The 72,089-nt window shown below is 35.0% G+C and overlaps 1 long non-coding RNA gene across 1 annotated transcript; it reads left to right on the forward strand.

The window, feature by feature from the left end:
• The first annotated feature begins 30,909 nt into the window (after positions 1 to 30,909).
• LOC129060044 (uncharacterized) lies at positions 30,910 to 41,209 on the forward strand. The gene is made up of 3 exons (XR_008526380.2): positions 30,910 to 30,956; positions 36,518 to 36,615; positions 40,793 to 41,209. It is a non-coding gene; the product is annotated as an uncharacterized LOC129060044 (long non-coding RNA).
• Positions 41,210 to 72,089: the final 30,880 nt, after the last annotated feature.

Genomic DNA, 72,089 nt, shown 5'->3' on the forward strand with positions numbered 1-72,089 from the left:
GTATCCTCTTAATCTATTCTCCGCTTCTCCTCATCAGTTTACAGTCAGTGTTTGTTTGAAATGTCAAGCCTGGCCATTCAACTGCCATGACTGAAACCCTCTGAAAGACTTCCATGGCCTGGGGATAAAGTTCATCCTCCTTTACAAGAAGCACAAGACCCTTGGAATTCCAGACCCTGATTTAGTCTTCATCTTATACCAGTAACTTCCTCATAATCTACGCTTCCCCCTTTCCAGACTTTTTGAGCTTGTTTCAGTACCTCAAGGGTGTCTGTTCTCTCCTCTCTTCTGGATTTTGCATCTAAATCAGGCCAGTGCAGTGTGGACAATATCCATAAACATAGTAGGTATTATGGTTAAGAACACAGATGCAAGAGCTAAAATGTCAGAGTCTGAGTTCTAGCTCTGCCTTTAAACATTATATAAGCTAATTATTTTTCATCATCAGTTATACTTTCCTTATGTGTAAAAATCAAAATCAAAATAATAATAATATTTTACCTCATAGGCAGCTGTCTGGTATGAGAAAGAGCATGTAGGCCACAGAGAACAATGACTGGTGCATAGTAGATATTTAATAAGTGCTGGCTATTGTTAACAAAATGCTTTGTATGAGGAAAGAAACTGGAAAGTTCTTGTTTTTCTCTAGATGAGGCAGGAAGGAGGGCTTGTTGCCTAATGCAGAATTGATGTGGAGAATCATGAATTTATACTATTAAGTGAAAAAGATCCTCTATCGGAAAAAAATGTTTTCCCTCGTAGCTAATTTACTCACAGAAACAAACTAAAGGGATTCTAATTCTGCTAGTCTCATCAACATGATCATCCGGAATAAATTGTAATATCAGTTCTAAAGTTGAAAGGAGAAGAACATTTTAAGATGAGCTTAGGGGTAATCAGGTCCTTCTGAAATAGGGAAAATTAAAAGGTCAATTATACTTGGAATCTTCCCAGTGCTATTTTATGTCAAACATGCAAATGCATAGTGCTGCCTATGGAATAATCTTCACAAGTACCATCACTTTAATAAAATATCTACCTTTATCTTCCTTATACACACATTATTCCAAGCTCACATCTGAGTCATTCTTCATGGTAAGAGCTAATCTCATTTCCTCATACCTGTCACTGAATCATGTTAAATATCTCAATAAGAATAATTACCTCGCAGCTAAATTTCCCTGGCCTTCCTAGTTACAAAAAAATTGATTTTTTTTTTTTTTTTTGCCACTCAGAAACAGTATCTCCTAGGATAACTAACTTATTCTGTAGAAAAGCATGCATGTTATTTTCATGTAACTAAACCATCAAATGGGTTCCAATATAACTTTTAAGATATTTAGGCTGTTATATCCAAGTTACCTTAATGAGGACTTTTGAAATATGATCTCATTTCAATAACTTCACATTTTTTTTTTATTGTCTTGCCTCCTTATATAGAGAAATAATTGAAATATTTTGGCTTTCTCTCTGTCTCTTCTGTCTCTGGCTGGCTGGCTGCCTGGCTCTTTCTCACTCTCTGTCTCTGTCTTTTTCTGTCTCTCTCTCTCTCTCTGTCTCTCTCAAAGAAAGACAACAGAAAAGCTAACTTTAATACCTTGAGTTTCAGTGAGCTAACTGATTAATGCGCTTGTGAATTCTTAATAAGAGAAGTGTGCATATTCATAGTGATATTTATTAATTCATAAAGCAGCTGCTCAAAGGCAGCTGGTGGAGAACAATGTCTCCTCCCACAGAATCCTCTTGGCAGTGATCAGGCCTTTTCCCTTCCTGATCGTTATGAGTGCAGCCTTAACATTGAAAACTGATGGCCCTTTATCTGCCCTGGGAAGGGGATCTCTCCTGCCAGCAGAAGGCCACAGGGATTGGAGTTTCAGATCTAAATCTCCCAATGTGTGGAGGCTGAAATAAAAAACTTAATGAGACTAGTAGAGTCCACAGCTCATTTCAATTATTTTTAATTGTTTTCAGATGCTGCCCGGCATGCTTCGTTTAGTTCTACAATAAACAGAGCATCCATCATGGTGGTGGATCTCACTAGAGACCCAAAGAAAACATCCCACAGGAAATGATGAAAAATGATAAGAGCATTATATGTATTGGAGCATGGACCAGGCAGTTGAAGTGGAAAACACAGGGGAGGGTAGGACCGGTTCTGGTGCATCCTCTACTTGGAGATTCACAGGGAGCCTCACTTTTAATTCTTAGCATCACTCCTGAAATTGAAATTCAGTGAATAAACAGTGAGGCCCACATTGAAATCCATCCAAGCTGGCTGAAACTAGTCTTTACTAGGCTTCCTTCTCCTAAAGTAGTTCCTTCTTACCCTTGGGGAAAAGGATGACCACCTATTAGAGGTATTTGAGACCTCAACATACACAAAGTTGCAGAATATTTGCTAATAATCTGAGAGGACTTGTTACACCAAAAGCACCTCCTAGCACCCTGATCTGAAATGTGAGTCAACATTTACAAAGTTGCTCAAAGATTTAATTGAAAACTCCCAAAAGCCACTATTGGATGTTATTGAAGAGCATATCATTCAAAAAAAGTAAAATATTTGCTTTTAATGTCTTTAAAACGTTTCATCATTTTGTCCAGAAGACCAAGACATCATTATTGGGGCTTAATTGAATAGCATTGTAATACCTAAATGCACTATAGGAGTTATTGAACATAGTATTGAAGTATTTGGCTACAAGTGAAAATCCTTTTTTTAATTCCATGTGCAATGATTCTCGACTCTACACACAGGGAGCTGTAAAGACTTAAAAATGATGTCCAGTTCCCACCTCCCAGACCTATTGAATGTGAATATCTGTGGATAAGACTTGGGTATGTTATTTTTTACTTAAAAGTCTCCCAGGTAATTTGATGTTTAGCCATGTTTGATGCCCTCTGACTCATAAATTCAGTCGTTTATGTGTACAATCCCTCCCTAACATATGTACTCACAAAAGAGAAATATACATATATATATATAAAGAGAGAAATGTATATTCTTTATGAATGTGTGTTATGTATATATGTATACAAATATACATATACAAATATATTAAGTTACAAACAAATATATTAAGGGTGGTAAATATACTGACTATGAGCACTTGCCCCCACCTAGGCACTCTGGCTCTGATGTGAATGCAGTGACAGTGGCTGCAAGTGACAAGCTGTGTAGGTGCTCTGGAGGGCAGCCATGGGCCATCATGGTACCTGGCCTCGGAAGGCTGTGTCTGCTCTCCAGCCCATATCACCTTTTTTCTGATATTTGTATTTTATGCTACTTTTTCCTGATAACAAAAGTCATAGTCATTAGGAATAATTACTGAAGGCATAAAAATAAAAACACAAATTACCAGTGTTTTAACATTTCAAAAGTAATGATCCATATATTGGCATATTTTCTTCCATTTTTCCTTCCAGATATATATATTTGTATACACTATTGCAGATGGTTATATATATTTTTTTACTAAATATTACATAACATTTCCATTGTCCATTTTTCCATGTCCATCCATTAAATACTGTTTCGACACATTTTAATGAATATAGTTTTCCCTTTCCCTTATATTTATGTTCTATAACTTACCAAGAACCTATGGAGACTATTTCTAATGTTTTCTTTTATAAATAATAATTCAACAAATATTATTCTATATAAAAGTCATACATGTAAATCTATATATAATTGTTTATTTTTCTTTTCTATTTTTTTTTTTTTTTTTGAGACATGGTCTCACTCTGTCACCCAGGCTGGAGTGCACTGGTGCAATCACAGCTCACTGCAGCCTTGACCTCCTGGGCTCAAGCGTTCCTTCCTCAGCCTCCTGGACAGCTTGCACTACAGGCACCAGCCAACATGCCAGGGTAATTTTTTGAATTTTTTTTTTGTAGAGACAGGGTGTCACCATATTTCCCAGGCTGGTCTGGAACTCTTGGGTTCAAGAAATTTGCCCACCACAGCCTCCCAAAATGTTAGGATTACAGGTGTAAGCCACGGTGCTTGGCCATATGTGATTTATTTTTTAGAAAATATTGAAAATACAAGAGCAAGTGAGGAGATTTTTAAAAATTCTTCACATGTATTTCCCAATGAGTAAAAGTTCATGTAATGGACTCTCACTTGGAGGGTAGAAGAGTGACTGTTTCACATTTTCTTCAGTCATACTGAGAATTACAAATTATAAAATTTTTAGCTAATTTTACATTGAAACAATGTCATTGTTGTTTTAATTTTAATCTCTTTCATTACCAGTGAAGATGGATCTTCTGGGAATTGTCTGTTCATGGCCTTTTTAATGGTTTATTAGTGCTTTCCTATCTATTTTACGACCTCTTTATATATGGCACTAACCTAACATTTGTCATATTTGTGGCCCATATGTTTCTAGTTTTTAAATTGCCTTATAACTTATTTATGGTGTTCTTTTGCATCTAAATGCTTTTGTTTATACATTGCCAAGTTTGCCTGTTTACATTGATACTTTTTATCATTCTTTGTAAGCTTAGGAAAACTTTCCCACCCCAAAATCAATGAACAATTTACATCTACTTTCTTCTAGTTTATTGTGCTTTCATTTCTCACTTTTAAATATTTAAGTAACATGGAATTCAATTTGGTGTTGTATGAACTGCAAGCCAGCAAACTTGATTTTTCCCCAATACTAAATTTATTGAACAGTTCATTCCTTAATTATTAGATTATTCAATCTTATAGATTCATATAGGTATGTTTATACTACAGACTATGCGATCTAATTGTTTTATTTTGTTCTAGTATCAAATTAAAAAGAGGTCAGCCATGGTGGCTCACGCCTGTAATCCCAGCACTTTGGGAGGCCAAGGCAGGCGGATCACAAGGTCAGGAGTTTGAGACCAGCCTGGCCAACAAGGTGAAACCCCATCTCTACTAAAAATACAAAAAATAGCTAAATTAGCTGGGTGTGGTGGCGGGAGCCTGTAATCCCAGCTGTTTGGGAGATTGAGGCAGGAGAATCACTTGAACCTGGGAGGTGGAGGTTGCAGTAAGCCAAGATTGTGCCATTGCACTCCAGCCTGGGCAAAAAGAGCAAAACTCTGTCTCAAAAAAAAAAAAAAAAAAAAAAAAAGCTTCTGGACTCATACACTTAAAAATAGCTTGAAAATACCCTTTCTTTTTTTTCTCTTTTGTAAAACTTTCTCAAATGTTCTTTAAATTACACGTATACTTTTATTTTCTCTGTGAGATTTTATTTTAATTTTACCTCTATTTAAAAACTATTGTGTACTTGAGTCATTTTATTTTTAAAGCCCATCCTAAGAAACTTAACCATTCAATGAGGTTAATTTACTTAACTTTATTGGCATCTCTGATATGTTCAAACTTATGTCATCATTTTGTTGGCAAGTTTTCTATTTTTCTTTTATTTGTTTTTTTAGCTGCCTTGCTCATTAATTTGTTTACTGATTTGCTAGGTATATATTTGTTTCTTACTATTTTTGTTGAGACAGTATAATATTTATGATTTCTCACTACAAAAGATAAAAACTATCAATATTTTCAATCTTTGTAAATTTAATATACAGTAATATACTTAATCTATTAGTACATAACTTTTGCTTTAATAATACAGTTCTTTTTTCAGCAATAACTTTTGGATTAGTCATCATCAAGTAAAATACAAATACACCAATAGAAATATAGATATCATTCAGAAACAGGCAATTTATAAAAGAAAACAAATTTCTACTAATGATATCACAATTACAAATTCCATGTGTAAATACGGGCATATTATTACCTGTTAATTAAAATATGGATTTTTAATTCTAAGAATTATCTTTAAAGGGAAGAGGGAGAAATTAATTTTTACATCTATTCTTGGGTATCTTTCTGGTGAGAATTAGTATCAAAAGGCTTTGAAATGATCACATATTCTGACCTGGAAATTCTACTTCTAAGAGTTGTCCAATGAGAATAATGGCACCTATATTAATAAACATACCAAAACAATCAAACAGTATTTATAATAATAAAAAAAAACTATTTAAATATCCCACAATAAGAATATCTATCATTTATCAAGCACTTGCTATGTGACATACATATAATTTTATACATAATTTTCACAACAACCTAGGGAGATAGATGCTATTAATATTCTTGTTTTATAGATTTGAAAACTGATACATAGAGCTAGTAATGGCTCATGCCAATTGGAACCCAGGCAGCCTAGTTCCAGAATCTGGGCTTTAACCAGTGATACAATAGCTGCTTCTCAACAATGGCCAATTTAATTTAATTTAGTCAGTCTAAGCAATATGAGATTAATTGCCTTCATTCTATTCTATACTCATAGAATAATCTACTTCTATGCTTGAGTTCCTGACTTTGATTAGCTTCTAATTTGGTTTGATATATAAATACAGTCTGAAAAAAATATGCACAAGAGTTACAGGTTCTGAGTCATATCATTGTCATCTTTATACATAACCAACAATCTGGTTGGACATAAAAGTCTTGGGACAAAATCATTTCTTTGCAAAACTTGATGTATGTTTCTCCATTGTAATTTAGCACTTTATATTGTGTTATGCATTTAATGTTTAAAAGTTGTGAAAATTTTTGGACCAAAAAAGACTAAATTATTCTGTTTATATATGAAATTATTTTCAGGAATGTATTCTTCCCTTTTGTCATCAAATACTTTCTTTTATGCTCAATATCTTTCAGTGTCACTGAGTGATTATCTATCTGATTTTGGTTTTAGCCTAGAACTGGAATGAGATTTTATAGGACCTCTTGCTTCCATACAGGTTAGAGAGGTGGGATGAGCGTCTTCCTGGCAGTGTCTTTTTCTCAATACCTTCACAACTTTTCAGTATAAAAACAAAGTTCAGGTTAATGAGTACAGCCCAATTGCAATGCCTAAGCATCAGTGAACCTCTCCAGGGCTGCTGGATAAAGACGGAATTACTCTGACACTTATGGTCAGATATTCTAAGAGTACGGAGGCATTTGGAGTCTATTTTGAGCAATTTAATGAATGAAAGACTACACTCCACTTCTATTTTTTTCTAGCAGTTTTATGTTTCCAGTTTTATTTCAGTTTTCCCCCTAACTAAACTTTCTGTATATCTGCATTCACTTTTCCTCTTTCAGCTAGTTGTATGCCTTAGAAGATCAATTTTGGGAAAAGGTGGCAGAATTTTTTTCCTGTCCCATAAAATGTCTTTACTATATATGAGGTAAGCATATAACTTTTTCTATTCAGTGTGCTTACTGTATTCTGAGGTAGGAACTTACAGTAGGGAAGAGTTTGAAGGTCTTTGCCTATATATATATATATATATATATATATAAAAATATATATGTGTATATATATACACATATATTTATATATATCTAAATATATATATATTTAGATATATATAAATTTTAATATATATAAATTTTAAATATATATATAATATATATATTTATATATAAAATATATATATTTTAAGATACCTGCCTTGCTCTGCTTTGAAGGATAGATCACAAAGATACAGTCAAGGAAGTGTTGTTTTATGATTCACACCATCACGATGGAGGTAGCAAAAAGTTTCCCAAATAACCACCAATGACCTTCTCTTTAGCTATCAATGCTATTGCCAGTTTTCTTGCAATTTTATGGAAACATTGGAAGGAGATATATAAGAATAATTTAGCCATATTGAGTCAAAACACTCTCTGTACCCTTTTTTCATCTTATGAAAAATATCCAACAAAACATGCATGTCATAGGCTCTTTATGCTTGTTTCATTTGTAATATAAATATGTACTCTCTTTTGATCTTCTTAAGATTTTTCTCATGCACTACTGACTTCCATAAAAACATTAATGAACAATGCTGATATTTTAGAGGACATATAAAAGGCAGATAACAGTACACTTCAAATAGCAAAAAACAAACAAAATAACTGGTATTTCTTTATTAAATTGCTTAATGAAAACACTTCACTGCATTGTCCCAAAACCAAGATTTCTCTTTTTGATCCTAGACAACATGTTCCTCAGATTTACTGCCTTTGGTCCCCATGCTCCCAGATGCACACTTTCCCTGCCCCCTGCTGCCCAATTACATAGAGAAAATTCAGGTCTACATGGCTTCTATCTTCAAACTTTATAATAGTAACCCAGACCACCTTCAGTCCTCATAAAAAAAAGGTTATTAGTTAAACACCTTACACACAAGCATCAATGAATCATATTTTGTTATTTAAAATCTAATATCCCTATGATACTAATCAAAATAACTTTTCCAAAAACATACAATGCTATCTCCAAGAGAGAATCTGGTGAATAAAACTTACTCTATCATTTTATGTGTAGGTGGAGATAATTAAGAAAAATGGCTGTATTAACTGTCTTCAATACTAGCCAGCAAATTCTGCCTTACTTCCAAAGACTTTTCACTCTTCACAGATCTAGAGTTTTATTCTCTTTTTATGTACTTATAATATTTATTTTTTATATCAGTTATTTGGCAGCTAGGTATCTAAGACCTTGTTGTATCTCTTATGTTGCTGTCAAAGTTAAAAGAGATTAAGAGTCTAAAACTGTAATATTTTGTTCATTATTAATTTTGCAGTAATTTTATTATTTAGAATATTACTTTAAAATCTTCTTTATCTTGATTATTCAATTTTTTTAAACTCTTCTCAAATTTTGTCCCCAAAGCGCCTTGTTTGCCTCACCCTAGGCCCAGCCTTCAGAGCTCAGTAAACAGATACCTTATACAAATTAAAAACTTACCAGTTGGGCTCTTTGGCTCTGTATTCAACTGAAGAAATTGGATCTTAAGCCCAAACCTGGGTTTTTCTGTTGATAGCATATTCCCAGGTTGCCAGCTGTTTCTCTAGATCTAGGTTTGTGCCTACATATGAGACTCCCCACTGTCTTAATCTCTGATGCAGTATGGGCCTCTTGCTTGCATCTTAACCATCTGCCTATTTCTTGACCACCACTTTCCAGGCTGAATATGCATCTCAGGATAATCCCCTGTGATAAACCTCTTCCATGATGCCCAGTTGACTCAACTCTCATCCACTGTTTAACCTTGTATCCACTGTACTTTGTATCCCCACTGTACAATCAGGTTTCCTGATTTCTCAGTCTATAAATGAAACCTGCTACTATACCAATGGCTATCTCTAAGTTGTTTCAAAACTTTTAGTTTGGTGCATCAATTCCCAAATGAGCTTATTCTGCCAAATCCTGTTCTGACTGATAAAATGTGAATAATTTCATAAAAGTCAATAGAAGAAAAAATTCCAAGGAGAAGATTATGGTTCAACAGTCAGAAATGCTATACAAAATGTTGAATGATTAAAAATTAGGCAGAGGCCATTGATTTGATTATTTTATGGTTTTCTTGGATTTCATAGATGGAGGACTTTCATTTCTTTTAATTCAGCACATATTTATTAAAGGCTAATGTGCTAAGTCCTGCTCATTTCTGTAACAGCATTACATAGCTTAAAGAGATACTCGCAAAATAAATATTGTCGTGTCTCTTAGTTTTCACATATCTTGAACATAATTTCAGTAGAATTATTAATAAGACCTTGGTAACCTTTATGGAAGATTTTCAGTATAGTGGTTAAGGAAGACACTAAAGTGCAAAATGAAGAGTGATGGGGATAAAGTGGAGTTGGCAGGTAGAGTTTTCAAAATTTGATTATAAGAGAGGAAAGAGCCTTTGCTTTAAAGGGAAAAAATCATTTGTTTATTTTGGTGGTTATTGTTTTTTGTTTATGTATATTCATTATAGCTGAGATTTGGGCTTGTTTTCTGATAAGAGGGGAGGATGCAGCTGATAGGTAGAACCTGGAGGATGTACTGACAGAAGAAAATTATGAATCAAAGTTTTAGAAGAGAAGAATTATAAATAAGTTGCATGTGAAAGTATTCACCTCACAAAGAGTAGGCCTATCTATCTGCTACAAGAGAAGCAAATAAACATAAGGAAAATGAGTATTTTGTATTTTGTGCTAAGGAATGAATTGGAATATTTGTCTAATCGCCTTGATTTTTTTTCCATTCATACATCATATTTGATCTCCAAATGGTATGGTTTTTGGGAGTAGAACTAAAATCTATTGATAAGCAAAGAATATTTGGGACAATTTTACAAGAACTATGATAGGAAAGAGATGCATAAAATATTTGACAAAAAGCATTGAGAGCCTATTGATTTCAGGTAGCATGAATTCATGGTAGACCCTATGTATTAGTCCGTTTTCATGCTGCTGATAAAGACATACACAAGACTGGGAAATTTACAAAAGCAAAGAGGTTTATTGGACTTACAGTTCCACATGGCTGAGGAGGCCACACAGTCATGGCAGAAGGTGAAAGGCACATCTCAAATGAAGAGAAGAGTGCAGGAGAAGAGACAAGAGAAGAGAGACCTTGTGCAGAGAAACTCCCCATTTTAGAACCATCAGGTCTCATGAGACTTATTCACTATCACGAGAACAGTGCAGGAAAGACCTGCCCCCATGATTCAATTACTTCCCACCAGGTTTCTCCCACAACACATGGGAATTGTGGGAATTACAATTCAAGATGAGATTTGGGTGGTGACATAGCCAAACCATATCATTCTGCCCCAACCCCTTCCAAATCTCATGTCCTCACATTTCAAAACTAATCATCCCCTTCTAACAGTCCCCCAAAGTCTCAACTCATTTCAGCATTAACTCAAAAGTCTACAGTCTAAAATCTCATCTGAGACAAGGCAAGTCCCTTCTGCTTATGAGCCTGTAAAACCACAAGCAAGTTAGCTACTTCTTAGATACAATGGGGGTACTGACATTGTGTAAATACAGCCATTCCAAATGGGAGAAATTGGTCAAAACAAAGGGGCTACAGGCCCTGGCCCCATGCAAGTCCAAAATCCAGCATGGCAATCAAATCTTAAAGCTCCAAAATGATCTCCTTTGACTCCATATCACACATCCAGGTCATGCTGATGCAAGAGGTGGGGTCTCATGGTCTTGGGCAGCTCCACTCCTGTGGCTTTGCAGGGTACAGCCTCCCTCCCTGCTGTTTTCACAGGCTGGCATTGAGTGTCTGAGGCTTTTCCAGATGCATGGTGTAAGCTGTCAGTGGATCTACCATTCTAGGGTCTGGAGGACAATAGCCCTCTTCTCACAGCTCCATTACGTGGTACCCCAGGAGGGATTCTGTATGGGGGCTCTGACCCCACATTTCTCTTCCACACTGCCTTAACAGAGGTTCTCCATAAGGGCCTCACTCCTGCGGTAAATTTCTGCCTGGACCTCCAGGCATTTCCGTATGTAATCTGAAATTTAGGCAGAGGTTCCCCAAACCTCAATTCCTTACTTATATGCACCTATAGGCTCAACAACATGGGGAAGCTGCCAAGACTTGGTGCTTGCACCCTCTGAAGCCATGGCCCAAGCTCTACATTGGCACCTTTTAGTCGTGGCTAGATTGGCTGGGACACAGGGCACCAAGTCCCTAAGCTGTACACAGCATGGGACCCTGGGTGCAGCCCATGAAACCATTTTTCCTTCCTAGGCCTCTGGGCCTGTGATGGGAGGTGCTGCTATGAAGACCTCTGATATGCCCTGGAGACATTTTCCCCATTGTCTTGGAGATTAACATTTGGCTTCTTGTTACTTATGCAAATTCTGCAGCTGGCTTAAATTTCTCCTCAGAAAATGAGATTTTCTTTTCTATTGCATTTTAAGGCTGCAAATTTTCTGAACTTTTATGCTCTGCATCCCTTATAAAACTGAATGCTTTTAACATCACCCAAGTCACCTCTTGAATGCTTTGCTGCTTAGAAATTTCTTCTGCCAGATACCCTAAATCATCTCTCTCAAGTTCAAAGTTCAACAGATCTCTAGGGCAGGGGCAAAAATGCCAGCAGTCTCTTTGCTAAAACTTAGCAAGTGTCAGCTTTGCGCCAGTTCCCAACAAGTTCCTCATCTCCATCAGAGACCACCCCAGCCTGGATTTCACTGCCTATATCATTATCAGCATTTTGGTCAAAGCCATTCAACAAGTCTCTAGGGAGTTTCAAGCTTTCCTATATTTTCCTGTCTTCTTCTGAGCCCTCCAAACTGTTCCAATCTCTCTCTGTAACCCAGCTCCAAAATTGCTTCCACATATTCCTATATCTTTTCAGCAGTGCCCCATTCTACTGGTACCAATTTACTCTATTAGTCAGTTTTCATGCTGCTAATAAAGACATCCCTGAGACTGGGCAATTTACAATAAAAAAAGAGATTTATTGGACTTACAATTCTACGTGGCTGGGGAGGCCTCACAATCATCCAGAAGATGAAAGGCACATTTCACATGGTGCAGACAAGAGAAGAGAGAGATTGTGCAGGAAAACTCCCCTTTTTAGAGCCATCAGATCTCATGACACTTATTCACTATCACGAGAACAGCATGGGAAGACTTGCCTCCATGCTTCAATTACCTTCTACTGGGTTCCTCCCATAACCCATGGGAATTGTGGGAGTTACAACTCAAGATGAGATTTGGGTGGGGACACAGCCAAACCATATTACCCTATCAGTAATTTTGCCAATCAACTCAAAAAAGTGGCATATTGGAAATGAGAGATTAGTTGAATACATCATTGTTGTATCCTTATTTCATGTTTAATACTTATTGCCTTAAACAATATATAAGGTTTTGGGTGTAGAAGCCATATCATATTATTTATTACTCGCAAATTTTCCAGGACGCTTAACATGTTGTAGACACGTATCATATATGACACAAATAATTAATTGATAGTGAGTCCCTTTCATAAATATCAGATGAGATATGTTCTTCACCTTGAATCTTATCATGTTAGTCCTAATCCAGAGTTATACGTTTATATACCAATGTATAAGTAATTTCCAAAGACTCAAGATAATTATTTTCAGAAATGTTAGTGATACATTCCCAGTTAACAAAAAGAGATATATTTTAGAATAGCTACCACATATGGAAGAAAGAAAATGTAGTGCTGCATAAAAAGCTTACAAATTGTGTATGTAGTATTTACAGCAAAGAACAATTATAACACACCAGAAACCACTCAAGTTACTTTAAGGATTATGCATTATATTGTGAAATGTTTGTTACATAATTACAGAGCATTGGAATCTGCCTACAGCTTTATATTATATAGATGGCTTATGAAATAGTTATAACTGGTCCCAGATCACACTAAACACATTTACATTATTTTAAGTTATATATTTTGATTATGCAGTTTTCACTAAAAAGAAATATACTATTTGTAATGTAAAAAAAATGCTTACTCTCCAATAAACACCTTCAAATTGTTAGTGTTTTAAGTGGCTTCTGAAGTACTTTAAAGTGTGAATGAGCTTACTTGAGAGTAGTGGATTTAAGACTTGCAATAGCCTTAGAATTCATTTTTTTCTTAAATAGGTTTGCAAAAGTTATACATGTATATATTTTAAGGCATTGAAGTATAAGGTAACTTCAATAGCTTAGCCCCCATCCCAGTCACAAAACTTCTTTGAATTAATTTTTCAAAGTCTATGTAAACATCATTCATGTAATCAGGTAAGAGAACAGCCATTTTGGCAGAACCACTGGTTTAGACTGGAGTCCCATCTGCTCAGCGTTGTCCCAGCACTTCTCCAACTACAACAGCCATGGAGCTACTTTTGTGAAGCCCCTTAGACTCCAAGAAAACAATCTGGAGCCCTATATTTTGGATAATGTGCCATTTATGCAGTCTATGATAACTATTTCACGGCCTTACTGGACAGAACCCTGCCAAGAGAAAACATTAGTTTGGAAGTACAAAGATGTTGTTAGCAAATATTCACCAGTTTTTAATGATTGTATGGAAGTCCCTTGGTAATATGGAGGATGGTGTCAAGTAGCAGGTCTTTTACCGCCATAATTTCAAGATTCCATTTATTTTCATGATAAATTGGAAGCTTAATTCTTTTTCTAAAGTTCTATGTAATTTACCTTGGGAAGATTCTTCACCAGAGAATAAAAGTTTCTAGTTTCTAGTTTACACCTGAATTTCTTCATCCTTAGCAACATAACATTTGCCACTTTACAAGCTGTGTATCACGCTGTGGTCCTTAACATGTCTCATTCTGGCTTATTGATGAGACGTTGCCAAGAGCAATGCATTCCTTTATCACCAGGGAGTTATCATTTTGCTAGTCTTATGATGCCTGCAGCTTAGAGTTTGATGTGCCTAAATTGTTAAAAATAGGTGTGAAATTGGACTAAACATGTTGAGAGAACTGTCATGACTAACAGTTATTTTCATTAGTTTTATTTTTCAGAAATATAAATAAAAATTACACAGTCTGGATGTAACCAACCATACTTAAATTATCATCATTGCTTGCTTCCCACTTAACAAAAAAAATCAAGGTTCTACCTGTAATGCAACTATAATAATTTTCTTATTCATTAAAGTCTGGATAACTGTAAATAAACTATTATGTAACCATTCAAACATCAGTATTTTCTATTCCAAGTTTAATATTCACAAAAATTCATATAAACTTAGGAACTTGAAAATGATATTTTAGAAGTTAGCAAAGAAGCCTTTCAGTGAGAATTTCAGGTGTTAGGAGAAGAGAATATAAATACATAAAATTAAAGGTGTTTGGAAAAAGAAAACTCACTTGGAAACATGAATTATCTTAGCCACAAAAAGACCATGGGCTTAAATGTTAAGTCAAATGTAGGATTTTCTGGGACAAACAAAAGGAGGCCTAGAAAAAGAAACCTAGCTTGCAGAATATTGACAATATTTAGGCAATAATAGCCACAAGTACTCTGGCATGAAATAGGCCTTTACTAGTTTTTGTTCATTATTAAGTCATTTAGTAAAAAGGTTATGAGAACTTGCATCATTTGTAAAGGCTACTTTTAAAGATAAATGTGGGTGTTGTATTCATTCATACTTCAAACCTCAGCATCATATAATATGCCTTGGTAACGAACCTGCACATGTACACTCCTCCTCCGATTCTAAAATAAAAATTTTAAAAATATTATTTAAAAAATAGTAAATAAATAAATAAAAGTATTCAAAGCAGGAAGAGAAGAAAGAGAATGTCAAGAGAGTGCTTCCCTTCCAAGCAGTGAACAGTATAATAAAAGACTCAAGAACATAAGGAAAGCTGGAAATTAGTTAGGAAGCTTAACTAATACCTCCACTTATAATACCACACCTAATATCAATTGTGAACCCTTCAGTGTGGCTGAAGAATAGATTTTCCAGATGGAAGTGATGAGAAATGACAGGCTTTTCTTGATGCTTGGTTTAGGTTTTGTCTTAAAGGCTATGGAAAGCTGTTGAGAAATGATACACAGGGATGTTATATATCAGTTTTTATACTGGCAACATCATTAGGATTAAAATGAACAAGTAAGGGGATGATGAAGAATACAGGAGTAGTTAAACTTTTCTTGTGTGCTAAATAGTCAAGATGTGGTGCAGATACGAATGGCAATTAGAATTCGAGAGATGTAGGGTAGCAAAATTTTCAGATACTGTGTTCCTACCAGATAGGGCAAGTAAGAGACCTAGAGAGATATAGGATTATTTTCACACTTGTTGCTTGGCAAATACTAATACCTATGATTTAGAGAGTGCTTTCTCTTTACCAGGCATAGTACCAAGGGGTTATATAAATTAACTCATATAATCCTCCCAACAAATTTATGAAGGAGATATTTTAATTATCACTATTTTGTAATAAAGAAAATTGAAGAACAGAGAAGTTACATAACTTCCTCATAGATAATAAGTGGCAGCAATGGGTTTTGGACCCATTAGATTTAAATTCAGAACCTACTGTTTAAACCATATTGCACCCCATGATAGGATGAGTATACCTTATTTGTCATGACAGGAAATAAAAGAGAAATACCTCAAGGTAAAAGAATGAATTTATATCCAGAATTAGCTGACAGTGAGCATTCTAATAAGAATTTGGATGTACAGGTCTGCAACCTATTGGTGAGCAAAAAATAAAAAATGATAGTTAAGCTAATAAAATAATAATCTAATTTCCTTTCTAGTTTGTGTAGCCACTTTCTTTTATCCATCTATGATTACATTTATTTATTCATGTACTCAATCATTTAACCGGTGAGCACTGAATATCTGCCACATGTCAGGCACTCTGCTTGGTTTTGTAGATACACTGGTGAGAAGACAAAATAAAATTTCAGTTATTGATGAACTTAAATTCCAATTGGGAGGTTAAAATACATAAATAAGTGTACTAAATAAATCTATATATTTTTCAGTCCTATAAAAAATGGAACAAACAGGTGTGATAGTGACTACTTGGACTAGGTAAGGACTAGCTGTTGATTGGTCAGAAAAGATCTCATTGAGTATATAATATCTGAGATAGTACCTGAACAACAAGGGAGAGTAAGCCATGAAAAGATTCTGGAAAAAGGGAACCTTTGGAATAAAGACTGCTTGACTGGCCAGAATGAGTGAGGGAGAGAATAGTTTTGTAGAGCCTTATAGACAATGCTAATATGTACTGATTCAGCAATACACATTATGACCAATATGCCTTCTGTTGGGTGAATGCTTATTCTACACCTGTTGTTACATGTTTCATATCCCCCTGAATGTAGATGTGATAATTAGAGATTTTCCTCTAAGTTAAACAGGAAACCACTGAAGGTTTTCTAAGCAGTGCAGGACATCATTTGAGATACATTTACAAAGAGCTCTCCAGCTAATATTCTATTAATTAGATTGGAGGGATGCACAAATTAGATAATCAGTTAGGTGATTATTGGAATAGTACAGGTAGAGAGTAATGGGGATTGGCAAGAGTGGTAGCAGTACAGATGAAAGTATGTGTATGGAGTTTAACAAATTCTGTAACTCTCAGTCAATTCTATTTGTTCATTGGTTGTAGGTTAAAGGGAAGGGAGAAATTAAAGATGACTATTTGTCTTGAGGAAATTATATTTCCTGTTACTAAAAGGAGAAAGACTGAAAGAAGAACAGCACACACACACAAAAAAAACACACACAAAACAAAACAAAACAAAAAAAACACAGAAGAGTTGTATTTGAGCATTGACATGGTTTGGCTCTGTGTCCCCGCCCAAATCTAATCTCGAATTGTAATCCCCACGTGTCAAGGGAGAGACCTATAATACCCCCGCGTCGAGGGAGGGAAGTGATTAGATCATGGGAGCGGGTTTCCCCATGTTGTTCTCATGATAGTGAGTGAGTTCTTACAACATCTGATGGTTTTATAAACCTCTGGCATTTCCCCTGCTTGTACTTCTGTCTCCTGCCACCTTGTGAAGAAAGTGCCTGCTTCCCCTTCACCTTTTGCCATGACTGTATGTTTCCTGAGGCCTCCACAGCCATGTGGAACTGTGAGTCATTAAACCCCTTTCCTTTATAAACTACCCAGTCTCTGGTATTTCTTTATTGCAGTGTGAGAATGAACTAATACAAACATACTACATTTGAGATACTTTTAATTTTTTAAAAGTGGAAACATGAAATAGGCATTTGGATGGATGAATTTGGAATTCTGTAAAAAATTTGAAATCAGGGCTAAATAAATTTAGCGTTGTCTTGGATTGGATTCCCCAGAAGCAGGCTCTGGAATGAGAATTTATATGCTAGTAATTCATTAGACAAGTGCTCCCAGAAGAAACCAGTAAGAAGGTGGAAAAGAGAATAAGGTCAAGAAATCCCACTGGGAACTCTGAGGAAAAACTTTCAGTGCTATTCGGAAGAGTTGTCCTTTGTTCATTCTTAACTAATACCTCCACCTGTGCTTATGATCTCTTTCCCTACCGTCATCTCAGGGATTTCATTCTTTATATTATTTTCTCTTTGTTCTCTGCCTCTAACTTTTCTTATATACTGTTTTTTTTTTCCTCATTGGCACTTTAAGGTACTATACTAAGGCCAAATCCAGTTCAGGAATAAAACAATCTACTAAAATAAAACCAGAAATATCTCTCACTCTCTCCAAAAGCAACTTACCCCTCTACCTGCTGCCCTATCTCCTTCCCTTTACAGCCAAATTTCTTGTTTGTGTTGTCTAAACTTGTGGCATCTACTTTACCTCCCTCTCACTAGTCAAATTACTTTTATTTGGCACACAAAACTTCACTTAAACTGCTTTTCTCAAGGCCAACGATGATATTTGTGTCTCTAAATTAAATGGATACTTTTCAGATGTCATGCTTCTTGATCTCTGGGTAGAATTTCAAACTTTTAACAATTTCTTGCTTTATAAAGCTTTCTTTTTCTTGGCTCCTGCAGCATTCAACATTCTAGGTGTTAAGAATTCATACTCTGTGATTTCCTTGTAATGCACAAATATCTCTCATTCCCTTTCAGCCTGACTGCATGCATCCCTTTCTTCAAACGTTACCTAAATGTTGCTGGCATCAAGACTGTGCTCTCTTCTTATACATTTACATTCACCAATTGGGTACTCTCAGTCATTCCTAGAAATGTAATTACCATATACTTATATATGAATCCCAAATTGAATTCAATAGAAACTCTAAGATCCAGACTCATATTCTTCACTAGATATAATTATTTGAATCTCTCATAGGTCCTTCAAAATCACATTCTTTACTTCTAGTGCTAATCAAGATGGAGTAGGCCCACTACAGCCTATGCCCTTCACTAATTACAACTGTCAACTGAGCACAATATGAAAAACAGCTAACAGAAGACATAAAAATAAGCAATAACAGGAAAATTGGCAAGAGAAGTCAAAAGGTGAAAAACAAAAATCACTGTCAACTTTCCTGTTTATTTTTTTTCTTTAATTTCCAGCTTTGACTTGAGATTAATCTCTTTGCTAGCTACACTACCCCAGTGAAAATAATAGTGTGGGTATGTGAAATCCAGAGAGAAAAATCAACCCCTCTGGCCAGAGAAATCAAGAAAATTATCTCCTGAGAACCAACTTATGTGTGTTGGAAACTCTTTTTTTCACTCTTTTTAATTACTATGTTGTCTATAGGGCAGCCCAGTTGCACACAGATGTACAAGTGCACAGGAACTAAAACTCTGAAATAAATCTTTCTTTCTAACTAGATTAACTAAGAAAAGGACATTCTGGGATATGGAAAATGTAGAGAAAAATAAAAAAGAAAAAGTGGAGGAAGCTAAAGAATTTTATTCACTAATTCTGTGTGCACAAAAACTCAAGTCCTGGACTCATAGGTGCACCAAGTCTTCAGCTGCACATGCATGGGCTAGATCTAAACAAACACAGCACAAGCTGTTATATAAACCATTGACCATGCCTAGATTAACCTTAGGGTGGTATATGCATAGTACAGATCTAAAAAACATATCACTGAGTGTGAAAACTGAACTTGCCATTATAACCACAGCACACAGAAAGTGAGATCAGAGTTGGATTCTAAATCTAACTGGGTTTATAGACAGCAAACATACACACATACACACATCAACATTCTTTGCAGAGTTTTAATAGAACCTAGAGCTCCACAACATGATATGAAATATCTAGAACATAATCCAAAAGAAGGGGGAGAATCTCACCAATTTGAAGAGGAAAAACAGAAACAGATGCCAAAACCAGAAATTATCAAAGACTTAAAAAGCAGTTATTATAATCATTCTTTATGAGATAAAGATGGATTCCTGAAATTTATGGAAATAAATATGTTTTGCTGAGTGGTGTGTGTGTGTGTGTGTGTGAGAGAGAGAGAGAGAGAAAGAGAGAGACAAAAAAGTAAACAAATAGGGACTAAAGGACTGAAAAGTTTAGATCTAAAAGAAAAATTCACTGGGTTCAATTGAGTGGGAGAGATAACAGAGTAAATAACCAATGAATTTAAAGCTAGATCAATAGAAATCAGTCACTTTGAAGAGCAGAAACAACAAAGATTTTTTAGAAAACATGAACAGAGACTCAGTGAACAATGGGTCAATATCAAAAGTTCTAACATTGAATTACTGAGGAAAGTAAAATAAAAAGAGACTGATACAGAAAAAAATATTTTACAAAACAATGGTGCCAAACACCTTAAATTTGTTGAAAGACAAACATACAGATTCAAAGCTCACCTGATACTCAAAGGGATAAACTCAAGGAAAATCATGCTCAGAGTCATCAAAATAGAGCTGCTAAAAACCAAACATAAAGAATAAACCTTGAAAGCAACCAGAGAAAATGACACACTGCATATCACAGAGCTGCACTTTCATTTAGATTACTTACCAGGATAAAATGAAGGAGGACAGAAGACAGAGAGAGAATATACCATTCTTAAGTGATATTAGTATTGAAACAACAACAAAAATGTCAACACAAAGTTCTATATTCATTTAAAATATCTTTCAGGAAAAACAAATTCGAAATTTTCAGATGAAGAAAAATTAACAAAATCTGTTGCCAACAGACCTGATATAAAAGAAATGCTAAATAAAGTTCTTCAAATGTAAGGGAAATTTTAACAGAAGAAAACTTGGAATGTAAGGAATGAAGAAAGAGTAACCAAAATGGTATGCTTCTGGGTAATTAGAATAGACTTTCTCCTCTTGAGTCCTTCAAAATATGAAAGACAAAGCAAGAAGTATATAGTGTTGAACCTTGAACAACATGGGTTTCAACTGCATGGGTCCACTTATATCCAGATTTTTTTCAATAAAAGTTACAAAGAATATGCCTACCTCTCCTGTCCCCCCTTCCACATCCTCCACCTTTTCCCTCCACTGCCACCTGAGACAGCAAAACAACCCCTTCTGTTTCTCCTCCTCCTCAGCTTACTCAAATAAAGACTGTGAGGACAAAGACCTTTATGATGATCCACTCCCACTTAACAAATAGTAAATAGATTTTTCTCTCATTACTTTTCTAATTAGGATTTTATTTTCTGTAGCTTACTGTATTGTAAGAATACAGTACATAAAACATATAGCACACAAAATATGAGCTAATTGACAGTTTATGTTATCTGTAAGGCTTCCAGTCGACATAAGGCTATTAGTATTTCAGATTTTGGGGAGTCAAAAGTTACACATGGGTTTTCAACTGCAGGGGTGATGTTTCCAATGTATATAGGTCTAACACATATGATAATTATAACCAAAAGGGAGTGCTTTAGTAGCCTGTAGAGTTGTAAGTTTTCCACATTTCAATTGAAGTAGTAAAATAGTAATTCTGAAGAAAATATAAAAAGCTAGGTCTGTAAATTTTGATCCTCAGAGAAAATACTAAAAATAATAGAAAGAGAAATAGACAAAACACAAGTAGATAAGTTAAAATAAAATTCTAAAAACCATTCAAAAATAATAGGAAATTGTGAAAGAAGGAATAAAAAGAGAGAAGACAATTAAAACAAATAATTAAATGGTGGATAAAAAGTATAACCACATTGATAATCACATTAAAGTTAAATGGTCTAAGTGCACTCATTAGAAGACAAAAAAAAGTTAGACTGTGTAAAATAACAAGAGCCAATGACATATTATCTTAAAACAACTTTAAATATACTACAGAAAAATCAAAGATAAAAGGAAAACAATCCTACACAAGAAGAACAAAGCTGGAAGCATCACGCTACCTGACTTCAAACTGTACTACAAGGCTACAGTAACAAAAACAGCATGGTACTGGTACCAAAACAGATATATAAACCAATGGAACAGAACAGAGGCCTCAGAAATAACGCCACACATCTACAACCATCTGATCTTTGACAAACATGACAAAAACAAGCAATGAGGAAAGGATTCCCTATTTAATAAATGGTGTTGGGAATACTGGCTAGCCATATGCAGAAAGCTAAAACTGGATCCCTTCCTTATACCTTATACGAAAATTAACTCAAGATGGATTAAAGACTTAAACGTAAGACCTAAAATCATAAAAACCCTAGAAGAAAACCTAGGCACTACCATTCAGGACGTAGGCATGGGAAAAGACTTTATGACTAAAACACCAAAAGCAATGGCAACAAAAGCCAAAATTCACAAATGGGATCTAATTAAACTAAAGAGCTTCTGTACAGCAAAAGAAACTGTCGTCAGAGTGAACAGGCAATCTACAGAATGGGAAAAAATTTTTGCAATCTATCCATCTGACAAGGGGCTAATATCCAGAATCCACAAAGAATTTAAACAAATTTACAAGCAAAAAACAAAAAAACCCATCAAAAAGTGAGTGAAGGATATAAACAGACACTTCTCAAAAGAAGAATCCATGCAGCCAACAAACATATGAAAAAAAGCTCATCATCACTGGTCATTAGAGAAATGCAAATCAAAACCACAAATGAGATATCATCTCATGCCAGTTAGAATGGCAGTCATTAAAAGGTCAGGAAACAACAGATGCTGGAGAGGATGTGGAGAAATAGGAATGATTTTACACTGTTGCTGGGAGTGTAAATTAGTTCAACCACTGTGGAAGACAGTGTGGCGATTCCTCAAGGATCTAGAACTAGAAATACCATTTGACCCAGGAATCCCATTACTGGATATATACCCAAAGGATTAGAAATCATTCTGCTATAAAGACACATGCACATGTATGTTTACTGCAGCACTGTTCACAATAGCAAAGACTTGAAACCAACCCAAATGCCCATCAGTGATAGACTGGATAAAGCAAATGTGGCATATATACACCATGGAATACTATGCAGCCATAAAAAAAGGATGAGTTCATGTCCTTTGCAGGAACATCGATGAGGCTGTAAACCATCATTCTCAGCAAATTAACACGAGAACAGAAAACCAAACACCACATGTTCTTACTCATAAGTGGGAATTGATCAATGAGAACACATGGACAGAGGGAAGGGAACATCACACACCGGGGCCTGTCAGGGGGTGGGGGACTAGGGGAGGGATAGCATTAGGAAAAATACCTAATGTAGATGACGGGTTAATGGGTGCAGCAAACCACCATGGCACGTGTATACCTATGTAACAAACCTGCACATTCTGCACATATACCCCAGAACTTAAAGTATAATAAAATAAAATGAAATAAAAATCCTAACTTGCTAAAGAAAAAAAGAAACAACTTACGCAAACATTAATCAAAAGAAGTCTGTAGTAGCTATATCAGTAGTAGACAAATTAAATTTTAGAACAAAGAAAATCATCAGGAATATAGACAGAGATTACGTAATAACAGATGTAAATTCACCAAGAAGACATAATACTAAATGCTGTATAGAGAAGTTCAAGAGATATAAAGCAAAACGGATGAAGCTGAAATTAAATGTGGGTAATCTACAATTATAAATGAAGATTTCACCATTTCTTTCTTCATAGTCAATCAAGTTAACAAAAAATAAACAAGATTATAGAAGAACTAAACATTATCAACCTAATTAACCTAATTGATTCATACATAGACCTATTCCAAATAAGTGAAAGAAAAAACACTTTCTTTATGTTATTTTTTTAAATTTAGCTTTTATTTTAAGTTCAGGGGTACATGTGCCAGTTTGTTATATAGGTAAACTTATGTCATAAGGGTTTGTTGTACATATTATTTCATCACCCAGGTATTAAGCCTAGTCCCCATTAGTTGTTTTTCCTGATCCTCTCCCTCTTCTTACCCTCCACCCTTCGATAGGCCCCAGTGTGAAAACACTTTCATTTCAATTGTACATAAAATATTCACCAAGATTGATCATAGCATAAGCTATAAGACAAGCCTTAATATAAATTTAAAAGTATTAAAATCATACAAACTATGGTTTGGGACTAATGAGTTAAACTAGAATTTAATAACAGAAATGTATTTGGAAGGTACACACATATTGGAAATTACATACATCTAATAATAAATCACATACATCTAAATAACCCATAAGACCCAGGAAGTTAGAAAATATTTTTCCCAAATAAAACTAAAGATACAATAACCAAATCTAGTAGGAATCAAAATTTGTAGACTGTCATGTTTTAAGGGAAACTTGTAGCATGGTTACAGAAACACTTAGAGAAAGGAACACTTATTTCAAAACACTTATCATAGAAAGGAATAAAAGGTTCTTAAATTATAAATCCAGGCCTCCACATTATGAAACTAGAGAAAAGATAGCAAATGAACCCAAAGGAAGAAAAAGTTAGAAAGTAATAAGTATAAGAGCAGATAATAGTTAAGTTGACTGCAGAAAAACAATACGAAAAAAGAATCAATGAATCCTAAAGCTTGTTCTTGATAATGTTCTTTGATGAACTCGCAGCCAGAATGACCAAGAAAAAAAGAGAGAAGACACAAATTACCTGTATTAGGAATGAAAAAGGGATTATTACTACAGATCCTTCGCACATGAAAACAATAATAAGATAGTTCTATAAACAACCCTATAGCTACAAATTTTGACAACTTAGATGAATAAGTTTCATGAAAGACATAGACTATCAAGACATACTCAAAAAAAGGATAACCTTACCTGAATAGTCCTATATCAATTATAGGAATTCAATTTATAGGTAAAATCCCCCTAATAAAGAAGACTCAAGTTCAATATTAACAAATTGAGTGTGAGTAATATACAAAAAAGGATAATACATAATGACTAAATAAGAATTATCCTATAAATGCAAAAAAAGTGGCTTACCACATAATTATATAAATAGATTTAGAAAAAGCTTTTAACAAAACCCATCATCCATCTCTGATTTAAACAAACAAACACCTCTCCACCTAGTATGAATAGAAAAGAACTTCCTTAACTTGATAAATAACTACTATGAATAAACCTCATGTGAACATGATACTCAATGGTAAAATACAGAATGTTTTCCATCTAAGATAAAAAAAAGACTAGTGAGTCTGTTTTGCACACTTCTATTCAACACTGCATTGCATGTCCTAGGCAGTGCAATCTGGCAAGAAAAATAAAAGACATGTCTATTAAGAAAACATGATTGTCTCTGTAAAAAAATAAAATAAAATAAAATAAAAATAAATAAATCTACAAAAATTTCCCAGAACAAATAACTAAGTTTAGCCAGAAAACAAAAGGTCAAAATACAAGATTTGAATCTATTTGTAATTTGTGTAAATTAACAATTGAAATTCAAAATTTCAGAAGGCAGTAGCATTTAAAATAACGTGAAAGAAATAAAATACTTAACTATACGTCTAGAAATATATGTGTAGAATCTGTATTTTTCTGATTCTAATCTGAACATGTGACCTGTAACAGAATAAAAAGACAAGCTAGACTTGGAGGAAATATTTGCAAATCATATATCTGACAAACAACTTGTATCCAAAATATATTATGAACTTTGAAACTCAAAATTAGAAAGCAAACAAACATAAAAATGGACAAAATATTTGAAGAGATACATTATCAAAAAACGTATACTGATCTAAATAAGGATATGGAAAGTTGCTCAATATCATTATGAGAATGCAAATTAAGACCACAATGTGGTAACACTGTGCACCAAAAATGGCTTTAACAAAACATGACACCACCAAATGTCAGCCAAGGTGTGGAGAAACAGAAACTCTCATACCTTTCTTACGGGAATGTAAATTTTACAACCACATAAAAAAATTGTCATTTTCTTAAAATGTTAAGTATAAGCTTACCATGAAACCCAATAATTAATCTCTCAGGAATCTACCCCAAATAAATAAAAACATATGTTCATGCAAAAACTTGTTAATGAATATTTGTAGCGGTATTATTTAGAGTAGACAAAAACTAGAAATAACCACTATGTCCATCAACTGGTAAATAAACAAAATGTTCTATATTTGTATAATAGAATATTATTCAGCAATAAAAATAAACAAAATTCTGATATATCTTACAACATGGTTCATCTGCAAAAAAAAACATGCTAAGTAAAAGAAGCCAGATGCAAAGACCCTATATTGTCTAATTTTATTTATATGAAATGCTCAGAAGAGATTGATTTATGGAAACAGAAGACAGATCAGTGGTTGTCTGGGGCTGCAGGGTGCTAGAAGAAATTGATGCAAATGAGATTGAGAAAATTTTTTGAGGAGATATAAAGTACTAAAACTGGATTGTGGTGAAGATTGCGTAACTCTATAATAATTATTGTCTGCTGTTTCTGTCAGTGTAAATCTATCAGTAGCCCTTCACCCTGATATTGGGCTTTCAGTATACTAACAACAGTTATATTAAGTGTATGATTCCATTTACATGACACTGTGGAAAAAGCTGAACTCTAGGGACAAAAACATCAATTTTTGCTCAGGGGCTAGGAGTAAAGGAAGTATTTGACTACAAAAGAGTAGAATGAGAGACTTGGAAGTTATGGAAATATTTTATATCTTCAACGCAGTTAGTTACACAGCCTTTTGCATTGGTCACATTTCATGTAACTATAAACCGAAGAATCCATTTTACATGTTAATTTAAAGCACATTTAAAAAATCATTTTAAAAGTTGAGTTCATTTTCCCTGCCAAACTTACTCCTCCTCTGGTGTTATCTCTTTTAGTTAATGGCAATAACAATCACCAGTTGCCCAAAGCAAACTTGAGCATCATTCTTAACATCTCCTTTTTTACCCACTATGTCTAAGCAAATCCTAAGCATTTCTGGAATCATTTTAAATTATCTTCATCCTTGTTATTATGTTTCTGTTCCTAGCAAACATATTTTTTATAAGAATTACTTGAAAGCCTATTAGCTGCAATACCATTTTTTCAGGTTATGGGATATTCAGAAGAAACAGTGACTGAATTAGAGAAATAATTAAGATCATCCAGAGATGAATACTATTAGTACCATACAGAAGGGGAAATAATGACTCTGGAGACTTTATATTTCCACTTTTTTTTGTGAAAGGATTCAATCTGAGTATGATTTCATTTTGTAAAGTGAAAACATAGGGCTGGAATTATTGTATGAAAATCCAAATACGTGTAAAAGGATAGGATGGTGCTGAATAGCCACAAGAGTGAGCTGTGCCAGTTAAGACGCCATTGTCTCTCAGATCCTGATATGCCCTTCTAAGTTCTACTTTCTAACGATGAAGGTAGGATTTCAAAAACTGTATTTCTGTATTGTCAGCTGTCTTCCTATTAGATTCTGCTAATAGGGGTATAGCAGGAAGAAACTAGGAAGAAACAGGAGGAAACTAGGAAGAACTTGCTCTTTGCTGTTTATCTGCTGCTCCTGACATTGTTACTGTTGACAGCTCTTTACACTGACATTGGCTGGTACTTCCATTTGTCCCTCCAGAATCAGCTTCTTTGTGACCTCCTCAGAGGTATAGACACAATATGGGCTGTGCTGCTTTCCCCAAAGTCTGAGTCATAGCTTTGCAAGACCTCTTCTCAAAGCTCCAAGGTATCAGTACCAACTGGGTGGCATCCACGCCTTAGAAACCTCAGGTAAAAAGACTTTGATGCTCTTTTTCAATCCTCTACATACTGATAACTTCAAAATATGATTTCCCAGCCCGAGGCCTGGTAGCTACATACTGAAGTTACCGGGTCTGTGTTAACTTGTTCTTCTCTTTTTGGCTTTTTCAATCTTTCAACCCCTATTTAACCCAGCCCTTAAAATTACAGTTGTCCCTCAGTCTACACAGGGGATTGGTTCCAAGACCCCTGCATATACCAAAACCTGCACTACTGAAATCCCACAGTTGGCCCTGCCAAACTCACATATGTTAAAAGTCAGTCCTCCATATACATAGGTTTCGCATCAAGAAAATAATGTATTTTTGATTGGCATTTGGTTGAAAAAAACCTGCATATTTATGGCACCACTCAGTTCAATCCCACACGTTGTTCAAGGGTCAACTGTAGATTCTCTGGTTGTAATATCTAGAACAAATTTGGTTTTGTGATGGGTCCTGATTGATACCACTATTTTCATTACATCAAAACTTCCATACTGCAACTACAGTAATCTGACTTTCGTTTTTTTTTTTTTTTGCTTTTTTTTTTTTTTTTTGAGACAGAGTCACGCTCTGTCGCCCAGGCTGGAGTGCAGTGGCACGATCTCTCGGCGCACTGCAATTTCCGCTTCCCGGGTTCACGCCATTCTCCTGCCTCAGCCTCCAGAGTAGCTGGGACTACAGGTGCCTGCCACCACGCCCGGCTAATTTTTCGTATTTGTTTTTTAGTGGAGACAAGGTTTCACCGTGTTGGCCAGGATGGTCTCCATCTCCTGACCTCATGATCAGCTCGCCTCGGCCTCCCAAAGTGCTGGGATTACAGGCCTGAGCCGCCGTCCCCAGCCCAGCTATAGTAATCTTTATAAAACACGAATCTTATCACTTCCTTTATTGCTCAAATTCAGTGGCTTCTCATAATTTTCAAGAAAAATTCTAAACTTATCCTATCATGATGACTTAGCCCTAACTATATCTCTGACATAATCTACCATTACCTTCCCTTCCTTTCAATATACAATAAATTTGACCATAAAGAAGTGAGATACTCTTAGTTCCTCTAATATTTAGGACTTCCTCTCATTTCTGGACCTTCACACATCTTTTGAGTGAGACACTCATTCCTACTACCTTACTTTGGGTAATTCTTATTTACATGTGAGGTATAAGTTTAAACATATATATATATATATATATATATATATATATATATAAAATTTTTTTTTTTTTTTTTTGAGTCAGAGTCTCCCTCTGTCTCCCAGGCTGGAGTGCAGTGGAGGAATCTCAGCTCACTGCAACCTCTGCTTCCCGGGTTCAAGTGATTCTCCTGCCTCAGCCTCCCAAGTAGCTGAGATTACAGGCGTCCGCTACCACGCCCAGCTAATTTTTGTATTTTTAGTAGAGACGGGGTTTCACCATGTCGGCCATGCTGGTCTCAATCTCTTGACCTCGTGATCCGCCTGCCTCAGCTTCCCAAAGTGCTGGGATTACAGGCGTGAGCCACCTTGCCTGGAAACATAATTTTTTAAGACACCTTGTGTTTGTCATGAAATGGTGCATGTGCCATTGTATTCTGCTTTTATTACATTTCTATTTCCCTTTCCATGCTTCCTCACAATTGCTTATGTAATCTAATGTTACTGGGCCTTTGTAGAACATTTATTTCCAATTGAGAGGCCAATCTCAGCATATTGTAAAATCACAAACAATAAGAACAATAAAATATAACAACAAAAATTTAATACCAATCATCATCATTCCAATTACCAGTCGCATCAAACCTCCCTCTTTAGAAACCGGGATACATGAAATTTAACTCACTTATAATATTTTCTTATTTATTTTTATGTTAGTTAAATGACTTGTTCTCTCTGTCATACTCAAAGCTTCAAGAAACAGGACAATGTCTATGCTACTTTTTCACCTGGCCCAATTCCTGATGCCCATTATCAGTCATTAGCACTTGCTTCCTCATCAATGGCCTGGGTCACTCAGGTTCTTGGGTAAATTAGAAGAACCAAGAGAAATCCAACTCACAGAATCTCTGGAAAGATTATCTTTCCCTCCCTGAGCACCAAGGAAACTGTTTAATAAAATGGCCCATCTAGCTCTAAATAGTCACATCATATCTTTGTCTGCAAAACAACTTTCTCCTTGCAAATGCCTAATGTCTTATGAATTTCATTCAGCATTTTAGTGCTTGTGTCCCATCTCCTTGTTCACGATTAATAATCTATTTCCAGAAGGCAAAACATTCCTTACTTGCCCTTTCTATGTATACCCATACTCAGCAGGAATATAACTGGCCCCTAGCAAAGGTGAGTCCAGCGGAGAACAAAGTACATTCAAGAAAGGCACTGTGTGAGCAGACATCTCACTTCAGAGAAATCCAGGCTTTGCACTTGAAGGTATATGGGAGGACATAGTGGGTTCAAATTACCCCACTTCATCAGGCAGGGGGCCCAGGTGGTTTAGTTAATGATAGCTTCATACCAGGTGAGGCCCCCATCAGTATATTCTGGGAAAATATTGATAACTTATGAATGAAAAAACAAATAAGTAAAAAGGAGATTTTCCTTTTAAATATCTTAAAGGCATTCGATGACTGAAGTCCAAGACACTTATACAATGTGCCAATAACAGAACTGGAATCAGTAAGAAAGAAAAATGAAGTATCCAATATGACGAAACAATGCTGCATCATTTTAATGATAGTACATAAATCAATGTTTTTTCTCAGCATTAATATATTTATTTAATTCATGCATCATAAAATTTTAAATAAACTTTGAATGTTACTGAGGAGATATGTAAATGCCTCACCACCCTTGTCCCTCACCTCCATGTAATTATAAACATAATTTTATTATTTTAAATAATAGGGGTTTTAAAAATATCTTTGAAATAACGGGTTAATATCCAATACAATTCGTGAATGTGTTGCGGTAATATCAGTTAAAACAAGCATCTGATTAATGTGGCTTGGGAACCTCAGACAATTTATTGAGCTGCTTGCTGTTTAAAATCTATGATATTTTCCCTCTTCTGTGCAGATATTGATTTGATAGATGAAGTGGGGGTAATTTTTCTTTTAGAGTGGTGATGTTAATGGTCATTGAATTTTCACTGACAACAGCAGTGAACTATGTTTATTAGGGAACTCGAATAGTTGTTTATTTTCCTTCTTTCTTTTGTTTGTTTCTCCCTTTTTCTTCTTATGATTCCAGCCTTTCACAGATGATGGAAAACCTTTAGAAAGGTAAGCCTGGATTTCAGCTTGTCTTTTTGAAGGCAAGATTAATTATAAAGAGGAAAGAAAGATAAGGGACTTTTGTCTGGTTCTATCATCTAAAATCTTGGTCAATATGTGCCTTTGTGATCAGTTCTCTATTGTTTGAAATTGTTTCCCTATTGAAATCATTTCTCTATTTTGCACCAGGTGCATTCTAGAGTCCATAATGACATCACAACATCATATTATATGAGTTAAGCTATAGGTGTCATCTGGGAAAGGGTATCTCTCAAGGCAAGGTAAGCAAGATAAACATTCACACACCCCAGGATCTCATCATCCCATCATGACACATACCAGAACATCTACTAAATAAGGTTAAAATTTAATTTTAGTGAAGAGGCTATTTTTCCCATGAGTTTCCCATCTTATAGGGAAAAGTATATGAAATTTTTTTTTTTTTTTTTTGTCATTTGAAGAATAAACAAGCTGCCAGAAAGCCTGGAAGTGTGGTGTCAGCTGTTTAAAAAGGACTAATGGAAATGCCAGTTGCTCAGCTCTTACAGATGTTGTTGGGGTCTATAGAATGTTGTGGTCATCCCTGCTAGAAGGAGACAGTATTATTTTTTTGAGAAGCTGAGCTTGGGTACATTCCCTGCCACTGAGAGAAGGAGCGGGTCGCAAGTTGCTTATCATCTAGTCAACCTAGAATGAGGTCCTAGAGTCATTTTCAGGCAATTTCATTCACTGTTTCAACATTTTTATGAGAAAATAAAATGAAAATTATGTGTATAAAATAATGTATTTTTGATTGGCATTTGGTTGAAAAAAATCTGCATATTTATGGCACCACTCAGTTCAGTTCAATCCCACACGTTGTTCAAGGGTCAACTGTATATTCTCTCATTGTAATATCTAGAACAAATTTGATTTTGTGATGGGTCCTGATTGATACCACTGTTTTCATTACTTTAAAACTTCCACATTGCAGCTACAGTAACTTTCTTTCTTTCTTTTTTTTTTTTTTTTTTAGACAGAGTCTCACTCTGTCACCCAGGCTGGAGTGCAGTGGCATGATCTCTCGGCGCACTGCAATCTCCGCCTCCCGGGTTCACGCCATTCTCCTGCCTCAGCCTCCAGAGTAGCTGGGACTACAGGCGCCCGCCACCACGCCCGGCTAATTTTTCGTATTTTTTTTTTAGTGGAGACAAGGTTTCACCGTGTTGGCCAGGATGGTCTCCATCTCCTGACCTCGTGATCCGCCCGCCTCGGCCTCCCAAAGTGCTGGGATTACAGGCCTGAGCCGCTGCCCCCGGCCCAGCTACAGTAATCTTTATAAAACACGAATCTTATCACTTCCTTTATTGCTCAAATTCAGTGGCTTCTCATAATTTTCAAGAAAAATTCTAAACTTATCCTATCATGACGACTTAGCACTAACTATATCTCTGACATAATCTACCATTACTTTCCCTCCCTTTCAATATACAATATACAATAAATTTGACCATAAAGATGTGAAATACTCTTAGTTCCTCTAATATTTAGAAGTTCCTCTCATTTCTGGACCTTCACACATCTTTTGAGTGAGACACTCATTCTTGCTACCTTACTTTGGGTAATTCTTATTTACATGTGAGGTATAAGTTTAAACATATATTTATTTTATAGACATGATATAGTTTTGTTTATATATATAATTGCAATATATATATACACAGGCACTTTAGTGAAAATTTATTATATACATTATAAATATATGTATATAACTCATATATACATATGTATATCATGAGCATATGTGTAACATAATTTTGCATGTATGCATATGCACATAATATACCAATAGATAGTTTAGTGAAAACAAATTTTATCTGGGTATTTCATTGAAATCTATCTGAGTAGACATGATGTAAACGGAAATCAAACATGTGCCAGCTTGAATACAGAATCTGCCTTTAAAGATATGACCTGGGCAACTTATTTTTTCTGAGCTTCAATTTAATGATAAAGTAACGATCATCATAATTTTTTGTAAAGTTGTTTGAAGCCTCAAGACAGTAATTGAAAGCACTTAGTGTAATTCCATGTAGTACACACTGACATTCTCAGGTTATTATTGAAATAGATATTTCATGAGGTTTTAAATTTAATATAGAATTTCACTCAGACATTTATTAAAGAAGCATTTAATATAATCTATAGTATTGCATGTTACTTGGAAATACAAAGATAATAAAGCCACAGCCCTAGCTTCATTGGGCTTATACTCTAGGAATGGTACCATGACAGAGAAGGACACAATTCTTTTAACAGGTGAATAGTATGATATGAGATAATGATTTAAATATACTTCTCCCAGGGGTTTTATTTTTAAAATTTACTTATGTATATTATTAGTTTAATTGATACATATTTATGGGGCACAGTGTAATATTTTGTTACATGTGTACAATGTAATGATCAAATCAGAGTAATTAGCAAATCTATCACCTCAAACATTTATCATTTTTTTGTGTTGGGAACACTCAAAATCCTCTCTTCTAGCTATTTGAATATACAATAAACTGTTGCTAACTGTAGTCACCCTACAGTGTTATAAAACACTAGAACTTATTCCCAAGAAGTTTTTTTTTTTTTTTTTTTTTTTTGCGGTGATAACAGTTGTTGTTTTTCATAGTGCATATAGATAGAATTAAAGTGAAGATAAATAGTTCTCCCTTGAATTATGTAGGACTAAGTTCTAAGAAGACATCATCCTAGGCATGGAATTCTGCAGGTGCACAGGAGCTAGTTTCTCCAAACTTCACCAGGTCTTCACCTGGAGAAGCATATGAAAGGGACACGGAGCCTGAGAGCTCAGCTTGTGTTTAAATATATCATTCCGGAAGAGAAGCCATTCACTTTATTCACTTGCCTTTCTACACCTCCCTTTTAGTGAGAGTCGGGTGGGTGTTCAACTGGTTTCCCTTATTAAAGGGGGGGAGGGGAGAGACCCTCAGAGAATCACTTGTAAAGTTTGAAGAAACTTGTAAGACAGGAAAAATAATATCTCATTTCCTGTTTTGAACTGTGTCCAATCACTCTGTGTGTGTGGGTGTGTGTTGCAGGGGGTGGTGGGGAGGGTTAAATCTTTGAATAAATAGTTTTATGAAATCAGAATGAGAATAAAATTTTATTAATGCACTGTACAATCCAGAGGGAGAAATAAAGTTTCAACAGAGCACAATTAAAAAGTGTATTAGAAAATTTTAAATAATTTTATATTGATAACCCCAGTGAATTCAACCTGTTCAATAAAGCAGTTATATTTACAATGTATTAAACCAAGTGCAAGGATAGAGATGTGCACAGAGTGTGACTGCAGAAGCATGGTATTGGGGAAAGTGTCCTAGGAGAGTTATTGTCCAATCTGAATGTTAAAACACGGTATGCCTTATATAATCAAATTTGGCATGGAAAAATATTAGAGATCGTTTCAAGGAAAAGATGAACTAAAGAACTTGGGCAAAAAAAAGAATGTGATAAATTATGTTGTATATTTTACTACATTTATTACTTGTGATATGTTTCTGTTCATCCCAGTAAAGCACAGATAAGAAAACATAAGATTTCTTAAATACTCATAAACAAAACAGAATTATTTTTCATCCACATGGATGAAGCACTTTGCAATAATATTTTCCTTCCTGCCAAGAGAACAGTAAAACAGTAATGTTGACACAATCTTTTTATAATAAGATGTCTAATTGGAATGGAGAGTTAGGCGACTTGTCAAAATGTTTTGTTTACACCACTTTTAGTTAGGTTGCATAATGATTTTGGTGGGGTTGGGAGATGTGGTCTTACATGGAGCAGCAGAGGTGATAGAGGAAGTAAATTAACACTGCAAGCCTTCTATTTGCTACTGACATTGAAAATAATTACTGTGTATCTCATTATATTATTTTTAATTCACTGTATGTGAGTCCATTAAACATAGTAGGTGATGGCACTTTGAAGATCTATTTGCTGGCTCAAAACTTGTCTATCAATTAATTCTTTCAAAAATAATTATTGATATCTAGAATATGTCAAAGTGATGGTGATAATCCTTGATGATACCAGGTCAATCAAGATAGATACTAATTTTGCCTACAAAGAGTTTGCAATTGAAATTCATTTGATTTCTCAGGAAGAGTAGGAGAAACTCATCATAACTCATCACTCCCCAAAAGCACATATGTGTTGATTGATATAAAAATAACATATGCCCTGCTACTGATAGAGAAAGCAGGAAAATGAGAAGGTCTCTTTCTAACTTGCATCTTCAATAGAAAGATTATGCAATATGCTAGCTGTTTATTCCATACTGAGGGTCCATATTCAGATTCTAAATTCCTCTATATTTTTCCTTTTTTAGAATAATAATACATGATCCACTACCATGGTCAGTTTGTCTATGAGTTAGCTTTATTCAACACAAGTATAAAGTTTCCTTAGAGATCAATGTATAGACATCAGTATTTCATACCCGTGAATATATGATTAGTGAAATGAATGGAAGCAATGATAATATTTATGATTGCTACAGAGAAAACCTGCTTAAGTCAAATTGGTCCACTGTTTTTTTCTGGAAAACTGTTTTACTGGAATGTTGAGAGAGAAAGAGAGAGAGGCAGAGAGAGAAGGCACATTCTTCAGGTAAAATTTCTCCAATCTATGTCCAAATAAATTAATTTGTAAATAATTTATAGTAGTCTTGGTCTTTGGTAAAGTAAGATAGCAGCACCACTGAAACTAACACTAGCGCATTGGAACACACTGACAACAGGAGAGAACAATCTGTTGTTTATGCATGAGGCATGAAAAGACTTTATAAGTTTGGATAAATATTCAGAATGCAAACCTACATGATCCGTACAGCTGCCACACTATAACCTAGTAAAGTTTCACTGAAGTGCCTGATTCCATGGAGAGATCCATAACTTGGTGGATATTAGAAAACTGACGATTTTCCAGTCACCAACTGGTCCGCAAGTAGAGCTATTTTTTTAGATTGTGTAGGATTTTGAAAAAATTCAGTTGCTTCTCTTCCAATTATTTTGGTCAGTGACATGAAAACATATCTATACTTTTGAGACTGAGCATGTTTTCTTGGCCAAAAGAGACTGCAAAAGAGAGATTAAAAAAACAGCATTTACTCTGCATATTTGTGTTAGAAAAGGAATTTCTCAATATATATTAAAATGTTGTTATTCCTGTTAAAAACAGAATAAGCTCAGGATGTTGCAGGTATGACTGGAATACTCTGTAGTCACCTTCCATAGGAAAGCAATTGGAAAATATAATTTCCCATTCATTACCTTAAAAATAAGTTTATTATGCCTAATATTCTTTCCATAATATGTTTTCAGAAGCAAGATGGTCAATAGCAAGATTCAAAATTTGCCTTACATGTATTTTTTAAAATTTTCATGATTAATGTTCAACTTGGTGAATTATAGTCTTGAAATTAAAAATTATTTAAATTGAGCATGCTTTTTTTTGTTTTCCACTGACATAAACTGTACTTTAACTGCCATTAATAGGAACTACAAATATTTCATTTTACTAATGAGGAAACATACAAATAGATTCAGTTAATATTGGAGTTCATCAATTATTTTTTGAAGAGTTAAGTTGAAAAATGAAAATAAAAAATAGAAGGTGATTTATACATTTCTATCTGTTTGCTCTTTGGAATATGTTTGCCAAGATGAACTATCATTAAGTATGAAGTATTTAAAAATAATATAAACAGAATCTTTAAATATGTAAGTTATGATTTAGTGAAAGCCTTAATTACAATAATAAGCTGTTTGGACTTAATTTTTTTAAGGGAGAAGAGAATGATCTCCTTAATATTGAAGAAGGCAATCTTATCAGTGATGTGAAGAACGGACGGTTGGAGTATGGAGGATTGGATCCAAATTAAAGGTGAAAGCCTGCCCACAAGTTATTGCAATAGTCCAGTGAAATGGTTAAGAGGGTCTGTCCTAGGCTAGGAGCTGTAGGAATGGAAAGAAAAAGACAGATGTAGAAGGATGCTAAGATAAAGGAACTAGCATCAGTGGGAGTTGAAGCTTGATTACAGGTTGAAAGAGAAGGTGGAATGAAAGTCCACACTGGGGTACCCGGCTTGAATCACTTGAAGTGAAATATTATCGAGGGGAATTCTTGAGGTGGTGTGTGCATTGGCATGGCTCTTGGGAAAGCCGGTGCTCGCACTCCCAGATTTAATATAGCAGTTGGAACTACCCCTCGGAAGATACAGAAACAGGCTTAAAACAGATAGATGAAGACAAACTATGATTGCTTAGAACAAGTTATGTTCTTATTAAAGCATAATTGTTTTTCAAGGAAAGCAGAGGAAATTTGGAATTTCAGGTATTAAGTGGCCGGGCGTGGTGGTTCATGCCTGTAATCACAGCACTTTGGGAGGCCGAGGTGGGCGGATCACCTGAGGTCAGGAGTTGGAGACAAGCCTGGCCAACGTGGCAAAACCCTGTCTCTAAAATAAATAAATAAATAAATAAATAAATAAATAAATAAAAAATTAGTCAGGCGTGTTGGTGGGCACCTGTAATCCCAACTACTCCGGAGGCTGAGACAAAAGAATCTCTTGAATCCAGGAGGCGGAAGTTGCAGTGAGCCGAGATCGCGCCATTGCACTTCAGTCTGGGGAACAAGAGCGAAACTCCCTCAAAAAAAAAAAAAAAAAAAAAAAGAACCTTCTTCTTTTTGTTTAAAAAATTCAAGTGAAATCCGATAATCAATAATATACATTTTATCCTGGGATATTAGTCTCAAACAGAGGCTGACTTCACAAAGTTTCCACCAGTATATGCCTTTATATCTAACTTAGAAATCAATTTCAGAGCTGAAACGCCACTGCCAAGTATTCTGAATACTCCTTTTAGTCATCTGCTCAATCACTGCTGCTGTACCATCAGAAATTTTGCATTTGAGCAGTCAGACAGGCACAAACAAGAACATACGAGCAGTTAACCAGTAACAATTATGAAATGGGAAAAAAGTGGTTGGAAGCTTAAGCTATTTGAGCATACTTTTGATACTATAGCTGGCAATTGGAATTTTTGAGAAATGTAAAATGTATATACACCATTTAAGCCTCAACCTATTTTCCTTTGTTGTGAGTTAATTTCATGCAATTACAAATGATCTTCTGAATTACACGGCACTATGGATGTGTATGGTTTCTCAAACATTAAATGGTTCATTTTCATATGTAAATCTATCTCACTCAATTAAAATTTGTATCTCTATATGGAGTAAAGTAGGTATTTAACATAATTTTTTTCTCTATAGGTAACCTATTTTCCATCACTACATATTCAATGGAAAATGGAAAATCATTTACCCTGTAATTTGAAAGGCCATTTGTTTCTTGCATCAAATTCTATTTATACAGAACTGCCATTCTGGTCCATTTTTAATTTCTCTAGCTTTGTGCCAAAAAAAAAAAAACACCAAATTAATTAGTATTTATCTCTTAATTATTATAATATTTTGGTAAGGTGATTCACTCTAACATTTCTCTTCTTCAGTGTTAGTGTAATTGAGAACTGAATGGTTCATAAAGAAGGAAACTTGCCTGTTTTGATATTAAACAAGAACAGAAATAAGAAAAACATTTCCCTACATAATTTATATAAACAAGTTCTCAAATAATTTTAATGATTGAACTCAAGTACCTTAGTGGTACAAACAGCTAAAGTTGAAAATTTTGTTTGAAGTTGTCCTGGATTGATATTTCCCGTAGGGAATTGGCAAAAGCAAATGCAAATATTCTAAGATGTAAGAAATCAAGTAAATAATAAATAAGCCACAAATAATTTTCAGAGTTAAAGTACCAAAAAAACTTAGTGGGTCACAGATTTTTAAAAATATTGCACAATAAAAGAAAACAAGTCACCATGTGCGAGCATTAGCTAACACAATAATTAGCCTTGTTAGATTAAAAAAGGCTCCAAAAAATTTGAATCATCAAAGTTGGAATATATTGAAAAAATACATTTTTGTATCGACTATATTAAAAATACATTTTCAAAAGTCTTGAAAATATAAGTCAACAACAAAAGATTATAAAAAACAAACCAAGGAGAGATATATGTATATATGTGTGTGTATATATATATACATATAAAATTTGATTTATATATCTAATTATATATATTTATACATAAACATTCAAAAACACAATCTTAGAGACAAGTAAAAAGAGAGTGAATAGATAATATAGTTGAAGAATTTTCCATAATTGATCTCAGATATTTAAAGATATGAGAAATACAAAAGAGAGATTTAGAAAGTTCTAAGAAAAAGTGAGAAAATTTAACACAACCAAACAGGATTCAAAGAATATCTAAAAGAGATAGATAATTAGGAAGAAATGCTATGTATTCAAAGGAATAATGGATGAGAATTTTCTTTTGTGAGAAACAGAGAATAGAAAGTGCACGTCATGTTTAAGGTTCATGGCTTCATTTGACTTGTAGAGAAATCAGGATTTGTAGACTTTCATTTCTTTAACTTTCTCTTACAGAAATGTTTGTTACACTTTTACTTGGCAGGAAATATTTAGTTTTTTAATACTCAAACACTTTATTGAAGTAGATATTTTCAAGAAGATTGCAAAAAGTCCTGAATATGCACATTCTGCTGACCACAAAAAATATATATAAAGAATTCAAATAGAAGACTAGGCAGGTGGGTAGAGTTCTTATTTAAGAATATATGCATACTCTATTTCTTGTCATTTTGAATCATAGTTCTGTTATGAATGCTTACAATGAAGAGACCAAGAAACCATTCAATTTATTTAATTAGTGATTAAAATTTTCAGTTTTTATTTCCTGGAGTCTTTTAACCTGAAGCATTGTGAAGACCAGAAACTTAAAAGACATGTTGATTGTAGGTCGTATATTAGTTTACTCAAATATGCAATGTGTTTGTTTCAAAACCACATGTATAAGTTGACTACTATTTCCGAGTGGGATAAAAAACTTCATGGAAACAGTTAATATAGAGAAGAGGGTCCAAGTTTAAACCACAAATGGCTCCAATCTGTAGAAGGAGAGTGCAGGTAAAGAAGACAGCAAATGAGAATATTGAAGAGGATCAGTAGAGGTATTGCTCCTCACAAGAAGGCATTAGCTGCGGGGGTCTGCCCGCAGGCCCTGACCCAAACGACGGATGAATAAAACGTACACTGACACACAGATATTCTGTTTTGCCAATCCTGCTGACTGGCCAACTGCCTGCCCACCAAGAAAGGTTTGTCACTGTGGCTGGCCTTGAGCAGTTTGCACTCCAGGCATTTATTTAGTATACAATTAACAACAGATGCTCTGCGTTAACACACTTGTGGCTAATTAACATTGTTAAGAGAGTAGTTCTACAAATGAATAAAGCTCAGGTACCGTGGTTTAAAGTAAATACCATTAGGGGGCAACATCCCTAGTCGACCTGCCCCCCCAGCCCCGCCTCCCACTCAAGAGGGCCATCTGGCTCAAAGGTTAGTTAATGGAAGTAGTGTAAACAGACTTAACTGGGGAAGCCTCTATTGTCCCTAGTATTTACCCTATGACCTAATGCTCTAAGGTAAGAACCAGCTGCCTTCAGCCTGTTCAATTATTACAAGCTATTTAAAATAGGTTTGTGACTATTCCCTATAACTTTCCCTAATGTTTCCCTTTAATATTTCTGCCACCATCCTAAGTGAATCCCAACGATCAGTGAAGTAAGGGGGAAACGTGGGGCATGTTAGAGTCTTGGAAGCCATGAGAGAAGAGTTTTAAGAATATGGGTGTGGCTGACTTGGTAAGAAATTGAGTAAGGTGAGTATAGAAACATCATTAAAAATATTGGCAACCTTAACAGAAACACTTTTAATGGAATAGTAGGAAAATAGTTAAGATTGTGTTGGATCAAAGTGTGTAACTGGAAACAACAATTGAAGATAGCCTGTGCAGACCAATCTTCTGAGCAAGTTGGCTTTAGGAGAGTTCAGGAATATAAGCAAATAGTTAGAGATAGTGAGAAATTGGATGTTTTGCTGTATTATGTTTTCTTTTACCTCCTTTTTATACAGTGGCTGAACACACCAGAAAATTCTGGTATACTGATATGATTGCCATAGAAGAGAAGAAAAAAACAGGAAAAATTAAAGAAACAAAGTTCTGAGAAGAGTCAAGGGGATGGGGCTTCAAAGAAAATATGAAATATTGGCCTTTTTCGTTTGGTAAAAGGAAAGACATTTCTATTGTTAAAAGCAATGAAAGAAAAGGTGGGCTAATCTAAGTAAGATTGCAGGTTTGTTGAGGATAAGATTAAGATAGTGAAAATATTAGGTGAGCTTAGAAAAAGGATATGGGAATGAATGAATGGACTGTTTCCAATTGATATTACAAAAGTGTTATGGCTATTAATAAAGAATCAATGAAAAAATATGAATAACAGGATGGTCAGGCAAAAATGAGAGTTTAACTGAGTTTGAAGATAAGCACAGGTCAATAGTACATAGGCTCATTCATCACTGTTTTGTGACATCCTCCAGAAAGTCCATAATAATAAGATCAAATAAATTTCCATAACTAGAATTATAAAAGACTATTAGATTGGCAAAATAATAGTAAAGTTTACATTGAATGACTGATTGTAAAACAATGACTTGAAAAAGAGAGAGGTGATGCCAGATTTAGGAGATGGAGAGGAATATGGTAGGACTTGGACAACTAAAGATCTCCATTTTGGTAGAGATAAAGATATGACTCAGTAGAAATTTACATAAAACATTAGGAGGCACAGTCAAAGAGTGAGATTTCAGAGTAGGTTATCCAAAGAAAGTTTTCAACTGATAATTAAATCTATACTATTAGTGCTTATGTGAGTGACTCAGCTGGCTAATATGAAAGTCACTGTTTTGAAGAAGTTGAAGATAATTAGGGCAGAGTGAGAAGAGTACCAAAATAGACAAAAAGAAACCACATATACTCTAATTTTTGGCAGCAAAAAGAATTTTTTCATGTTACTTTTAGTACTAACTGGGTGACAAAAGTTAAATAACTCATTTAATTTCCTAAACTTTTGATTAATTTCCTTACTGGAGGCTACCACAAAGAAAATTGACAATTTTAGAATTCGAGGTAAAGGTCAATCGTATATTACATGTCAGTCTTGAGAAAAGAAATTGAGTCTTGACAGTAGAATAGATTCAAGGAGAACCACCAACTTTGCCCCCTGCTAATGCAGCTTAGCTATAGATGCCCCCTGACAATAATTTTTAGCTACAGTAATTATCTAAAATAAGCAAACAGAAATAGACCTTTGCTCCAGGAAATTTTTAATGCTGCCCTGAGATTGAGTAGGAAAATGTGTGTGTGTGTGTGTGTGTGTGTGTATGTGTGTGTGTGTGTATGTGTGAATGAACATGATCAGATACTTTTGGAATGACTTTGGATATTAGTACGTACATTGTAGGCAAGAAATTCTGAATAATTCAGTGATATAAGACTTCTGTGTCTTTTAAAAATTATAGTCTAAAGAAAGATGTCAGAGAAATGAACATTTGCTTTGAACAAATGTAACATTTACAGAATCCTTTATACAAAGAATTAATTAAACAGAAATTCATTATTTGTTTTGTAAAATATTTATTATAATATCCTTTTAAATGTCATCTCTTCATTGAGTTTTAATAATTGGACAACTTTTGTAGAGCTCAAATATTTTGTACATCAGGAATGCAATGCATGTCAACAAAATAAACCTAAAGAAGAAAATTAAATAAAATATGGTTCTTTCAAATAAGCAAACAAAATTTAGTAATCTGAAAGCAGAAATATTGAGGAAAGAGAATGCAGTATGCACTAAAAAATATATACCATTATATATTATATATATAAAATAAATAGAATGGAGATGGTTAATGGTTACAAAAATATACTTAGAATAAATAAGATCTAGTATTTGATAGCACAACAGGGTAACTACAGTCAACAGTAATTTACTGTACATTTTAAAATAGCTAAAAGAATATAATTGGATTACTTGCAACACAAAAAAAGAGTAAATGCGTGAGTTGATGGATACTCCATTTTTCCTGATGTGATTATTACTCATTGCATGCCTATATCAAAATATCTCAAGTACTCCATAATCATTTATACCTACTATATACTTGTACAAATGAAAAATTAAAAAATAAGAAGTGTTCACTTAAAACATACTTATAATGGTTAAATTTGTGTGTCAACTGAGTAGGTTAAGGAATTTCTAGATAGGTGGTAAAACAGTTTTGGGTATGTTTGTGAGGATGTTTCAGGAAGCGATTGGCATTTGAATCAGTAGATTGAGTAAAGAAGATCTATTCATCTGTTGAAGGCCTGAGTAGAGCAAAAAGGTGGAGAAAGGACAAATTTTCATCTCTTTTCTGAAGCTGAAACATGCATCTTCTCCTGCCTGTGGACACTGAAGCTCCTGGTTCGAGTCCGGGACTCAAACCAGTGTGTCCCCCAAACACCCACAACCTGCAGGGCCCTCAGCCTTGGACCAAGACTCACACTATTGGCTCCCCTGGTTCTCAGGTTCTCAGATTTGGACTGAATTACACCACTGGCTTTCCTGGTTCTCGCAGCTCGCAGATGGCATCTGATGGAACTTCTCAGCCTTCATAATCTCATGAGCCAATTCCCATAATAAATATTATCTTATGCCTACACATATCCAGTTGGTTCAATTTCTCTGGAAAACCCTAAGATCATACTAATCCCATCATATTTAATGTACGTGTTGAAATATGAAATACTGTTTAAAAAATGAACATTTATTAAGTTTTCTATGAATTAAATACAGATATAATCAAAATAAGCAAGTTTGGTGGTTCCAAAGTCTCCTAAATGTGACAGAAAGAACAGTTAAGAGGAAAAAAAAAGAACGTGATATCTAGAAAGAGAAAAACTTTTCCAGTGAAAACCTAAAAATTCTTAACCACAAGTTTTCAGTTAACATTAAAGTATATTTAGAAGTAGAGAAGGTAGGAGCATTTAAGTTCTCTCTCCCAAGAACCTACTATATTTTTATTACTATTGTTTTTTAAACTTTTATTTTAGGTTCAAAGGTACATGTGCACATTTGTTACATAGGTAAATTGCGTGTCACAGGGTTAGTTTACAGATTATTTTATCACCCAGGTAATAAGCATACTACCTAATATGTGTATCAATGTTTAGCTGCCACTCATAAGTGAGAACACGTGGTATTTGGTTTTCTGTTCCTGCATTAGTTTGCTTAGGACATGATTTTGTTCTTTTTTATGGCTGTGTAGTATTCCATGATATGTATGTACCACATTTTCTTTACACAGTCTATTCTTGATGAGCCTTAATGTCGATTTCATGACTTTGCTATTGTGCATAGTGGTGTGATGAACAAAAATGTGCATGTGTCTTTATGGTAGAATGAAGGAACCTACTGACTGATACTATTTTAACAGAACTTTGACAGCCGCTTCTCTATTTACACAGCCTAACATAAACAAATGTGTCTGCTTAGGTCAACAGTTAGAAACGGGAGGTTTACAAAACTCATTTGGCATGAAGACCGGTTTTGTTTGGTCTACAGAGATTTTAAATTTTGCAAACATTTAAAAATAATGAAATTTGATATAAGTTTTCTGGCTTCTTTTGAAAGAACAGAATATTTGGTGACACTGCCGTTAAAAGAAAAACTTTAGACATATTAAATTTGACAGAGTTTAATTGAGCATAGAACGATTCATGAATAAGGTAGCCTCCCAAACCAGAATAGATTCAGAGAGACTCTGGCAGTGCTGAGTGGTTGAAGATTTATGGACAGGAAAAGGAAAGTGACATACAGAAAATGGAAGTGAGAAACAGAAACAGCTGGATTGGTTACAGCTTGCCATTTGCCTTATTTGAACTTGGAACAGTTGGCCACCTTTGATTGTCTGAAACTCGGTGATTGCTACAAGAGTAACAGCCTGTTTACATATCCATTTAGGCTGCGGTTCACTGTGTACAGAGAAACCTTTAGAATAAGCTCAAAATATGTAAGGAGGCAGCTTTAGACTAAATTTAACACTGTGCTTTAAGTAGCAGCTGGTTTCTTTTCACGTGGGCCTTAACCTGTTCATTCTCCAGTCCTTTCCACTTACCTGTATACTTACACCTGCCCTTCCTGGAAAATTTTCTTGGCCCTTGTAGGTGTTTGACTTTGGGATACCCTGCTCAGTCTGTGGGTTCTGAATGCCAACCAATTCCTTGCAAATCCCGTCTTTTACTAATGTGGAAATCTGACCCCTACTCAAACCTACGTGAAAGGTCATAAGGCCCAGGAAGTAAGAGATTAGATATAGCTCTGCCTGCGCCTGTGAGAATACTGCAAAAGTAGAGAACAGAGAAATTCAACCTCCTGTGTTTGGATCAGACAAGAAACAATGGAAGGATATGTGGCAGAAGTAAATAAAATAATTAACAAGAAGAATGAGACAATTTAAGGAGGGAATTTTATAAAATGATCAATTGATTGTGGAAATACATTTCACTTTCCTTTCATTATTTCATATCTCAACTTCCTCGTTCAATTAATTCAATAACGAGACTCTCATTTTCTTATACCCTTGTCTTCAATTAATTAATACAGTAAATGAATGAGAAGTCAAATTTAAGAGAAATTTTCTATAGAGAACAATTAAGTCCAAAGGAAAAGATTATGAACAGAATTTAAATGAGTAAAATAAATTTATAAAATATGATGGCCAAAATTATCATACTTTGTGTAATTTCTTTCAAAATGTTGGATGAATTTCATTCATTTACCACATTGCAAAATGAAAAATAACATGTTAAAGTCAGAAGAATAATCTTATGAAATCATAAATAAAAAGCAAATTACAGTTTTCATACTTTTGGTTACAAATGACAGAAGACAAAGAAATGTGAGCAATTGAAATCCAGTAGTTTTCTCACAAAGGTTAATTGAAAAAATGAAGAAACATTTAAAAGTGTTAGACAAATGTACAGTCCCCTCTGCTCACTGACACTTGTTGGTATTCCTGTTTACAGCCTCTAAGGCTAACTTTCTTAAAGTTCATGAAATATTTTATCTTAGTATGCTTCAATTCATCACTATGGCAATTTAAATTATCTTTAAAAGTAGTACTGCTGGTTCAAATTATTTTTTTATCTTGCTGATGCAACTTGTACTATACTCTTTCTTGATTTAATCTCCTATTTCTGAGGATTTTGAGTCCCATTTCTAATTACAAGGAGCTGTCCTTTGCCATCAACAATATGAATGAGCCTTCATTAAAGAGGTTTCACTGGAGAAAGAAAGAATGAGGAAAAACAAAAGAGAGAGAGAGAGAGACCTTGAGATTCTAGCGAGAGCAAGAAATAGGTGTGAAAAAAGGAGATGAAAGAATACACCCATTTTATTTCATGCAAGGATTCTTAACAGTTGTATTATTGACATTTTGGGCCACATAGTTATTTGTTGTGAGGAGCTGAACTGAGCTATGCTTTGCAGGATGTTTAGCAGTCTCCCTAGTCTTTATTCACTAGATTCCAGTAATGCCTCCTCTACAAGTAGTGAAAGCCAAAAATGTGTCCTAAAGTACAAAATTGTTGCGGGAAGTCAGGGACCCCAAACGGAGGGACCGGCTGAAGCCATGGCAGAAGAACGTGGATTGTGAAGATTTCATGGACATTTATTAGTTCCCCAAATTAATACTTTTATAATTTCCTATGCCCGTCTTTAGTGCAATCTCTAAACATAAATTGTGAAGATTTCATGGACACTTATCACTTTCCCAATCAACATCCTTGTGATTTCCTATGCCTGTCTTTAATCTCTTAATCCTGTCATCTCCTAAGCCGAGGAGGATGTATGTCGCCTCAGGACCCTGTGATAATTGCATTAACTGCACAAATTGTAGAGCATGTGTGTTTAAACAATATGAAATATGGGCACCTTGAAAAAAGAACAGGATAACAGCAATGTTTAGGGAACAAGAGAGATAACCTTAAACTCTGACCGCCGGTGAGCCGGGCGGAACAGAGCCATATTTCTCTTCTTTCAAAAGCAAATGGGAGAAATATCGCTAAATTATTTTTCTCAGCAAGGAACATCCCTGGGAAAAAGAATACATGCCTGGGGGTGGGTCTATAGATGGCCCCTTGGGTGTGGCCATCTTCTATGGTCAAGAGTGTAGGGGTGAAATAAACCCCAGTCTCCCATAGCGCTCTCAGGCTTATTAGGATGAGGAAATTCCTGCCTAATAAATTGTGGTCAGACAGGTTGCTCTCAAAACCCTGTCTCCTGATAAGATGTTATCGATGACAATGGTGCCCGAAACTTCATTGCAATTTTAATTTCGCCCCGGTCCTGTGGTCCTGTGATCTCGGCCTTCCTCTATTTGCCTTGTGATATTTTACTACCTTGTGAAGTACGTGATCTTTGTGACCCACACCCTATTCATACACTCCCTCCCCTTTTGAAAATCCCTAATAAAAACTTGCTGGTTTTGAAGCTTGTGGGGCATCATGGAACCTACTGACATGTGATGTCTCCCCCGGATGCCCAGCTTTAAAATTTCTCTCTTTTGTACTCTGTCCCTTTTTTTCAACCCAGCCTATGCTTAGGAAAAATAGAAAAGAACCTACGTGACTATCGGGGCAGTTTCCCCGATACAAAATTTTTCTCAAACAAGTGTTTTATACTTTCTGGTCTTTATGAGTTAAATTTTCCAAGATAAAACTATTCCCATTGTAGAGTTGACTGACTTAAAACTAAATCATGTCAGCTGGGCACGGTGGCTCACTCCTGTAATCCCAGCACTTTGGGAGGCCGAGGTGGGTGGATCTCGTGATCACCAGTCTGACCAGGAGACCAGTCTGACCAACATGGTGAAACCCAATCTCTACTAAAAGTACAAAAATTAGCTGGGCGTGGTGGTGGGCACCTGTAATCCCAGCTACTCAAGAGGCTGTGGCAGGAGAATTGCTTGAACCTGGGAGGTGGAGGTTGCAGTGAGCCGAGATCGTGCCACTGCACTCCAGCCTGGGTGACAGAGCAAGGCTCTGTCTCGATAAAAAAAAAAAAACTAAACCATGTCTAATTTTTTACATTTTAAAGAGTCACTGTTTTAAGGTATTTAGTTTCTGGTTAAAATAATTTAAACTATTTTTTACTGGAAAAGTTTTATTCCTCTTTGTCTTCAAGTAAATGACTAAATTCCAGTGAATATTACTCTAGCAACTAAAAGTTTTTCGTATGAAGTAGTCATTTTCAGCTAGAAATAATTCCAAGAAAAAAACCTTCAGTATAAATGTTTCCTTTAACTATTTTATATTCTCATTTTACACACTATGGTTAAATGATTTTTGGTTAAAACACAAAACCTCAGAGCAAAGAAATGCATCAATAAGGAAGTTGTAATCAACTAATCTCTAATATCAGGTGACATTACAATGTGCCTATATATGCACAACACTTGATTGCCTAACCTTATTTTTTGTACTAGAAATAATATTTTCTATTCAAATATGAGCATTTTGGTAAATATTGATGATGATGATGATTATTAAGGCATGACTCAAAGTATTTATCACACTTTTCTCACACTTTTATTCTCATATTTTTAGAATATCATTTTATGAGAGAAATTTTGCATTTAAAGATGGAAAAACAAAGGCCCAGGAGGAAAATAAGTTGTACGTTAGGTAATGGTGGCACTTAGACACTAATCAGGATCTTTAGGTCCATGCTCTTGTGCTAAGCCACTAAGTGGATACTTCTGTGAGGTCTAGAAGTATCTTAGTTTTTTCTACACATTTACTAATTTTATGCCACAATGTTCTGGTGTCACTGATTCACTAGCAGGGATTAAGAATGTTCTCACCAACTGGAGAAAATTTATCCTGAATGATATGCAATTAAGGGATTTGGATAGCTATGAAGAGCGACTACATAAATTGAACTGTAAAAAATATCCCAAACCATTGTGAAAATCTTATCTCCAAAGTAAATGAATCTAGGAAGTAATTCATTCCAACCTGTGTTGTCCAATGCAGTAACCTCAAGCTACATGTGGAAATATAATTTTAAATTTAGAAGGACATCGTGAAAATTTAAGGAAAAAACTATCACTCTGACTTAAGGCAACAGTCATAGAAAAGATGTTTGATTTTATGAGTTTTGCAAATTATAATATTCTCCAGAAATAGATGTCAGTCTTCTTTTTTTGATTTATGGTTTAAAATTCAACTTCTTGAGAACTCAGAGTAATATTGACTGGCTGCCCAATCCTGCTTAATCTTACTTGTTAGGAAGGCTATTATCAAAAAGACAGGCAATAGCAAGTGTTGGTGAGATTATGAAGAAAAAAGAACTGTTGTAAAATGTTGCTGAATTCAGTCTGCTGGTATTTTATTGAGAGTTTTTGCGTCTATGTTCATGGGAGATTTTGACCTTTAGTTTTCCTTTCCTGTAGTGTCCTTGTCTAGCTTTGGTATAAGAGTAATGCTGGCCTCATAAAATGAGTTTGGAAGTATTTCATCTACTTTTTCCTGGAAGAGTTTAAGAAGGAATGGTATTAGCTCTTCCTTGAATGAAGTTCAGCTGTGAAGGCTTCTGGTCCTGAGCTATTCTTTGCTGGAAGGTTTTTTTATTACTCCTTATTCATTATTGGTCTGTTCAGGCTTTTATTTTTATTAATTCAGTCTTGGTAGATTGTATGTTTCTAGGAAAATGTCCATTCCTTTTAGGTTTTGCAATTTGTTGGCACACAATTATTCATAATAGTGCCTTATGAGGTAAGTGTTGGTGAGGGTGGGGACTCCTTGTACACTGTTGGTGGGAATATAAATTGGTACAGCCATTACAGAAGTTTGAAACTTCCTCTAAAAATTAAAAATTGAACTACCAAAGGATCCCTCAATTTCTCTGCTGGGTATATATCCAAAGGAAATGAATTCAGTAACTCTAAGAGATACATGCATTCCCATATTCATTAAAGCATTTTTCACAATAGCCAAGATATGAAACAAACCTGTGTCTGTCAATGGAAAAATGGTAAAGAAAGTGTAATTTTATTTACATATATATTTTCCACACATATATGAAAAGTGACAATATAGACAGTGTCCCTGGGAACTTTTTTTTTTTTTTTTTTGAGATGGAGTCTCTCTCTGTCACCCAGGCTGAAGTGCAGTGGCGTGATCTCGGCTCACTGCAAGCTCCGCCCCCTGGATTCACACCATTCTCCTGCCTCAGCCTCCCGAGTAGCTGGGACTACAGGCGCCCGCCTCCACGCCCGGCTAATTTTTTGTATTTTTAGTAGAGACGGTGTTTCACCGTGTTAGCCAGGATGGTCTCAATCTACTGACCTCGCGATCTGCCCCCCTCGGCCTCTCAGAAGTGCTGGGATTACAGGCGTGAGCCACTGTGCCCGGACCCCTGGGAACTTAATAAAGTGATCCACTGCAAAGTATTTTGAGATGACCAATTCATAGAGGATGGTCACTAAATTCAACTTGTACAAAATTTGGTACAATATTCTGTGCAATTAGGTATTTAATTAAATATTTAAATGAGTTAAAAGGTTAACCTGAATATAAAATATATGTTAGAACCATTGCTCACTGTAATAACTAACATGAAATAACATTTTCCTTTCTTTAGTATTTACTTAATGATGAAAAGTTGTAATTGTAAGAAATATTTGAAAATAATCATGCCAATATATGCAATTCTTGGAATCTTTTATAGTGTCAAACATATGCTTTGTTCATAACATTTTTTCCCACAAATATTTGTTGATTATAATAAACTTCTAAGCAAGTACGACTGGAGAAACCCAAGATACTCTGGTGGATGAGCTGAACTTCAGTTTTTTGGGAGGCACTCCTGTCTTCATGACTCTGGAATCAACTGTTGAACCTCAATTCTCAGGAGTTACCTAGAGTCTAGATAGGGACTAGAATGTTAGAGTCCCTATTTCTATGAAAATTATTGCTAGATTTGCAAAACTCTCGGCCTAAGATCAGCAGCTCTGTGCACCCCTAAGATATTGATGGCAGCATAGGTGCTATTTTGTGCTAAATGTTTTCTCTACTTTGAAACCCTTTAAGGGCCTGAAACTCTGTTAAATGCCTATGGCTGGCAGATCAGGGTTGTGGAGTAGCTGAATTCCTTTGTCAAGCCAACTCAGTGTCTAAAACTTGAGTATATATTAAAATTCAGAATGTTCATTTATAAATGAATGAAGTTTCTTAAAATGTAGGTGCTCTTGTAGTAGAGAATCCTACATCATAGACTTTGATTTACATTTTTATGAATTTGTTGGTCTCCTAGATTGCTCTGTTTGAATATGCACAAAGATATTACTTCAATTCTTCATCAAAGCCTTGAACATTTCAATTTCTTAAGAGTTCTATAGTGACCTCCAAAATCCTCTATGCAGAACTTGCAATGAACACCCGTACATTCTAGTTTTCACATTTTAGGACATAAAGATTATAAGCATTACAGTGTCGGATGTGTGTAATGCAAACAAGCAACTGCCTGCTGTTAGATGACATAATTATTAGAAACAGTGAAAGGGCAATATTCATTTTTCAAGCCTGAGTGGTTATTTCTTTATGTTAATACAATTTTAATCCACATTAACATTCTTCAGATGACTTATAGGAATCCCCACATCTCTTCTTTTCCTATCTGGCAGTTCATTTTGCAAGATTGTCAGCCTTACCGTGGCTTTCAAATTCTTGTCGTTCTCCCAGTTTAAAGATAATTTCCTGAGCTTATTACAGACATTCCCCCATTTTATATAAAAAATTATGTTTATATAATTTTTTAAACACTGTTTTTCTTGCAGTGTGCATTTTGTGCTTCTTTTAGTCTTCTTCTATGAAATGCTTTATTTCCTAATTGCGATATTGGAATTTGCTGAGCCAACCATACTTGCTCCAAAGCTAGATTCTGAAGAAATGCAGGTGCTGCAGAACTGCTAGAAACTGTCACTTTTTCTCTGGCTAATCACAGTCATGGTTTGATTAACTGTTTACCTTTGTCTGCTGCCTGTGGTGATGTGACTTTAGTTCTCTTATCTTGATGGCATCTGGAAATATCTCATAGGAATGAAACTGCAACATAATTACTTCACACTGAACAGAGAAACAATATCATCCATTGTAAGCTGTGTAGGTGTAAACAGGGTCCTGAAAACTATGTAAGAAAATGACTGCAGAGTCTTTATTCATGGAATAGCTCTCATTTTCTTTCACATGGTAACCGTATATTAAAATAGTTTGATTTTATAAAGTGCCTTTTATCTCAGTTTCTCTGTGTATTTAGAGACTATTCTGTAATGTCGTATTAAGCAAACACGTGTCCAGAATAAAGTCTTTCTAATTCTGCATATTTAAACAAATGAGTAAATAAAACTAATCATGACGATATCAAATTTCAGGATGAAAATTTCTAACAATTAATGCGATCGTGTGGTAGATCCAGGAATAATAATGTCTTATTTAAAAACAAATAAACAAAAACCCTAATTTCCCCTAGAAGTTCTAACTCTGAAACACCTTTGTACAAAGTGAATCCTCTAGAGAATTCCCTGATGTGTTTTAAAGTAACCTACTAATGAAATGAATTATTGATCTGCTGTGAATATATGTATGTATACATATATATATATATATATATATATATATTTTTTTTTTGAGACTGGAGTGCAGTGGTGCCATCTCAGCTCACTGCAAGCTCCGCCTCAATCCCAGTTCACTGCAAACTCCGTCTCCAGGGTTCACACCATTCTCCTGCCTCAGCCTCCCGAGTAGCTGGGACTACAGGCACCTGCCATCACGCCTGGCTAATTTTTTGTATTTTTAGTAGAGATGAGGTTTCACCATGTTAGCCAGGATGGTCTTGATCTCCTGACCTTGTGATCCACCCGCCTCAGCCTACCAAAGTGCTGGGATTACAGGTGTGAGCCACTGTGCCCGGCTGCTGTGAATATTTTAACAAAAAAATTCTATTTAATTTAGAAAATTGACATCTATGTTATATTCTGCTGACTTTGCTTAATTATAATGACCATTATTAAAAAAAAAAAAAAAAAAGGAAAGAAAAGAACATAAGAACATGAAGCCATAAAATCCCGATGACCATTGGCAAATAATAAACAACTGTTCTGTTTCAAACACTGAATTTCATGGTATGTTAAAAAAAAATGTGCAAAAGGTGTTTAATATATAGATTCTGCAAAAAGGCATATGGAGAAAAATTGTACTCTCACTGGAACATATATGATTTTGTTTTCAAAGCTCTTTTCCTGCAGAAAGTCATCTTTAGGAAACAAGAGTTTCAAAATATCAGCCTATCATTCATAACTCAGAATGGCCTTTTGGGCTCCGAAACTAGTTTGCTTTATATTCCAATTCTGTTCAGAAGATTCATTTCAAAGTAGAAAACAGGCAGTAACAACAGGTCTATGAGCCTCAAAAAAAGTTTGAAAAATTTTGTAGAAATAAATGTAGGGTCCGGGAATGTGTAGACAGAGTCTGTACCTCCCTTGACTCATGAGATAACCCCAGAGCTGATGGGAAACTTCCCATGGGCAGGATCACGGGCAGTTCCATGTCCATGTCCCTTGGAGGGTGGGCATGTGCCAGAGCCCCAGGACTAAGTGGGCAGGAACACTTAATAAATGTGGAAGTTTCAATAAACTAATTTTTATTAGACAAAATATGCAACAAATTCAGTGCTCAATCATTTACAAGCATATTTTCCCCCCAGGGACTACTGAAAACAAGCGTAGAATGGCTTCTAGGGCACTGTTGTAAAATTCTGTAAAGATTCTCAGTAACAACTTAGTTAACAAGCTTGAAACCTAAGTGTTAGAGGCATAAAGATAGAGAAAAATACTCTAAGATGATACATTCCTGTAGGTATGGGAAGGTTTAGGTATTGATTTATATTCGCCCAAATCTTTTTTGTCTTTTAATTTCTGTCTCATCTTTTTCACAGTATCCACAATTCTCTCATTTTCTCAGAGGTATGAGGATACGAAAAGTCTCAACAAAGCATCCTGGTTTATTTTGAGGTATTTTCATTTTGGATTTAAAATACTAAACCCTGTTATATTTCTTTCTCCCCTGAAGCTTTGGATAATCTCAAGGCAAAACACATCCCTAACAATTGGGTTACCTCTACAAATCTTGAAAATCCTACATTCAGAATTGTTTCATCTGGCATAAACCTGCAGGTTTGCCTGGGTGAGTAACCAACCATACTGGAATACAGGCTGTAATGTAATTTGAAATGGAATTTGATTCCTTTCTTTTTAGGAGGAGCAATCTTATTTGAAAATGAAAATCACAATCCATGTGTACGGCTGTTTTACAAGAATTGTCACTTTTTTTTAGAAAGGCTGGTAAACAAGACAAAGGGTTCCTGTCTAACAGAGGAACATCCCCTGATAATTGCATAAGAAAATTATAACTAATTTTGTTAGGTACTATTAGAAAGCAGATAGAACTAAGGAAAATCTCTCTCTTGATAAAAGTAAAATTATATTAAGGAGACAATTCTATTATATAAGGGTAAATATGCATTTAACATTTCATTTAAAGTTAGGAATACACCTACACATAAACTGTTATTCCTACTCTGATTACTTAAGTCCTAAGAAGTCATAAAAAACAAAACAATGTAACTTACCAATCAATTATATAAAGCATATAGCTATATTTTTTGTAAAAGAAAATATTAGCTTTTACGCTAATATGTGTAAATATCAAAGTAACAATAATTTATGATGGCTGCTTTTTTTAAACAAAAAAAGGTAAAATATCACTTTTCAATCAATGATAGGGCCTGTGCAGAAAGTTGTCATTTTCAGCTTAAGGATAAATTAGCAAAAGTTTGTCTATCGACTCTCACCTGGTCTTTCATGCTGAGAGACCTGCATTACTAAGGACTGTCTTGTAACTAGAGTTTGTGGGTATGCAACAGACAAAAGTTAAGTAGACCACTGACACTTTGGACCTCTAATTCTCCTCTTATCAGCCACAGGCTAAGGCTGAAACGATTGACCACAGAGATCTGAGGAGCTGAGTAAGCGACTAGGGCAGGTTTGACTCTTTTTGAACAAAGCCAGACAAAACTGTAGAAAAAGACTTTTTAACTATGTTTGTAGCTAGAAGAAAAACTACTTTGGTCAAAAGTGGATGTAATATGCTTGTAACTATCTGAGAGGAAGCAGACTAGTCAACTCCTTTTTTTGCTTTTATCATCTTTATTAAAGGAAATGGTCTGCAGACTAGGAAGAGTAGAACAAGCATTGCTCAGAGGAAATTTATTCGGTATGGCAATAACACCTAAGTGATAAAATCAGTGTGACTGGGCAGTGACGCTGTTTGACCTCTGGGACTCCCCAGCAGTCTTTTATGCTTAATGGACCACATGACAAATTAATGTGGTCATTCATTCTTTCACTCATTCATTCATTCAACAAATACTTATTAAGCTTATCTTCTGGAGGATGGAGTTGACTATATTAATCAGCATGTAAGATCATTTCAGAAACTGACAAATTCTTTAGAAAGAACCAAGGAGAAGGAATAATCATTGCAAAGACCTGCAGAGTCATTTTCTTTTGTTTTGATCACTTTTTGCTGCCCCTGAAATATTCATTTATTTCCTACCTTCATGTCTTCACATGCTATTTCCTCTGCCTAGGATGACTTTTCTGTCCTCTGCTTAGAAAACCCATAATTATGACTCAAAATCCAACAAAAATAACACATGCTCTGCGAAACTCTCATCATTCAACTGCTTGAAAAGGAAGGGACTTGAGAAATTAGCATTACCTAGTTATTCTAGGCACATTTTGTGAATGTCCTTTCAAAATATATATAACATTATTGTTTTTATTTACCTTTTCTTCTCTTACCCTGTTAACTTGAGCTATTTTAATGAAATAATCCTATATATATTTATTACCATAGATCAGTTAACTGACAAAACTTTTCTGTGAATTATTTTATAAAATATTACCGGATTGTAAATGTTTAGGTTTTGTGGGCCTTACAGTCTCTGCCACAATTATTCACCTCTGCCATTAAAGCATGATAAGTCATAGAAAATTTGTGAATTAATGGGTGTAGTTCCTAAAAACATTATTTACAAAAAGGGGTGGTGGGCCAGATTTGACCCATGGAAAGTAGCTTGCTGACGCTCATAATTACAGGTTCTATTTACTTTTCCTTTTCCTTTCTGTTGTTTGGAATAAGTTCCTTTGGTTTGTATATTTTGTTATATGAGCTTTGTCTTTCCACATTTCATTTCTACTCATTTGAAAGATATATTTTATGTTTTAAATCCTACTGTTGGTTACATTTGAGGGTCTAAAAAGGGTCTAAAAAATATATGAACACATGTTATAAATAACAATGGCAAAACTTGAAAGAATGTATCTATCCAATTCTCCTCAAGGAAGATGAGAAAACTAACACAAACTTTTTTCCTCATTCTCATCTCTTCCATTTCAAATTTCTATAGTTGTATCAGAATTTGTAAATGAATTTATTATTTTAAAATTATTTTTATGTTCTTTTAAGGTTTATTATGACATTTGACTTGTTTTATAACCATATGTATAAAATTTCATAGAGTTGATCCTATTTAAAAGCATTGAGTGAATATTACAATAATTTTTATATCACCTTTCCTCCATTATTTAGTTCCTTTTGTTGCCTCCTTCTTCAGTTGGCTAAATTACATTCTGATGTAATTTTTTTGTGGGGGGCAGTTTTTGTGTTGATGATACACATTCTGAGCCACTGAATACTTGTGAATATTTTTATAATGTCTTAACACATGGAAAATAACTCTTTTGATAATCAAATTTATGTTCTCATGGTGATTCTCCATTCTGCATTCTTTTGGCTTCCTTTTAAGGTAATTATTGAAAAAGGAAAATGGGCATTAAGTTTTATTAAGCTCTTTGAAATACTTATCTTTTCTTCTTGAAGATTTAAAATATCTCCATTTGCTTTTCCCAACAATCAAATACTCATCAGATCCTTCTAAAATATATTAACTTTCAGGATACTGAATAGCAGCTAGCATGTTTTCATGATAAGCAAATTATACCAGAATAATTTAATTCTCTGCCAGGGAGAAATACCAGGTAGAAAAATAAAACAAACTTATATCTGACACAACTGTATTACACTGAGGCTTTTGATTTGGTTTGACCTGAAAATTCTACTAGCTTTGTAGGAAACGTTGGTTTTGAACATACTCATATTAGGTAGACTAACAAATTACTAAAAGACCAAATTCAAATGAAAATGAAAAGCATTATGATGACATGGATGGAACATGAATTTAAGTTAATAATCAGAAGAGATGTTTGTTTGTTTTTTATTTTTTATTATTCCATTTTCCTGTTTAGACCTGAGGCAATTTTTCCCATTCATTTGTCAATATATAAAATAGATATAATATCTATCCAGAATGGTACCTATGAAATTGTTCTGAGGACCACTGGAAAATGTAAATATAAGTTTTTGTAGCTATAAAGTCTATACTTTAACATTATTATTTTCTATTTTATTAAAATAACCCATGCAACCTAAGAAGTCAAGTAAAGATATTATTAGTGTAATATATGTGTGTGTGTCTGTGTGTGTGTGTGCATATATATTTTTAAACATTTTTCCATATGACATAGGGTATGATATATACCAATAATTGTTCTTCTTTAATGCATTATAACATTGCATATTTTATTTACTAAATCAAATACTTTTGTCATATTCTAGGCAATATAATAGTAAAATGCAGATACAAAATAATACGGAATTTTCTGTATTCCCCATAATTCACCTGCACAAACTGATGTGCAAACTTAGTGTGAAAATTAATCACTAGCCAACTGGATAGCCACATGCAAAAGAATGAAGCTGAACCTTTAACTCACATCATTTATGTTAGGTACAGTAAGTTCCTCTTCAAAGAGATGGGTTGCTCAGCTTCCTTGTTCTTTGTTCTCTATTTTCAAGCCTAACTTCCTCATTCTTTGTACCTCTCCCTCTCCCTAGTTACGGTAAATAACCTTCCCACCAGCCCTAATCTGTAATTTACATCTATTCCCTTGATTACCTGCTCTGCAATTGTCTTTCCCGCCAGAGCCACCATTCCCGCCTTTGCTGTGCCCTAACATGCCCAGACATGCCTTCAACTGTAATGGACAGCCTCTCCCTTCCCGCCTAGTTAGTCCTATTCAATTTTAAACAGTAGCCAATCGGGTCAGCTTAGATTGTGCATCTTACTCCAGCCAATGGGGAAAGGACACAGCTCCAGGACCTGCTGCATTAGGAATGAAAACCCCTGCCCTACCCAGCTCGGTGTGCTCTCTCAGCAGTCAGACATGCAAGCAGCACCCTTCTGCAGAAGTAAATTTGCCTTGCTGAGGAATCTTTCTTTTGTTCATCTTCATTGTGGCACTGAGCTTTTATTTACAACATTTATAAAAATTAACTCGGCCGGGCACGGTGGCTCATGCCTGTAATCCCAGCACTTTGGGAGGCTGAGGTGTGCAGATCACCTGAGGTCAGGAGTTTGAGACTGGCCTGGCCAACATGGTGAAACCCTGTCTCTACCCAAAATACAAAAATTAGCTGGGCATGGTGACGAGTGCCTGTAATCCCAGCTACTTGGGAGGCTGAGGCAGGAGAATTACTTGAACATGGGATGCAGAGTTTTGAGTGAGCTGAGATTGTGCCACTGCACTCCAGCCTGGGCAACAAGACCAGAACTCCATCTCAAAAACAAACAAACAAAAAAACAAAAAACAAAACTCAAAATGGATCAAAGACTTACAGGTAAGAGCTAAAACTATAACACACAGGAGTAAACCTAGATGACCTTGGATTTGGCAATAGTCTCATATATGACACCAAAAGCACACACAATAAAGAAAAAATAGATAAAACTTTGCAAAAATGTTTAGATGAAAAATTTCAAAATTTGTAATTTTTTAGATATTTTTAGATAAATGAAATTTTTACCAAGTTTCATTTTTTTATATCCTTTGTCCCTCAAAGGACACTGTCAATAGATACTATCAAAAAAGTGAAAAGATAGTACACAGAATGGGAAGATACTTGTAAATCATATATCTTATAAGGATGAAGTGTTCAGAATATATAAAGTATTCTTGCAACTCAAAAACAAAAAGATGCATGACTCAATCAAAAAATAAATGAACTTGAATAAACATTTCTCATAAAAGATAAACAAATAGTCAAGAAACCACATGACTGACAGGATGTTCAGCATCATTAGTCATTAGTAAAACACAAAACCACAATAAGATGCCACTTTATACCTACTAGGATGGCTGGAGTAATAATTTTTTCAAATGATAATAACAAGTGTTGGCAAAAATTGGAATCCTTGTACACTGCTTGTGAGAATGTAATATGGTGCAGCTGATGTGGACAGTTTTAGTGGTTCCTCCAGAAGTTAAACATAGAATTGCCAATGACCCCGCAATTCTAGTCTTAGGTATACTCTTTAACCAAAGTAACTTAAAACACACAGGCAAACAAAAACTTGCACAATAATCTTTATATAAGCACAATTAACAATTGCCAAAAGGCCTATCAACAGAACAATTGGATACACAAAATATGGTATATATATTATGAAATATTATTCAGCTACACAAAGTAATAGAGTATTGATACATGCTACCACAGGGATGAACTTTGAAAACATTAGGTGAATAATCATCTACAGCCATACTACCTTGAACACATCCAATCTAGTCTAAGTGAAATAATCTAGGCACAAAAGACACATATTATGTAACTTAAATTATATAAAATGTCCAGAATGTTAAATACATAGAGATAGAAAGTGGATTAGTGGTTTCATAGGACTAGGGAAAATAGAGGGTAAGGGAGATAGTTAAAAGGTACAGGATTTCTCTTTTTGGTGATTAAGATACTCTAAAAATGACTGAGATTATGATTGCATATTGAATATAGTAAAAATCATTGAATTGTACACTTCAATTCATCTGAATTGTATGGTATGGGAATTATATATCAATAAAGCTTTTTTTTTTAAATTGATGGTTATATTTATTACAGCTATTTTAGTCATGTGTACCCAAGACCTCTCTGTTCTAATGCTGATGTCTTATTTTATCCTTCTTTATATTCTGATATGAATATGGAAAGTTTGTATGATGTCAGTAATTTTGGTGACTTAGTAGGAATATGAATTGTGAAGACTTGAGATGAGGATTCAACTCTACTATTACCAACTATGTGTTCTTAGGTAAGCAATGTAATCTCATCTTATACAACAGGGTTGTTGTCATGATCAATAAATAGTATATGTAATGGCCATAATGAACAGAGAGCCTATAGTAGTGTATCTGTTATCTTTTGATAAATAATAAACTAACCAAACACTTAGTAGTTTAAAACACTAACTATTCATTTAATTCACACTGCTGATGAGTGGTTCTTCAGCTCTGGGCTTTGCTCAGCTATGTTAGCCAGGCTTGTTCATGTAACCCTCTGGAGTCAGTTGGAAGATGGGCTGAAGCTGGCTGAACTCAGATGACCCAACTCATAGGTCATCTATGATCAGCCAGATGATGGGGATGACTGGGCCATACATCAGTTACCATCTCTCATGCCAGCTTCTACTTGGTCACATGATAATAGGGTTCCAAGAATGTGAGAGCAGAGGCTACAACACCTCTTGGGGCTTACTTAGCACAAGGTAATTTTTATTACATTCTGTTGGTCAGGGAAGATCACTGGGCCAGCTCAGATTCTAAGAATTTGAAAGTTTACTAAATTTCTTGTTAGTATTTTCTGGAAAACCTTGTAGTCATTTTTTGTATCTACCACACATAGTAGTGGCAGAAGCTCTGGAAGCAAATTTTCTTGAGGCAACTTGGTTTTTTATTGGCATAAGAATTACTTCTTCAGCTCATTTTGTATCCTCAATAACAAAAAATAATAGGAATATCATTTGTATTAAAACATATATGTGTATATATGTGAAAGTACTGTGTAAACTACAAAGCATTTCACAGCAGAACTACTGCTATTGTCATTAGGCACCCATTGTGTGTTAATGCCTGTTAATGCTATGTGAAAAGATGCCTTGACTTCTAGTGCTAAAATTTAAATAAATATGTATAACTGGAAACCATGTGTTACATATTATACTCTAAATGTTTATCGTATTAATTTTGTTATCTCAAAAGTATAAACTGTCTCCAATGTTGAAACATTTAAATGCAGTGCAATACAATTTGGGGCATATCCGCTGCCTTTAATCACTACAAAGTAGCTTAGAATATGACATCACAAAAGCTTGAAATATTGGGTAAGGGTCAAAAGATTTAAGTCCTAGTGCTAGAACTGTCACTAATTATGGGACACTAGGTCTGTGTCTCTGACATATGCCTAAATATATCAATGAAAAAATAAAATTTTATCTGCCACAGTACTTGGAATTTTTAGATGGAAGAGAAAGTAACATTACTTGGAATAAAAGCAAGACTAAATGAATTCCAGAAAGCTGTATTCTCAATTTACAGGCAGCAATCTCCAGAAGGTGAGAACTGAAAAATTTAACCAGACATAATATCCAGAAAAGTCAGACTAGATGACTGCCTCAGGAAAGAAGACATCTGATCCACTACAGAGGAATGTTCTCCCAAAGAGATGGGATGTCACTCCTTGATGAGTCCTATACAGAAAGCAAAATGAACAAACAGAAAACTGCCAGAAATGGAGACTAGAAGAAACAGCGAGACACCTCAGCCACCTCAGAGGACTTGCTGGTAAAAGTGAGTACACCTTTAGGATAGTGTGGGAATCAAAATAATGATTCCTGCAATTTCAAATCATGATTTTTTGAGGACTGGGAATTAGCTACCATGCAAAAGCTGCTATGTCATCTTCCTGGAAAAAAGAAAAGAAGAAGAGAAAAAGGGAAGGGAAAGGAAGGGAAGACATCTTAAGGAAACGTATATAACAGAGTTTGAGGTTAATGAATTTGTGGCAGAAGTAAAAGAAAACTCACACCTAGTGTTACAGGTGTGAGAGGCCACGGTGTGCTGAAGTCCTCACAGCTTGACCGTCATATTATACCCCAGGTTCATGGAGCACCATAAACCTGAGATCGTTTGTACACATTAAAAGAATGCTTGACTACTACAGATTATAAGAGCCCTATATTATCCTTAGGATAGTTGCATAATTTCCTAAAGTATTTGACAACAAATTCTTTGACTTTGCTGCCAGTAATTATAGCTGACTTTACCTGGGTACCATTGTTATGTGTGGCTCTATGTAAACACATTTCTTGGTCTTTTCCTGTATAATTGATGTTCTTTAAAATTGTTAATACACAGCAAAAATGATTTTTAATAGTTCGTTTCTATTTAATTTTTAAAGAAACAGAATTCTAGTTTCCTTTTTTCTCCTCATTTTCATAAAGAAATGTGCTGTAGACTGTTTAACTGACTGGTTAACAAAGTTGTTGCATGCTGGTGGTTTAATTATTTCGGTTTGACAAAGTTTCATAATGTGTGTCAATACTGTGACAAAATACTCTGACTTCTTAATGCCAATGCTTAACAAAATCTATACATAACTGGAAACTCATATATTTATGATTTTTGAAAAAACTATGCTCAAAGGAAATAGCCTATTATCTATGTTGTCCCAAAGGCACTTCACTTTGTTAAATAATATGATTTTTATAACTTTTATATTTCTTAAAAGAAGAAAATAAGGCTTTTTTTCTGTTTTTGTAGTTGAGTCTAATGTATGGACTAACCACAAGAGAAGTAATGCATTCAAGTTTCAATATGAATATTTCACTTATGATATAGCACATACATTATTTATCACATAATATATTAAAAGTATTCCATATGATACTCTCCAGAGTTTTAACAACATAGAAATGTTCCCAAAATTCTTTTTTGTAATTTAGAAAGATGGTGTTCCAGAGTTTCCTCGTCAATGGAATCTAAATTTATTTTCAGTATTTTAATTAATTATTTTAGTAGTCTGACTTTGTGACTTAAAATTTTATAGGAAATTGTTACGAGATGACAGAGTATTCAGTTATATTAAAAAATGGCCTTAGGCACTTTTCAGATAAGCAAGGCAATAACAAAAGGCAGTAAACATATTGTAAAATTTTAATTACATTTTTTAAATGGCTGTTTTTTCTCAATGTAGATATAGAAGAATTATTAATATTCATTGTATTTATACATGTGTATTGAAAAGTATTCAGAAAACCTAAATGTAATATACACACTTAGTCTCAAAAGAATTGGAATAAACCTTTGTCCCTAAAGGAAGTTCTTAAAAGGAATGATGCTATTTGCACCTGTAACAATAACACTATTTTACACTTATACCCTGAAACAAACAAACAAAAAAACAAAACTGATTGCTTATTTCAGTAAATGTTCAAAATTTTTAATAAAATTATGGAAATTAATAATCAAATATATCTTCTTATATTCTAGGCCCAAATATATTCTATATATATTTATCTCAGAGTGAAACTTCTTCTTTAGTCTTGAGTTTACGCTAACATGGGACCTTTTGGGAGGATATATATAAATACAAATAGATGTTGTAATACCAGAAAACTTCCACTAGCTCTCAAGATATTGCAAAAGGAATAAGAAATCCTGTCAGTCTCTGGGAGCTTATTCATATTCAAGCTTGCAGGCCCTTGAAGTTGCTCAGGCAACAGATAGTTCTGATCCTGTGTTCTAAGACCTAATATCCTACAATTTCTAGAAGTTTGCACAGAATAAGTTCTAGAGATGAAAGTCCTACCAGCAAAAGACTCTTGCTACTAATTCCTAGTATGACATGAACGCATTGCCTTAAGCTCAAAATTTATCCAAAACATTTCATAGCCCATCTCAGAGCCAAAAGTCTACTGATAGATATTCAGAAAATTCCTAAGTGTAATGAAGAGAAGATAGGAATGGTAGTCATTGCGTTTTTGTTGTTTTCCCAGGCAGTATCATCTATTTGAACTGGCAAATTAATTTTTTTTCAGAGATCAGAAAATGACATTTTTATCCTGCTATTATATTCTCTTTCCTCAAACTTATCAAAAGAACAACAGGGAAAAAATGTAAAAAGGCCATAACTCTAATAAAAATCTATGAATGCCATTCTGCCAGGTGCTAGGAAAGGGTGTTCAAACAAAGGAGAAAACTGCATGGTGAACAAGGGCCTTCTCTCACTCTATGCTGGAAGCAGTCTTGTCAAAACTTAATATTGGTGTTTAGGAAAGAATATCTCCATTGATTATTTGGCTAGAATGAAAAACATTGAGGTGTGGGTGGGCAAAGGCAGAAGTGGGAGTTTTCCCTCTAATGACTCAGTGTGACAACTCAGAAGAGCAAAAGAAGTAGAGTAGCAAAATCAAAGTGTGCTGTCAAGTTATTTACTTTTCTATAATCTAGCCCCTTAGCCAAAGGGGGTTGCCAGGAGTAAATGTCATAAAAGAAGGCCAGTCAGTGAACATGAAGAAGAGAAACTTCAAATTAAAGCATTTAGCCATAAACAATATGGATACCTGAATCCCATACATTTAGGAGACACTTTCTTCTTAACAAAGGATATGATAGATTTGGTTAACAGGCATCAAATAGAAGTCAACACTTCAGAATACTGGTGATCTATCATCTTCCCTTTGCTACCCTGCTTTTCTTCAACAAATACCTTGCACCTTTCAAAAATGAGTAATAATCTGAAAAAAAACTAAGAGAAAAGCTACACTTAGAGATCAGCAATCTTTCCCCCAAAAGAAGAAATGGATGCGCAAAAGCACAAGAACTACATACATCATAAGAAGAATGGCCTAAGGATACCATAGAAGAATGCAGTTACATTGTCACAGAATCAAAGAAGTTGGCAATAATATGATATGCCCAGAAAGAGACTCAAAGAAGAACTTACAAGTTAATGAAGAAGATAGATAGCACAATAGCAAAAGTCAGGAACAGAATAGAAAAAATGGGTGAATAAAACCACTGTCTAAATAAAAAGCACATCAGAAACAACAAAAAATATAGGGGCATAGTTGGTGAAGTGAGATAAAATATAAATAGTCAATTTCCTCATGTTCTCAAATAAGTAGTCAATTATATGACATGAATACAGAAATGTGAGTTTATCACTCTTTCATTAAAACATTTTTCAGAATATTTTTCTTACCTTAATAAAGCTAGTGAATTTCTTAATGAAAATTTTAGTTTTTATATTAAGTAAATTAAAATCAATGCTTTAGGTTGAAAACAGTACGTAGGGGCTTCAAGTTTCTTACACCTTTGGAAAGACGTTGGAAATCCTTGCTCTCATCCTTACAACAAGAAGCAGCTGGACAAGCAGAAAATCGGTGATTTTTTAAAGACCGTTGGTGGCCCATTTCTAGAGTCTTAACAAAGGAACACTTTGCCAGAGCACAATTTAGAAACCTTATCCAGCAGTGTGAGTGTAATTCTTTCCCACTCTAGCTCCCTCTAGCCTTCCCTTAAGAGGGGGAAAAAGTCATCAACAGGGAACAGAACTTCAAGGAAATAGATGGGGAACACTGGAGCCAGAGAAGGGAGTGAGCAACAGGAAGAATGTAATACATGTGGAGGAGGGTTGGAAACACTTGTGAAGCCACAGCCCCAATACGTAGGCCAACTAAAAGACTTAATTGGGAGATCACAGATTGCACCCCCTACACCCACCACTGTGCCAAGGGAGCTCCAGTGTAATAGCAGTGAACTACGACTGCAAAAACTGAAAGATCTGTAAAGTACAACTCTCTCTGAGTAGTGGCACCCACCAGAGGAAGGAAACACCAAAGCCAAGAGAGGGGAACAAAATGAGAACACTAAAAGAATTTTCAGCCTCTGGTACTGATAGCTGCAAAAGACATTAAATTCAACTAATTCCTATTAATATAAATTGTCATACTAAATGCCTATTTTCTTTGGTTTCTATTCTCCAATATAACATGCTGTTTGTTTTTCAACAAACGTTAGAAAGCTTTGCCAAAAGAGAAGAAAAAAACAGTCTGAAAAACAGGCTTCACATATAACACTAAGTAGGATGGAAATTTTAACAAATTTATTTAAGAGAAGGCAACATTTTAAAAATGTCAGACAAGTATCATTCCAACCATACAGATAAGACATTTCTCTCCATGAAAGAGAAAGGAAAAAGAGATTGAGTCATAAAAGGAATGGCAGATGTTCCTTTCCCAGCACTCCAATGAGAAAGCAGACAAGTAGGAACTTTCCGTTTGGGAGTTTAAAGAGGAAACATGAAGAAAGAGTGTTAAATCATTGTGTCTATAGTTATCTTTAACTTAAAAGTTATTCAGATGTGTTTACATTGCTGCTCTGTTTTAGAAATCAAGTGTGTGGATTTTCAGACTCCAGAACAATGAAGTTGTCTGTTTCTTATTGCCTTTTAAATAGCATATAGTCAAATTGATTTATTCAAATACAATCTACTAATTTCAAATTATTTTAATTATTTTAAATAAATTATGTATTTAAAAATTTTAAAAGCAAATTTATGACACATAAAAAGTCATTATTTTACTTACCATTTAAAGGTTTTTCAAAATTGAAACAATAACAATACATAATACTAATGTACATTTTTAAGATTTATACAAAATCCCATATCAAACATATAAAAAAACAATTTTAATGTTATCTTTCAGCCTTTGATCACAAGTGTAAATCAGTTTATGGAGTTGAAATGATAGGCTCCATATCGCTTGCTTTTCTTCTATTTTAACTAACATATTACTTCAAAAATTTATATAGTCTTCCTTTTAATTTTTGAATAGGCTTTATTGACTAGAAGAATACCTTAAACAAGGGACTGAATTGCTCAGGAGGGGGACATTAATTTTAGATAGTAAAAGTAAATGTAATTAACCAGCCAAATTCCAAAGAAACTACTCTAGATTAGTCAAACCTTAGAGAGAGTGAGAATGAAAATGAAATATCCACAGACCAGTGAAATGCTTATCATGGTCTTAACTTCAGGAGTGAAGGAAGCCAAGAACATCTCAGACCCAGCAGATCAGAAAATCAGAATCAAAGCAAGGGTTGCCTTGGTAACAAGAGTCCCACATTCTGGTTACAGGGTTATTGTTGTGACACTGAGAAAAACCACATTTAGGTGAAGTTAATAATAATTACAGGAAAGGGGCCGGGTGCGGTGGCTCATGCCTGTAATCCCAGCACTTTGGGAGGCCAAGGTGGGCAGATCACGAAGTCAGGAGATCAAGACCATCCTGGCTAACATGGTGAAACCTTGTCTCTACTAAAAATACAAAAAATTAGCTGGGCATGGTGATGCATGCCTGTAGCCCCAGCTACTCGGGATGCTGAGGCAGGAGAATTGCTTGAACCCAGGAGGCGGAGGTTGCAGTGAGCTGAGATCGCACCACTGCACTCCAGCCTGGGCGACAGAGCAAGACTCTGTCTCAAAAATATAAATAAATAAATAAAAATAATTAGAGGAAAGGTCTAGTAGAAAAGGTCTGGAAAGTAATTTGGAAAGAGCTTTGCTTCAGATAAGAAATGATGACTAGAAAGGCAAAATTTTAGTAATATATGAAAGGAATAACTTGAGCCAGCCAGATTCAGGGTGTTTGGGCCCTTCTGACTTGTTGCAGTTTCCTCTCATTCGGGGAAAACCAGAGTAGGGGCACATACATGCATGCACACACACACACACCCCTACACACATACACACACCCTTACACACATATATACACACACACATACTTAATGAAATTATAGATCTAGATAATGGTTTTCAGCTAACACCAGGGAAAAAAAACAGTTAATATCCTCACCATTGTTCAATATATCTATGCAATAAACATGTACATGTATCCCCAAATCTATAAAAATAAAATTTAAAAAAACTAAAATGCGAGGCATTTTTACAGCAAGCCAAGACCAAAAATAAAATTAAAAAGTTGTCTGCAAACTATTATTTAAAAAGTGTTAATGTGGGAAAATACATACAGGAAAACAAAACAAAACACTTTCCAAGTAAGATGGATTTTCGTATAAGTGATAGGTGGAACTCTAGCCTAGAACAAGTCACAATGGTAATTTTTCTATGTGTTTTCCTTTGTGGAGTAAATATGACAATGCATAAATATAACCTTAGGGAGAGAAAGAGGAACATTTCAGAGAGAAGTTTTCAATCAACTTTTCCTCACCAGGTGGTTCAGGATTCTGGATATCTGGGTCTAGTTGCAGAATACTCCAAAGTCTCATTGAAAAATCTCCTTATTTAACCAGTTCTAGGTCAATAAACTACTTGATTTGGACAAGGTCTCCAAGATCTGCATCATTTTTCCATGCTTCAGAAGGTTGACTAAGTTTCTAGGACACCCCATGTCCACCAGAAGGATCTAGCACAGATGTGATTAGATCACACCAGTTTTGTGTGGCTTTCTAACCAGACAAACCAGATGACAAGTTGATTTGGGCTAGTGATCAACTCTCAATATCTAAGTCTTCGGAGCGTAAGTATAGATTGTTGTTTCTCATCTGGGTGGGCCCTACATAAATGGGTTCACAAGCTTCAGCTAAGCATCTCTGATGACAGTACTACTATCTATCCTTTTGTAAAAGATTATCTCCCTGCTCACAGTCTTGACAAGTCTGAAGTCTACAAAGAAACATTGAGGTTTACTTTATAGAAGTGTTATGAGGTATAGTTTCCAATTCAAAACACTGTTTTGAGTACTGGAAACACAAGGATGAATAATGCAGAGTCCTGTCCTGAAAAAAAAGACATTTTATCGAATGGGGGAGAAGATATGTAGATAAGTAATTTCTCCTAGTGCTAAATTCAATATTTATGTACAGTATAGGAGCACAAAAGAAGGGCACCTAGTACAACCTAGGAAGTTCAGGGACAGTTTCCAGGAAGTTTTTTTTCCTGAACTGGATCTTTAAGACTATGTAAGGGTTGCCAGATGAATATAAGAAAAAAGAAATTTACATGAGAAGGAAATCTACAAGTAACATGGCTTTCAATACCATCTGTGTCCTGACAAGTGCATATTTCCAGTCCAGACCCTTCTTGCAAACTCTAGATGTGTTTATTCCACTGCCTACCCAGCGTATATACTTAGATATTTAATAAATGTCTCAAATTTCACATGTCCAAAACAGAGCTCTTGATTTTGTCTGTTTACTCTCAAATTTTCTTTACCCGAGCTCTTCTCTGCTAGGTTTATGGCAACTCTATTTTCCAATTGCTCAGATCAATACCCTGTAGTAGGTCTTAACTCCTCTCTTTCCCTTTAATTCTATGCAGCAACCCTGCAGGGCTATATAATTGGAAAGCCTAACAAAGAAAGAAAGAAAGAAAGAAAACACAGGCAAATATCAGAGAGATCTAAGATCTAAGAATTCCAGACGCAGCTCCTAGGGGATGTTGTTAATCACACAGGACATGCTTTGTCTTCAGATTGTAAAACATTAAGATACCTGTGAGATACCTTGGTCCCAGAGGAGCTACATCTTGTCTGAAAAGAAATATTTTATAGCCCTCTAGTCACATGGCCAAAATTGGGCTGCATGACCAGGCTCAATAGTACAAAATCAAGGGAACATAAAAGAAATCAGGTGCAAATAATCAATTTATATATTTTATAAATATTGTTGTCAAACTGGTACAAGTTACTCCATTCTATCTGAGACTTTAGAAAAGTATATTAATCAACAATTACTACATATCATTTGGATTTGTTCAACAACAAGCACCATGGTTCTTGACATGCCTAGAGATAAGCAAAGAATTGCAATAATCCTGCTGCGAACAATCCTGACCTTTAATCTGTCAGAAAATGTGGGGGGCTCAATTTTCAAATCATTCAGAATTCCACCTACGTTCACTATCTCCACTGCTATTATCTTGGTCCAAATACCAATATCTCTCTGTCCTGAAGTTTAGCAGTAGCAACCTGACTGGTCTCTCTGATATTACCCTAATTCCCAACAGCCTTAATTTACTCATACAGGAAGTGATCATTTAAAAGTAATGGGCAAACTACCCCTTTGTTCAATACCTCCACTGGATTTTCATTACCCTTTAAATTAAAGCCAGTCCCTGCACTTATAAGTCCTTGTATCAGGTAACTTTCTTTTACATCTTTGCCCTCACCACTACCATTGTGCCTTTGCTCACTCTGATTATTCAGTCTCATAGAGTTCTTTGTATCATTGCTATTTCACGAACACACAAGGCACATTCCTACCTTATTACAGATATACTAGCTGGAGCCTCTGCCTGGAATGCTCTTCTAGATAACCACATGGCTAACTATATCACATCCTTAAAGTTTTTTTTTTTTTTCAAATGATGCCTTCTATATGAAGCTTGCTCTAAATATCCTATTTAACACTGCAATGTGCCCCAGGACTCTAAATACCCCTTTCTTTATGTATTATTTCCCCATAGCACTTACCACATTCTTACATATTAATTAACTTACATATTATTTATTTTCTACTTCCCACTACTACATGAAGGCAGGGATCTTAGTTATAATCAACAGTGTATTTCAGTACTGAGATATGCCTGGCATATTGTAGATGCATAGTAAATATTTATTGGATGAAAGGAGGAGTACCATGAAATACTATGCAGCCATAAACAAAATGAGTTTATGTCCTTTGCAGGAACATGGATGAAGCTGGAAACCATCATTCTCAGCAAATTAACACAGAAACAGAAAACCAAACACCACATCTTCTCGCTCATAAAAGGGAGTTGAACAATGAGAACACATGGACACAGGGAGGGGGAACATCACACACTGGGGCCTGTCAGGGGGTCGGGGGCATGGGGAGGAAGAATGTTAGGACAAATACCTAATGCATGTGGGGCTTAAAACCTAGATGATGAGTTGATAGGTGCAGCAAACCACCATGGCACATGTATACCCATGTAACAAACCTGCACGTTCAGCACATGTATCTCAGAACTTAAAATAAAATTAAAAAAGAAAAAGAAAGGAGGAGTAAATGTGTAGACATGTATGCTATTTTATATGTAGTCAGTACTGCAAGGCACTAAGTATTATGCAAATAAATGTTGTGAGACCAGCAACAGAGGTTAAAAAAAAAAAGGTAGGAAAAGGCTATGTCATGATGAATATAAGATGCCATATTATGAACTATGGATTTCATTTTACAAGTAATGGGAGATCTTCTAAAATGTTTTTAAAAGGGATGTACATGTTCTGATCTGCATTTTATATAGATCATTCTGATGGCTGTTTGGAGAGACATGAGGAGCCAAGAAAGGTCACAAGGTTATCTTAAAGATAATGAGAGCCTGACTTAGAGAAGTGATGATGGAGAGAAGAGGAAGCTTTAGAAGACTATATACTCCATAAGCAGACTATACTCCATAAACATGTTGTTTGATGGAATATAAAGAAATGAAGGAGAGAAGACAATCTAAAAAGACGTTTAGGTTTTTAAAATTTTGAATCTAGAAGGATAGTAACTCCAGTAAGAGATAAAGTGTGAAAAATCAGAAATAGATCTTTTTATTATTATACTTTAAGTTCTAGGGTACATGGGCACAACACGCAGGTTTCATACATAGGTATACGTGTGCCATATTGGTTTGCTGCACCCATCAACTCATCATTTACATTAGGTATTTCTCCTAATGCTATCCCTCCCCCACTCCCCTACCCCCTAACAGGCCCAGTGTGTGATGTTCTCCGCCCTGTGTCCAAGTGATCTCATTGTTTAATTCCCGCCTATGAGTGAGAACATGTGGTGTTTGGTTTTCTGTCCTTGAGATAGTTTGCTGAGAATGATGGTTTCCAGCTTCATCCATCTCCCTGCAAAGGACATGAACTCATCCTTTTTTATGGCTGCATAGTATTCCATGGTGTATATATGCCACATTTTCTTAATCCAGTCTATCATTGATGGACATTTGGGTTGGTTCCAAGTCTTTGCTATTGTGAATAGTGCCTCAATAAACATATGTGTGCATGTGTCTTTATAGTAGCATGATTTATAATCCTTTGGGTATATACCCAGTAATAGGATTGCTGGGTCAAATGGCAATTCTACTTCTAGATCCTTGAGTAATTGCCACACTGTCTTCCTTAATGGTTGAACTAATTTACACTCCCACCAACAGTTTAAAAGTGTTCCTACAGAAATAGATCTTGAGTGAACAATGATGTGCTCTGTTTGGAGATTT

The sequence above is a fragment of the Pongo abelii genome, chromosome 5, assembly GCF_028885655.2.
Source record: "Pongo abelii isolate AG06213 chromosome 5, NHGRI_mPonAbe1-v2.0_pri, whole genome shotgun sequence".
Taxonomy (NCBI): Eukaryota; Metazoa; Chordata; class Mammalia; order Primates; family Hominidae; genus Pongo; species Pongo abelii.